The sequence below is a fragment of the Phaseolus vulgaris genome, chromosome 11 (assembly GCF_000499845.2).
Source record: "Phaseolus vulgaris cultivar G19833 chromosome 11, P. vulgaris v2.0, whole genome shotgun sequence".
Taxonomy (NCBI): Eukaryota; Viridiplantae; Streptophyta; class Magnoliopsida; order Fabales; family Fabaceae; genus Phaseolus; species Phaseolus vulgaris.
This window is the reverse complement of record NC_023749.2, coordinates 18,924,842-18,996,022: the sequence shown is the minus strand read 5'-3', so window position 1 is coordinate 18,996,022 and position 71,181 is coordinate 18,924,842. Positions and strand designations below refer to the sequence as shown.

The following is a 71,181-nucleotide window of genomic DNA, read 5'->3' as shown; positions in this document are numbered from 1 at the left end:
CAAAATCCCATTCCAGATAAAAAAATTCGGAACTGAAAATAATACATTCTGAAAAAAATTATTCGGAAGAGATTATTGTGTTTCGAAAAAGGGGGTCCGGAATATAATTTTATATGTACCCTATTTTTTTAAGGGTATTTTCGGTTTTTCCCCTGTGATTGGGTGCAGTGATATGGTGTAGGAAGGAATTGCCAAAGAATCAGGAAATCCTACTTCATCATTGTTGGGCTTGCCAAGTAGTGGATGTGGAAGGGAATGACATGAAAAACTTGACATAAGATTGCTTCTTCCTACACCTCCATCACTACTTCTTCAGCCACCCCAATACTAAAACCGATTTTACTAATATACTCTTCCATAAAAAATATTAAAAAATTAAAATCTAACCTAATTTTTACTTTAATTTAATTTCTAACATTTTGCACTCACATTCATTCACAGCTTCACTCCCAGCGGCACCCACCTCCCCTCCAAAGTTGTTCTTCAAATTTCTCTTCCAAACATTGTCCTCCATTATTCATTACAGTTGTCCTTTTCATCCACTACAAGGTTAGTAGTTTTGATGGTTTGAATTTTTAAGCCTTTTTAATTTTTGGTGAAAGTGTTTCAAATGGGATAATGTAATCCAGTATTTTTTTTTTTAATTAGGTTTCGGATTACATAATCTAGTAGTTTTAGTTTGTTAAATAGGTTCCAGATTACGTAATCTAAAAGTGATAATCTTTAAATTTTGAATTATGTATTCCGATAGATTTATTTTTTTAATTAAGTTTCAGATTATATAATATGATATTATTAGTTGTTAAATAGATTCTGGATTACATAATCCAATAAATTTGTCAAACTAGAATTACATAATTTAGAAATAGTAATTTTTTAGATCAAACATTGCTTTTATTTTTATCTTTTAACTGATGGGTAATTTTGAGAGTTTTAAAATTTATTGTGGAGGTGGCTGAAAAAGTAATGGAGGTGCAAGAAGAAACCGTCTAGACATAAACATCAATCTCCATAACTCCTTTTCTCCCAAGAAAATGGCACACTTTTGCTATACAACATTGATCCTACATTTGACTAATTCCTCCATGCTATTTAGTTAATTTTCTATCGATAAAATTAGCTAGTTACCGGACAAAATTCTGTCAATATACATATTGATAAGATGACCAAATCAATACTAAATAATTCATGAGCCTTGGGGCTTCAGAAAATATACACTCCTCACAAACCCTTTCCCAATTTCCCTCACTGCTTTTAACACCTTCCAAGGATTATAATCTTCATCAACTACTTCCTCGTGCTTCCGCTTCTATAAAGAAAGGAAAAATGGTGATCAGAAGATCTATTAGTTGACATTTGTAAAGAATTCATATTATACTTCACAAAAAACCCACTAATATAAACGCAAATTGTTTACCTTGGAAGGATATGATTCCCCCCATGTTAGGCCAATAATATCCCCTCCCAGATAATCATGACATACTTTGAATGAGGCTGAGAACTCAAAAATGATATGTATCTAATTAGCAAAGAGGATATTGTGCTAAGGTTACCCACATATTCAACATCAAATCACTTCCATATACTTGCCTTTAAATCTCTGATTAAGCACTTTGATGGATCAAAATCTACCAGCAACTTATTTTTAAGTTCGTCTGGCCTGCCCTTCAAATCTTTAGGCAACAAAAAGGGTTGAAAACACTTGCTGGCTCGTCCTTCTGCAACATGTATTCCTGCCAACAAAGCAATTGAGAATACCATTTGATTAATTAAGCATAACTTGTGAAAGGGAAACGAATAATGTATAGATGTAAAAGATCAAGCTATCGATAAGTACTATTCTTTAACATATTAATTCCTTAGTCTAATGAGTTTGACCCCATGTCGTCCTGCATTATAAATGTATGTTTCATACATAGTACAACATTTTATGTGATATCATCACACTTGACCCACACGATAAAAAACGTTAACTGTGAAATCATGTAGTATCTACCTTGCTACACCTATAACTACCAAATAATTTAAGAACTGTATAACAGGTAAACTACCAGCTACTAATTGTGCCATGATTAATTTCTGAAGGAGGGAAGAGAAGCCTTTGGCGATACGGGCGATTGTCCTTGTGGAGAATAGTTACTGCATCATAATTGTTTAAAGGAGTCCTGAAAAGGCACTGCAGCAAGAATGAAAATACTCAACAATGTCTCCCGAAATATCTCTTCTACAACTAGAAGTTGAAACAAGAAAATAGCTGAAAATTTGATCCACTCACCTCCCATCTATATGGTGATGGGTTTCACTTCATGATCGGTTGTTCTTATTGGAGTTTTGAAAAAGGTGGCGGAAGCAATGGATGTGATGGATCAAGAAAAGCTTATATAGAGCTATGGGTTCCTTGTAGGTGCATGAAAGGTATGGAGAGTGATTGGTTGAGCCATATCACTTGGAGAAAGATGAAGGTGAATATCAAAGTGTCTAACCTAGAGAGACTAGACAAGGGAATAGAAGCTAGCAATATTTGACAGCATTTTACTCATAAAATTGATCTTACAAAACATGAGTCAAAACATCATATTTATAGGAGATAGTGCCTTGGAGAACAAAGAGCAAAGGTAGGATGATAAATACACAAAAGAAGGGTTGCTAGGGTATTGACTAAAGTCAATGCCACACCCTAGGAGCAAAGTTCTAGAAACTAGGTTAACTTCTTACCCTAAAAGACTCTACTCAAGCTACAATGATAAGCACACCTCCCCTATTATGCTAAAGAAACCCTATTTTACTGAAATTACAAATAAAGAAACTAGTTTCCATGACTTGGGTTTTACTTCTTGTGGTCCTCTTTGAACATATAAAGAAAAGTTTCTCTACCATCAATAACAAAGTCCCAATCTTCTTGAATCCTCTTTGCCATGGACCTAGTTGTTGGGCCGACCTAAGCTTGGACCTCAAATCACATGCTTTTGCCTCTTCATCTTCACTACCTGCAAAAGGTGTTAGATCCATAACATTGAAGGTAGTATGTACTCCATATTCTTCTGGCAGGTCAATTTGATATGCATTATTATTAATTCTTTTGAGAACTTGGAAAAGACGATCACCTCGAAGACTAAGTTTAGACTTCCTCTGATTAGGGAATCTATCTTTTCTAAGGTGAAGCCAAACCTAGTCTCCCTCCTCAAAAATCATCTCTCTCTTCCCCTTATTGCTATGTTTCACATATTTCTCTGTTTGTTGTTGTATTTTGTTTTTAATCCTCTCATGCATTTTATTTACAAATTCAGCCTTTGTTACTCTTTCTTTATGCACAAAATCTTGTGGATTAGGTCGAGGTAACAAATCCAAAGGAGTAAGAGGATTGAACTCGTATACAATCTCAAATGGAGAAATGTTAGTAGTTTTATGAACTACTATATTATAAGCAAACTCAATTGAGAAAAGTACTCATCCTAAGATTTGTGGTTTCCCTACATGATTGACCTAAGCATAGTGGAAAGAGATCTATTTACAACTTCAGTTTGTCCATCCGTTTGAGGATGATAATCAAAATCTCTGTGTCTTAGGAAGTCCTAATATGAAATCCATGCTTATATCTTCCCAAGGAGCACTTGCAAAAGGTAAAGGAGTGTAAAGTCCGTGAGGCATTGTTTTAGATTTAGTTTTTAAACATGAAATGCATCTATGACAATGTCTTTGGACATCTTTCCTCATGTGTGGCCAAAAGAAAGAATTTTCTTTTTAAAAGTTAGAGAGTTATATCAACTCCAAAATGACCCATGAGTCCTCCTTCATGTGTTTCTTTTACAAGGAGTTTTCTATGTGTTCCTTGGGGTATGCAAAGTTTTCCTTCTTTAAATAAGTACCCCTCATAAACATAAAAACCTCCTTGTGCTCTATCTTGGCACTCAGCAAAAGTGGGTGCAAAATCATGATCTTCTTTATAAAGTTTAGGTATTTTTCAAATCCAAGAATTTGGGCTCCAAGTTCAAAAAAGAGGGCATGTCTCATTGATAGAGCATCTACCACAATATTTATATTGCCCTTCTTGTATTTGATTACATATGAAAATTGCTCAAGAAATTTCATCCACTTTGCATGTCTTTTATTCAACTTGTGTTGACCCTTCAAATATTTCAAAGACTCGTGATCACTACGTATGACAAATTCTTTTGAGACTAGATAGTGTTTCCAAGTCTACAGGGCCCTCACAAGTGCATAGAGCTCTTTGTCATAGGTGGGATAGTGGAGGGCGACACCATGAAGTTTTTCACTAAAATATGCAATTGGGTGCCCACCTTGCAACAGCACAACACCTATTCCTACTCCCGATGCATCACACTCTAGCTCAAAAGTTTTTGAAAAGTTTGGTAAAGCTAGAATGGATGCATTAGTGAGTTGAGCTTTCAACCTTTGAAGGCTTGCTCAGGCTTCTCTGTCCAACAAAATGGAGTGTCTTTCTTCACTAACTCATTGAGTGATGAAGCTAAACTTGAGAAGTTAAGAACAAATTTCCTATAGAAACTTGCTAGACCATGAAAGCATCTAACATCTTCTACTTTTTGTGGGGTTGACCATTCTTGGATGACTTTGATTTTCTCGGGGTCAACATGTAGCCCTTTTTTGTTTACTATAAAACCTAAAAACACTACACTATCTACACAAAAAATGCACTTATCTATATTAGCAAACAAACTATTTTTCCTAAGCACTAAAAGAACCTCCCTAAGGTGACTTGGGTGGGACTCTGGGCTTTGACTATATACTAATCATGGTTGTCAAACTCGCGAGTCAACGTAGACTCGTGGGAGCTCCGTAGACTCGACTCGTAGTGATGGAGATCAAGCCCAAGAGGACATGGAGGCCAATCAACAAGATCAAGAGGAGGTGGAGGCACAAATAGAAGACGCCCATGGAGGTCAAAGTCCACCTCAAAGGATTACAAGAAGCATGTTCAAAGCTTTGGGAGCTAGAGGACATTTATTTTCTCTTTTTGTAATTTCTTTAGTTGAAGGTGCTTAGAGGGAAACATTAGAAACCTCTTTTGTTTTAGCATCTTTTAGTCTTTAGTTAGGAGTCTTAGGGGGGGGGAGTGTTAGTAGATAGGTGTAGGAGTAGAAAAGGAGGTGCCAAAGTGAAGGAAGAGGTCACACCTTCCTCATGCTTTGTTTTAGGCGCAAATTCTAGAAGCTTTTTGGGAGGGAGTTTTTGAATTTGTGTAGCTCATAGTTCAGCACCTTAGGCTATAAATAGAGGTGCTCTCTTTGTATTTTTCAGATTGGAATTAATCTAAGAAAACTCTACTCAAATTTTGAGTGAACTTTGGAGAGCTTTTGGAGCCTTCTTCTCTAGTCTTATCTTGATGGATCATTGGAGTCCTCAAGTGGCGGCATCACTCTCATCTAGGAGCATTCCACACTTCTAGTGGCGAGATCATCCAACATTCTTCCATCTTCATGAGCACTCTCTTCTCCTTCCTTCCTTCTCTTTCAATTGTTCATGTTGTCTTGTGTTCTTGAGTTGTTTGGTTCGGGTTTTCTATTTTTTTTCCAGCACCTATGTTCTGTTCTTGTCTTTTAATTACACTTTTGTTCGGTTCATATGTTTGCTAATTCAATTCTGTTCAGTCCTTTCAATTTTACCTCTCTTTGTTGATTCAATTTGACAATATGTGGAGCATCCAAATGAGTTTGGGATTTGGTACTAGTTTTTGGTGAGTTCTTGTCTTAGAACAATGATCCAACTCTAAGAAAAGTGCCTCTATAATGTCCAGCTCAAGGTGATTCTTAAGAATGTCAAGAATCATTCTCTATATGGCTAGTGGAATCACATCATGTGGTATCATGAGTCTTAGGTTCATTCTTGTTTAATTGTTGAGTTGTGTGCACTTTATTTCAAGAGCTCTTTAATTTCTTGCAATTTATGTTTCTGTTTTAGAATTTTACTTGAGTATTCTTGCTGTTTTTCTTTTACACCAAGTGCTTGTGAAAAGGTTTATGGCACTCATTCTTCTTATGAGTATGGTTGCTCTTTTGGAATGACATTATCCTTCCTAGAGTTTACCTTAAGCTTCCTTTCACTTGTTGTTAAAATTTGTGATGTGTCTTTTAATTTTGTAATCATGTCAAGTTTTGTCTTAGTCATGTTATTCCATAATTGTCATTACTTCTAGTAGTACTTTTCTTGTTTTGATTGTTTCTTGCTTTAGTGTCTATTATTTTCTGAATTGATATTGATCCTTTGTGCATTTTTCTTTTTAGAATTGAGTTCATACTTGTATTCTAGACCTATACAAGTTCCAATACATCATTTTCTATTATGTCTTTGCTAGTTCATAATCCTGTTTTTTATTCCTATTAGGATTCCTCTGTTTCTGAAAAAAGTGCTTACTGTTTTTCCTTATTGCAATTGATTTACTCACTGGAAAATTCTGAAATTCTGAATTTGTGATATTCAAAGTGTTAGAAAAGAATATAAAAAAGAATCATTCAAAAATTCAAAGTACACAAAAAATGATAAATAAAATAAAAAAAGTGTACAATTCTGCCGAAAAGAATACGGTAATCTGACAGCGATTTTAAAAATTTTATCTCAATTAATTGGCTTACTTTTTTTAATTGATTCCAGTGCCATTATTGAGTTAACATCTTGAAGTTTCTGTGGTTTAATTTTCATAATCCAGTTCGCTCTACATCATTCCAGTTAAATCAGTGAATATCAAGCACAATTTGCTTTTTAAAAAAAAAAATTTCCAGTAGCTAATTTTTTGTTTTCTTCATCTACTCTAGAGCTTTTCCTTAAGTATTCTTTTGTGTGCCTACTTTTCTCATTGAGTTCTTTATTTTCTTGATTGTCTTTCATTCTTACTCTTTGAGTTTGTCTTACATATAGTATTCCTTTTGCAATTACCTTTCCTTGCTTATACCTTTTCTTGTTTGTCTTTATTGTTTCATTGGTTTTGTGGTGGTTGCTTTTGAGATTGGTGTGCTTGCTTTGACATCTTTCATTTGAGGATTCCAAGGCCTCAAGATCAGATTGGTGCAAGAACATTATTTCTTTGAGAGTGACCTCTTTTTCTACCTCATTTCACTTCGGCAGTTTCAATTGCCAAGCTCACTGTTTTTGCTAATTTTTTAACTTGTTTGTTGTTTTGTGTGTTTGCTGTTTTTAATTCCAAATGGCTGGATTTTCAAGTGATGCATCCTACAAGCAGAATTCTCCTTCCAAAGCTTCAATTCTTGGTGAATTACATGAAGCTCAAAGAACAATTAGACGGTTGGAGGAGAAAATGCAAAAGATGGAGGTCCAACAAGCTAGACCATCTCCTTCTATCCATGATGGACATCATTCTCATAGACCATCTTCAAGAGCTTCTTGAAATGATGTTGGCCGTGAAGATGAGCATAGGAGAAGGAGACCTCCACCCCAAGTCCATGGACAAAGACATCATCACCAAGGGGAAAGAATTCACTACGGCAATGGCTTCTATCATGATGCAAAGTCCAAGCTTCCTTCGGTCAAGCTACCTTGTTTTAATGGTTCTAGTGATCCAAATGTATATTTAGATTGGGAGGCTAAGTGTGATCAAATTTTTGAGATCCATGAGATCCAAGATGAGCATAAGCTCAAGCTAGCCACCCTAGAGTTTAGTGATTATGCCATGAAATGGTGGCATGGAATTGTAAAGGACATTATCTATCACAAGGGTCCTCCTGTGGACTCTTGGAACTCTTTAAAGGATCATATGCGCGCTAGGTTTGTGCCCCCACATTTTAGGAAAGACCTCATGTTGAGACTCCAACGGTTTCAACAAGGCACGCTAAATGTGGATGAATATTATAAGGAGCTTGAGACGCTTGTGCTTAAAATTGAATTAGAAGAAAGTGAAGAAGCCATGGTTGCTAGGTTTGTAAGTGGTCTTAGGAAGGATATTCAAGACATTGTTGAGTTACAAGAGTATACATCATTGGGCTCTTTAGTTCATCTTGCAATGAAGGTGGAAGCCCAACTTGCTAAGAAAAACTCTTTTAAAAATGCTTCCAATGATGGATACTACACCAAGTCTTGGAGAAACAAAACTTCTTTTTCTAAACATCCTTCCAAAGATTCTTCTTTCAAACCCAAGGAATCTAAGCCATCTACTTCTAGGCCTAAATCTCCCACTAGAACGTCTAATACTAAATGCTTTAAATGTATGGGTTATGGTCATATTGCTGCAAATTGTCCTTCCAAACGAAGTATGTACATGCATGAGGGCATTGTAGTTAGTGAGCATGATTCGGATTCTCCTAAGCATTCATTGCATTCTCATGCATCTAGTGAGGAAGAGAGTGAATGTCCACTTGAAGGGGACTTGTTAGTTGTGAGAAGACTTCTTGGACAAGTTTCACAACCTTTTGATGAAAGTCAAAGGGAAAATATTTTCCATACAAGATGTCTTATTCAAAACAACATTTGTTCCTTGATAGTGGATGGGGGTAGTTGTGCAAATGTGGCTAGTACAAGAGTAGTAGATAAGCTTGGATTGCCTACTATCTCTCATACAAAGCCCTACAAATTACAATGGCTTAGTGAAGTAGGAGAAATAATTGTTAATAAACAAGTCCTCATCCATTTCTCCATTGGAAAATACAAAGATGAGGTATTATGTGATGTTGTGCCCATGGAAGCCACTCATGTTCTTTTGGGAAGGCCTTGGCAATTTGATAGAAAAGTTTTACATGATGGCTTTACCAACAAACTATCTTTTGAATTCCATGGTCACAAGGTTACTTTAAAATCTCTCTCTCCAAGAGAAGTTCATGAGGACCAAGTTATTATGAAGAAAAAGAGGGAGAGTGAAAAAGATAAAAAAGATAAAAAAGATAAGAGTTCTAAGCCTACACTCCTTATGTCTAGGCGTGACATTGAAAGGGAAATAGTGGCTCATCATCCTCTTTTCTTAGCCATCCCTAGAACTCTTAGAGTAGAATCACTTGTTGATAGTCCTCATTGCTTGGAAAATTTGGTAGAAGAGTTCCAAGATGTGTTTCAAGATCCTCCAAATGGACTTCCACCTTTGAGAGGGATTGAGCACCAAATTGATTTGATATCGGGCTCTTCTTTACCAAACCGTCTAGCATATAGAACCAATCCAAGTGAAACCAAGGAAATTCGCTAACAAGTTGAGGCTTTGATTGAGAAAGGGTGGGTGCAAGATAGCATGAGTCCTTGTGCTATGCCTATCATCTTAGTGCCAAAAAAGGATGGCACATGGCGAATGTGTTCGGATTGTAGGGCCATAAATAACATAACCATTAAGTATAGGCATCCCATACCTAGACTAGATGATTTGTTGGATGAATTACATGGTTCTAAAATTTTTTCAAAGATTGATCTTAAAAGCGGCTACAATCAAATCTGTATCAAACCGGGTGATGAATGGAAGACGGCTTTTAAGACCAACTTTGGTTTATATGAGTGGTTAGTTATGCCTTTTGGTTTAACTAATGCACCAAGTACCTTCATGCGCCTCATGCATCATGTTCTTAGACCTTTCATTGGTAAGTTTGTTGTGGTTTACTTAGATGACATTCTCATTTATAGCTTATCTTTGAATGACCATAGGTTGCATGTTAGGCAAGTTTTAGAAACCCTTAGGAAGGAACATTTGTATGCTAACCTTGCTAAATGTATGTTTGCTCTTGATCATATAGAATTCCTAGGGTTTGTGGTGAGTTGTAAAGGGGTCCATGTGGACAAAACAAAGGTAGTGGCCATTCAAAATTGGCCTACACCGAAATCTTTGAATGAGGTCCGAAGTTTTCATGGACTTGCTTCTTTCTATAGAAGATTTGTCCCAAACTTTGGTACCATTGCCGCACCACTCAATGACATAGTGAAAAAGGATGTGGTCTTTCATTGGGGAGAAGCACAACAAAATGCTTTTGACACTTTGAAAGAAAAATTGACTAATGTTCCCATCTTGGCCTTCCTAATTTCACTAAGACATTTGAGATTGAGTGTGATGCTTCAAGCATAGGTATTGGGGCTGTTCTCCTTCAAGAGGGCCACCCCATAGCCTATTTTAGTGAGAAATTGAAGGGAAGTCATCTCAACTATTCCACCTATGATAAGGAATTATATGCACTTGTTAGGGCTTTGTTTACTTGGCAACACTATCTTTTTCCCCAAGAGTTTGTGATACATAGTGATCATGAATCTCTTAAATATTTGAAAAGCCAAAGCAAACTTAACAAGAGGCATGCTAAGTGGGTGGAATTCATTGAGCAATTTCCTTATGTGATCAAACACAAGCAAGGCAAAATAAATATTGTGGCGGATGCTCTTTCTAGAAGATACACCTTGCTAAATCTTTTAACCTCTCAATATCTTGGTTTTGATCACATTAAGGAACTTTATCATGATGACCTTGATTTTTCTTTCCTCTATCAAGAGTGTCTTAAGGGAGGACACAAAGACTTTTTTATTCAAGATGGCTTTCTTTTTAAGGGAAAACGTCTTTGTGTTCCCCAATGCTCTATTAGATTATCTCTTGTTAGAGAAGCTCATGAGGGGGGTTTAATGGGACATTTTGGGGTTGCTAAAACTTAGGATGTGTTGCATGAACATTTCTTTTGGCCTCATATGCATAAACATGTTCATAGTTTGTGTGATAAATGCATAGCTTGCCACAAAGCTAAGTCTAAGATGCATCCCCATGGTCTATATACTCCTCTTCCTATCCCTTTAATGCCTTGGGTAGATATATCTATGGATTTCATCTTAGGCTTACCCAAGACATCAAAGGGAAAGGACTCCATTTTTGTGGTAGTGGATCGTTTTTCAAAGATGGCTCACTTTATTCCTTGCCACAAAGTGGATGATGCATGCCACATTGCAAACCTCTTCTTCCAAGAAGTGGTTCGCTTACATGGGATTCCTAGGTCTATAGTGTCCGATAGAGATCCTAAATTCTTGAGTCACTTTTGGAAGACCTTGTGGGGCAAGCTTGGGACTAAGCTTTTATTTTCTACCACTTGCCACCCACAAACTGATGGTCAAACCGAGGTGGTGAATAGAACTTTAGGACAAATATTGAGATGTTTTATTTCGGGGAATCCTAGAGTGTGGGAGAATTTACTACCCCATGTTGAGTTTGCATATAATCGTGTAGTAAATTCTACCACCTCCCATTCTCCTTTTGAGGTGGTCTATGGGTTTAATCCCCTAACACCTCTTGATCTTCTTCCTATTCCCCTTCTTGGAGATGTCTTGTGCAAAGATGGAGATGAAAAAGCTTCTTTTGTGAAAACTTTGCATAAAGACATCAAGAAGAGAATTGAGAAGAAGGTTGGCAAGTATGCTGAACTTGCCAATAAAAGGAGAAAAGCATTGTTGTTTGATGAGGGCGATTGGGTTTGGCTTCACTTGAGGAAGGATCGTTTTCCTACTCAAAGGAAGTCCAAACTAATGCATCGAGGGGATGGACCTTTCCAAGTCCTCAAGAGGATTAATGACAATGCTTATGAGTTAGATATGCCTGATACATTCTTAGGTAGTCATACTTTTAATGTCAGCGATCTAACTCCTTTTTCTGTAGGTCTCCAGAATTCGTGGTCGAATTCTCTCCAACTCGGGGAGTATGATGGAGATCAAGCCCAAGAGGACATGGAGGCCAATCAACAAGATCAAGAGGAGGTGGAGGCACAAATAGAAGACGCCCATGGAGGTCAAAGTCCACCTCAAAGGATTACAAGAAGCATGTTCAAAGCTTTGGGAGCTAGAGGACATTTATTTTCTCTTTTTGTAATTTCTTTAGTTGAAGGTGCTTAGAGGGAAACATTAGAAACCTCTTTTGTTTTAGCATCTTTTAGTCTTTAGTTAGGAGTCTTAGGGGGGGGGGGTGTTAGTAGATAGGTGTAGGAGTAGAAAAGGAGGTGCCAAAGTGAAGGAAGAGGTCACACCTTCCTCATGCTTTGTTTTAGGCGCAAATTCTAGAAGCTTTTTGGGAGGGAGTTTTTGAATTTGTGTAGCTTATATTTCAGCACCTTAGGCTATAAATAGAGGTGCTCTCTTTGTATTTTTCAGATTGGAATTAATCTAAGAAAACTCTACTCAAATTTTGAGTGAACTTTGGAGAGCTTTTGGAGCCTTCTTCTCTAGTCTTATCTTGATGGATCATTGGAGTCCTCAAGTGGCGGCATCACTCTCATCTAGGAGCATTCCACACTTCTAGTGGCGAGATCATCCAACATTCTTCCATCTTCATGAGCACTCTCTTCTCCTTCCTTCCTTCTCTTTCAATTGTTCATGTTATCTTGTGTTCTTGAGTTGTTTGGTTCGGGTTTTCTATTTTTTTTCCAGCACCTATGTTCTGTTCTTGTCTTTTAATTACACTTTTGTTCGGTTCATATGTTTGCTAATTCAATTCTGTTCAGTCCTTTCAATTTTACCTCTCTTTGTTGATTCAATTTGACAATATGTGGAGCATCCAAATGAGTTTGGGATTTGGTACTAGTTTTTGGTGAGTTCTTGTCTTAGAACAATGATCCAACTCTAAGAAAAGTGCCTCTATAATGTCCAGCTCAAGGTGATTCCTAAGAATGTCAAGAATCATTCTCTATATGGCTAGTGGAATCACATCACGTAAACTCGTAAGAGTCTACTTTCATATTAAAAAAAAAATAGTGTAAATAACTACATTTAGTCCTGAATGAGAATTAATAATATACCAAATCATCTAACTTCAAAGTCTCAAATAAAGAAGGCCATACAAATACTACAAAAGTTAAATTGTTCAATTCAAGTCATAGAAATTAAATAATTAGAAATTCAAATTTCTATGTCCAATCCTCTAATGATAAACTCTCCTCCATCATCTCCATCATCATCTCCATCATCATCTTCATCATCATCTTCATCTTCATCTTCATCTTCATCTTCATCTTCATCCACATTGACATCAAAAGTCAAATTTTCAATATCAAATGCATCTAGAGTTGGAACTGTTAATGCCGGATTTAAGTGAACATTTGCATCTTGATCTTGATCAATCTCATCAATATTATCTCCCTCTTCAGTTATCAATTCATCATTTGATTGAATATCATCAAAGGGAAGAGCAACTGTTTTTCTAATTTGCTTATTACTCAACTTCAAGTTGTACATGACATACACCAAATCATTCATCTTTTTCTGATGCAAACAGTTTCTTCTCTTTGTATGAACCTATATTAAATAGGAAATTTAGTAACTAACCATATAAAACTAAATAAAGAAATTATAAATAACTTCAATTACCATTTCAAATGAGCTCCAATTTCGCTCACATCCAGAAGAGCTACAAGTCAAGCTTAGAATTCGGATAGCAAACCTCTTCAACTCTGGAGTTCTATACCCAAACATCTCCCACCATTCTCCAGGAAGTATTGTTTTTCTACTTTCCTTTGCGTCATCCATTGCAAAGGCTCCTCTACCAAAATGATACTCAACAAGTTGCACATTAATTATCCTTCTTTCTGCAACATCCTTAACCAATCTTCTCATGGATGTATACAACCCTTCTTTCACCTCAGGATCATCAGATCTAAACTCAGGTTCATAATGGAATTGGAGATTGAGATAATATGCAGCTGCATGCAGAGGCCTAAGAAGTTAATTATCCCATCTTGCATCAATTATTTCCCAAACCTCTTCATAGCTACATACATTCATTCAATAGTAATCAATACCAACCAACCAACTATCATATAAGTAATAGAAGTAAGAGTAATTAAATTTTTAAAGAGAAAAGCTATAAAATTTTTACCTTTTCTTAACATGATTAAAATTGTTCTTAATCTTCTTTTTTTTGCACGATCCATCTCTTCATATATGAAACCCATTGCAGGTTTTGCATCTGAATCCACCAATCTTAGGACCACCATAAGAGGGGCAACAACTTTGAGGCACGTGGAGATATTCTTCCAAAATCGGCTGTCTAATATCATATTTTCAACCTTTTTCCCCTCTTGTGAAGTTCCAAATTTGCTTGTTTTCCATTCTTCAGAACTGAACATGGTCAATAATGAGGCTTTCAATTCACGAAGACAACCGAGAGTTATATAAGCAATGGCAAATCTAGTCACACCCGGTCTTATCCAGTCTCTTTCTTTCGTGAACTTCTTCAACATGCTAATTAGCATTGATCTGCCATAAATATAAGTGGTGATCTTTCTTCCTTTCTTGATAGTAAGTTCATGAACCTTCAACTTCTTTTCAAAATCTTCAAAAATCAAATCAATGCAGTGTGTAGTACATGGGGTCCAATACAAATGCTCCCTTTTTTGCATCAACAACTCTCCAGCTGCCTTGAAATTTGCAGCATTATCAGTCACCACTTGCAATACATTTTCTTCTCCAACTAATTCAACAACGTCATCCAACATTTTAAAATCTTTATCTGTTGTTTTTTATATGTCTGACGTGTCCAATGAATACATAAAAATAGTCCCTTTAGGACTATTCACCAAGAAGTTGCAAATAGAACGCCTATTTTTATCTGTCCACCTATCAGACATGATTGCGCAACCTGTTTTCTTCCACTCTTCCTTGTATTCTTGAAGCACTAAATCAGTTTTGTCAATTGCTTGCTTCAATAGTTTTTCTCTAATATCATGATAAGTTGGGGGTTTATAGCCAACTCCATATTTTCCAATCATTTCACACATCTTTGCAAAAGCTGGATTTTTAATTACATTAAACGAAATGACACTTGTGTTAAAAAATTCAGCAACTTGAGCATCCACTTCTTCTTTATAACCTTTCTTCATCATTTGATTTATGGTAGCTTGAACTGCCCCCCTACTACCAACTTTTTCTTTTCCTTTAGAACCATATATATGTTGTCTTTCTTCGAGCCCGTCACATCCTTGGTCTTCATCAATTATATTTAACTTTCTTTTTTTCAAAGAGGCTTGCTTAGCTTCTGCAACAATTTTTACCATCAAATCTCTTATTTCTTCTGGAACAGAACAACAAGGTTCAGAGTCCTCCCTAGTTCCAGCAAGATGATGCTTGAACCTAAATATTCCTCCACTCACAGTCTTTGAACAATAACTACACTTCACTTTTTTACCATTTCCATTAATATCTATCCCATGCTTTCATCCAACATCAGTTCTATTTCCTGGAGCATTTTTACTTCTATTAGAAGATGCAGATGTAGTTCTATTGAGCTCACTTGAATTTGATCCACTCCCAGACATTTCTTAACAAAAATACTGCTCCTCCAAATTCAATTTTTGTCCAAAAAAACAAAAATGTAGGGCAACCAGCAACCATTCTCAATTAAAAAACAGTTCATTTTGCAGCCAATAAAAAAAAAATAGAACCCTAATCCCTTCCCTTCCCTACCCTAATTTCACACCACCTAACTCTAACCTTATATGATGAGCAGCAACAACCCACGAGTCCGACGAACACTCCGACGTGACCACCGCAACGCACCACCGCGACGCCACCACCTGCAGCAACCCGCGACGCCACCACCTGCAGCAACTCGCTACGCCACCACCACCTACAGCAACCCGCGACGCAACCACCACCTACAGTGACGCGACGCGACCACCACTAGATCCACTGCAACCTGCGACCACCGCTCAATCTATCGCTGCCACACTCCACATAACAGAACGGAAACACAAAACGAAACACAAAAACCTATGTTTTTTTTATTTCATTTAGGTCCCCCATTCAAAATGACACAGTGTTGTTTTTTTTTAAAAAAACCCAGCTGGACTCGCCAACTCGGACCAGAGTCGCGAGTCCACACCGAGTCTAGCGATTCCACACCGAGTCCACCGAGTCTACCTCAAAACCGAGTCTGCTACCGAGTTAACTCGGTAAGGCAAAGTGGGTTCGTAAACTCGGACGAGTCAACGAGTTGACTCGCGAGTTTGACAACCATGATACTAATATATCATAAAAACAAACTACTACATATTTACCTATGCAATCCTGAAGGACATGATTTATAAGCCTCATGAAAGTGCTAGGTGCATTAGTGAGTCCAAAAGGCATCACTAACCACTCATATAATCCAAATTTGGTCTTAAAAGCAGTTTTCCACTCATCACCCTCTTTGATTCTTATTTGGTGATATCCGCTTTTGAGATCAATTTTAAAAAATATAGTGCACCCATAAAATTCATCAAGCATGTCATCAAGTCTAGGAATTAGATGTCTGTATTTGATGATGATATTGTTGATGGCCCTACAATCACAACACATTTTCCACTTGCCATCTTTCTTTGGTACCAACAAAATGTTGAAGATGGATGAAGCTTCTTCTCTACCTAGTCTTAGTGTGTGTTTGATGTAGAAAATAGCTAGTTTGCTTTGAAGACTGTAATGTGTTTTTAGATGGTCTTGTAATTAGGTTTGTGTGAGTTTTAGGTTGCCTTTTGATACATGACCTATCCTAGATGCTTAATCAAGGTGGTAAGATCAAGCACATGAAGTGATTAAATGTTTTTCAAAAAGCTTTTTAGAGTTTTCTCAAAAATCAGGATACTGCACAAAAATAAATTTGTTTCTCTGTAAAAGAATAGGTTTATTTTTGTTCTGCTAAAAGGCTTTTTGAAAGTTTGTTAGGCACCTTCAGTCAGTTATTTCAGTTAAGCTGAGCTGGCAGTTTTCCTGAAAAACAATCTGTTTGTTTTGAATTTAACCTATTGTTTTTATAACAACTTTTTAACTGTTTTTTGAAAAGTTGTTAGAAACTAATTTCTATAAATTGAAAGGCTTTTCTCACATGAAAGGTTGTTGAGCAATCACGATTTTAACAGAGAATAAACATTTTTTGTGTGAGAAGAAGGATTGAAAAGAGTTTTTGAAAGATTTTTCAAAGGGATATTCAAGTGTGCTTGTTCTAGTAGAACCTTGATCTTGGTGAAGGTGCTGGTACTGTTTTTGCTACAATTGGGACAACTGGTTTATGTTCTTACATCTTCCTTTCAGGTGTTATCTTTCCTTTATTCTTTCTTGTAAAAGGTGTAAGTGTTAGTCACTCTTGATAGGGTTTCTTGGAGTGCAAGGTGTGCTGAAATAGAGTTTTTCAGCTTTGGTTGTATGGTTCTTGTAGGCTTCAAGAACTGTTGTATGTTGTAATTGATTGCAACTGGTTTTAGTTAATTCCACCTTGGAGTAAGGTGAAACTGAAAGTAGCTCATTATGAGTGAACCAATATAAAGTGTGATTGCATTGCTTTCTGATTTTTGTTTAATCTGTCAAGAACGAAATATGTTCATTTGAAATTAAACCTGTTATTTCTGAGCTTAATAAAAACTGTTCTTCTTGATCTGGAAAAGTTCTTTAATCATAAACAAAGTATTTTTTGTATGTGTTTTTAATTGGCTTAAGGACGAACAGTTTTCTTCATTAAATCTTTGATAAAGATTCATTCTCTTTGAAGCTTTGTGTTGAATGAACTTGATTGATCTTTTGGTATAATCTGTGTTCTTCAAGTTGCTAAAAGTTAACCAATCTGGTTTTGTTAACTTTCACTGTTTGATCTCAATCCTAATCTGAATAAGTTCTGATTGTGTTAAATGTTTTGAAGAATCAATATGTTCCTTTTAAAATCAATTTGTTATTTTTCCTCTGTAAACCAGATTGTGTTTGCGAAAATTTTATAACTTCAATTCACCCCTCCCCTCTTGAATTTAGACAATAATAGACCCAAACACAAAACAGGTACAACATAAGGACTTAGACTCTTTTGAACCCAACTTTTCTCCAATAATTCCTGAACTCGATGATATGCTTGATGAATTGCATGAATCCACTATTTTCTAAAATTGATCTAGTTCATGTCCTAGTTCAAGCCCAACAACTAGGTTCTTGGCAAAGAGGATTCAAGAAGATTGGGACTCTGCTACTGATGGTAGAAAAACTTTTCTTTATATGTTTAAAGAGGATCACCAGAAGTAAAGCTCAAGCCATGGGAGCTAATTTCTTTATTTGTAACTTCAGTAGAATAGGGTTCTTTTAGCATGATAGGGGAGGTGTGCTTATCATTGTAGCTTGAGTAGAGCCTTTTGGGATAGGAAGTTAACCTAGCTTCTAGAACTTTGCTCCTAAGGTGCGGCATTGACTTTAGTCAATACCCTAGCAACCCCTATTTTGTGTATTTCCCATCCTACCCTTGCTCCTTGCTCTCCAGGGCACCATCTCCTATAAATAAGGTGTTTTGACTCATGTTTTGTAAGATCAATTTTATAAATAAAATGCTGCCAAATATTGCAAGCTTCTATTCCCTTGTCTAGTCTCTCTAGGTTAGAACTTTGATCTTCACCTCTACCTTTCTCCAAGTTATATGGTTCAACCAATCACTCTCCATACCTTTCATGCACCTACAAGGAACCCATAGTTCTATATGAGCCCTCCTTGATCCATCACATCCATTGCTTCTGCCATCCTTTTCAAATCTCCAAAAAGAACCACAGGTCATGAAGTGCAAACCCATCATTATCGTGATATGCAAACCCATCATTTGGTGCCCATCTTCTGGAGATTGTCCTTGTGGAGAATAATTATTGCATCATAATTGTTTAAAGGAGTCCTGAAAAGGCACTGCAGCAAGAATGAAAATACTCAACAATGTCTCCCGAAATATCTCTTCTACAACTAGAAGTTGAAACAAGAAAATAGCTGAAAAATTTGATCCACCCACCTCCCATCTATATGGACCAATCTCTTCTTGAAATGTGAGTTTTGTCAGCAAATTGGCACTGCTTCGAGCATATGCAACTAACCTTTTCAGTTCCTGGTAAAATCATAAATATTGATACATAGTCACAGGGCAACCACCACCATGTCATCATAAATCATAAGTTAACAAACGCTTGAAACATATGTAATGCAACAGAATCCTTGGAGTAAAAACAGTGTTAAAATGCAGACATGAAGGCTAAAACATCAACAGATTGGAATACTTATGTATGGAAAACTGAACAACATACTGTGAGAATTTCCTATATATTCTTGAGAACACTCAACTTTAACCAAGCCCCAACTATTGAGGACACTCTTGCTGGAGGACATTCTTGCAGAATGTTTTTAGTTAACCCAAGCTATAGATTATATTGTAGAGAATTATTCCTTGAATTATGTGACAATAAAATGGAGTGAGGAATGAATCGAGAAACTTCAGGGCCTCAAGCGATACTTATCTAATAAAACTCAATTATTTCCAATTTGAAGAGAAACTAACCATTCCACTAGGTGATAATCCAGTCCATGCCTCCGATTCTTTATCGTAAACTGTAGCTAAGAACATTGCTGGCCATACACTTTGTCCACTCTCTCCCTGACTTTTTCTTAGCAAAAAGTTGTCCTGAAAATCCATATAAATATATTTTCAGAGACCAACATTATCAAGATTTACCTAACCTAATCACGTACTACTCAGACACAAAACTTACATTTATTTCCTTCTCATCACTTTGGCTCAAGTCACTATTTATGTCAACAACCAACGGAGAGAAAGTCCAATCATAGTGTGAGAGTAGCCGCTTAAGATGGTATTATAATATATTTTAAAAATACTTCTGAATGACCTAAGCCCTTTGCAGCTTTCTCATGTGAAAGCCAAGCCCCTAGAATTTGCTAGAAACCCAAAAATAACAAGGGGTAGAAAGGGGCTCAATGTAGATGATCATGACTAAGGGAGAGAAAAAGTAACAGATGAAGTGGCAGAAATGTGAGAGAATGATGGATACAATATGTTTGTTTGTGGATGAAATTAGCCTGGGACTTCTGCAAGAGACTAGGCTGGAAATTCCAGAGTAAGGTATTGATAGAAATGCTGAGGTACAACTGGACCAGGAATATGGTCGTAAGCCCAAGATTTGGAGAGTGTATGAGAGGAAGAATAAGAGAGGGGTTAAGAGGAATGACATGGCCCTGAATCAGGCTTGATATGTATGGAGGATATAAGGGGTATAAGCATTAGTAATATATATAGGTGGTTAGAGGAGAGAGAGAGTATCGAGGATTCTGTTAGAAGTGGATTCACTGTAAACGTGAATTGTAGAGGCCCTGTGGCTCTGGATTGGTAGCTTGCTACCAATTACTGTTAGATTGTTATTTCCTTATTTTTCCTGCTGAGATACACGGTATTAGTTACCTGATTCAGGAATCCTAAAGGAGATATCCATTTTCTTGCTGATTGTCTCTGTTATTTGATCTGCATTCCATTAAATTGGTCCGACCTGCCGGATAAAGACCCAGCCCGGAGAAGACCGTCGATGCCAAGGAAGCCACCTACGCCTAAGATGGGTGATCGGATTGACGCTTTGGAGACCCAAGTGGGACATGTTACCTCCACGCTCGACGCATTGGTTCGACAGATGCAGCTCCAGTCCGAACAGATGCAGTAGCAGAGTCTAGTTCTCGCGAAACTAAGCAAACTAAAGGAGGGAAATAGAGAAGGAGAGGCATCGAGTGGAAACTCGGGTGGTGATTCGCCTTCGAGTGAGTCTCGACTCGCCGGGAAGAAGGTGAAGCTTCCACTGTTCGATGGCGAAGATCCAGTGGCTTGGATAACTCGTGCGGAAATATATTTCGATGTCCAGAACACACCGGAGGATATGCGGGTGAAGCTTTCACGTTTGAGCATGGAAGGTCCCACGATCCATTGGTTTAATTTACTGATGGAGACGGAAGATCAGCTATCATGGGAAAAACTCAAAAGGGCATTGATCGCACGTTACGGTGGCCGGAGATTGGAAAACCCGTTTGAAGAATTATCCACGCTCCGTCAAACTGGAAGAGTTGAAGAGTTTGTTGAAGCATTTGAATTTCTTTCCTCGCAGGTGGGTCGATTGCCGGAGGAGCAATACTTAGGATATTTCATGAGTGGGTTGAAACCTCCGATCCGGCGAAGGGTGAGAACTCTGAATCCTTCTAATCGGATGCAGATGATGAGGATGGCTAAGGATGTTGAGGAGGAGATTAAGGAAGACGATGCCGAGGGTGAAAAAGCTGTGGGGAAAAGGTTTGTGGGCCGAAGAGAAGAAAGTGGGCTTAAGTTCAGTAGTGGGTTTAACCCGACCCAGAAGGACATGAATAGACCCGAAAACTTAAGTTGGCCCAACCCGGCAAAAACAGGGAGCTCTTTTGGGTCGAACGCGAACCCAACTTCATCGCTGAGCTCGACGGGACGGAAGAGCGACGGCGACCGCCGCGGTAGAGCTTCGGAACGGTGGCGGGGAGTGCGAAGTGAGGAGATGGAGGAACGACGAGCAAAGGGGCTTTGTTTTAAGTGCGGTGGTAAGTATCACCCAACCTTGCACAAATGTCCTGAACGCTCCCTACGTGTGTTGATATTGGGGGAAGGAGAAACAGTGAATGAAGACGGAGAAATAGTAGCGTTGGAGGTAGAAGATGCCGAGGAGGAGGAAGAACCAGAGGCGGAGTGCAAAATTATTGGGGTTCTGGGAAAGATGGGAGAATATAATACCATGAAGTTGGAGGCACAATTAGCTGATGTGGTTGTGGAGGTGTTGGTCGATAGTGGAGCTAGCCACAATTTTATTTCACCTGAATTGACCTCCGCCTTGGGACTACCAGTAAGCCCTACTACTGTTAAGAGAATCAAGCTTGGGGATGGCCATCGGGTTATGTCCGAAGGCACATGTAAAGGAATTAAGCTTTTTCTGGGGTCTAGGCTCTTTGTAATAGATGCTCTGGTGTTGGAATTAGGAGGGTTAGATGTGGTTCTCGGTATATCATGGTTGAGCACATTTGGGAAAATGGTAATGGACTGGAAAAATTTATCTATGCAGTTTTGGCATAATGGGGAGCTGGTAACATTACAGGGTCAAGGAAAATGACAGGTTCGACATGGCTGTCTCAATTCCTTCTTGACGGGCCAAGAGCGGGACTGGAATGGTGAAGGGTGGTGGACTCAATTGGAAGAGAAGCAGCATGCAATGGAATTGGGTCAAAACAGTGTGCGGGAAGTATTGGAGCGGTTTCCTGCAGTGTTTACAGACAAGTTAACACTACCTCCAGTAAGAGATCAAGTGCATAGAATCAATTTGTTACCTAATTGTGGTCCAGTCAATGTGCAGCCATACAAATACCCTCACCACCAAAAATCTGAAATTGAGAGACAAGTAGCGGAGCTGTTGCAGGCAGGGGTTGTTCAGCCCAGTATGAGCGCTTTCTCTAGCCCCGTCATTTTGGTCAAGAAGAAGGATCAAACATGGCGGATGTGTGTGGATTATAGAGCTCTCAATAAAGTAACTATCCCGGATAAATACCCTATACCCATTGTGGATGAATTGTTGGATGAATTACATGGGTCAACAATTTTTTCGAAGATTGATTTAAAATCAGGGTATCATCAGATACGTGTGCATGAGAATGATGTGCACAAAACTGCGTTTAGGACTCACAATGGTCATTACGAATATCTTGCGATGCCTTTCGGATTGATGAACGCACCAGCCACTTTTCAGGCCACAATGAACGACATTTTTAGGCCATTTCTTAGAAAGTTTGTGTTGGTATTTTTCGACGACATATTAGTGTACAGCAAGGATGAAAAGGAGCACATACAGCAACTTCAACAAGTGCTACAGGTGTTAGTGGATCAGTGTTTTGTTGCTAACATGGCTAAGTGTAAATTTGGATGTTTGCAAGTAGATTACTTGGGTCATATAATTTCTGGTGCAGGGGTTTCTGTGAATCCAGAAAAGGTTAGATGCATCTTGGAGTGGCCTGAACCTAAGAATGTTAAAGGAGTGCGTGGGTTTTTGGGTTTGACTGGATACTACAGGAAGTTCGTCAAGGATTATGGCAAGATTGCCAAACCTCTGACCGAATTGACAAAGAAAGATGGTTTCAATTGGGGTATGGCTGCTAAGGAAGCTTTTGAGAGGTTAAAGAAAATTATGACAACATCTCCTGTTCTTTTGCTGCCTAATTTCTCTGTGCCCTTTGAAATTGAATGCGATGCTGCAGGGAGAGGAGTAGGTGCTGTGTTGATGCAAAACAGACAACCAATTGCTTATTTTAGCAAAGCTTTGTCTGACAACAACTTGATGAAAACTGCTTATGAAAAGGAGTTGATGGCTTTAGTCCTTGCCATTCAACATTGGAGGCATTATTTATTGGGCAAGGAGTTTGTTGTGTACACTGATCATAGGAGTTTGAAGCATTTTTTACAGCAGCGGATTTCCTCTCCTGACCAACAGTGCTGGTTGGCAAAGTTGTTAGGCTATCAATTTGAAGTGCGTTATAAACCGGGTTTCGAAAACAAAGCTGCTGATGCCTTGTCTCGTTGCTATGATGAGGGTGCATTTTCTGCACTGGTGCACACTCCTATATGGTTAGGGAGTAATCAGCTACTACAAGAAGTGAGGAATGATGAATCTGTTCAGAAGGTAATGGCGGAGGTGATAAAAGATCCTATGGCTAAACCGGGTTATAGTGTGCAGCAAGGGGTTTTATTGTACCAGGGCCGTTTGGTATTGGGTGCTAAATCTCCCTCCATTCCTTCATTGTTGAAAGAATTTCATGAAACTCCTATGGGCGGCCATTCTGGATTTTTGAGGACTTATAGGCGTATTGCAGAGAATCTTTACTGGGTGGGAATGCAGAAATCCATCCGGGATTATGTACGAGCATGTGATGTGTGCCAAAGACAGAAATATGATGCAACTACTCCAGGGGGTTTTTTACAAACTCTACCTATTCCCAATGCTGTGTGGGAGGATATTTCCATGGACTTTGTGACTGGCTTGCCTAAATCCAGAGGTTTTGAAGCGGTTTTTGTGGTGGTAGACAGACTATCCAAGTATAGTCATTTTATCTTATTGAAGCATCCTTATACTGCCAAGTCTGTGGCAGAAGTCTTTGTTAAGGAGGTGGTGCGACTCCATGGAATTCCTAGTTCCATTGTAAGTGATAGAGATCCCTTGTTTGTGAGCCATTTCTGGAGGGAATTGTTCAAATTGCAGGGTACGACACTCAAAATGAGCACCGCCTATCATCCCGAAACAGATGGGCAAACCGAGGTTATCAATAGGTGTCTTGAAAGCTATCTTCGGTGTTTTGCGGCTGATCAACCCAAGACTTGGGCCTATTGGGTGCCATGGGCTGAATATTGGTACAACACTACTTATCATGTGTCTATAGGTAAGTCCCCTTTTGAAGTTGTGTACGGGAGACAACCTCCTAAATTGCTGCGATACTTGAGCAATGAAACAAAGGTAGCTGCAGTTGCTTTGGAGTTAAAAGACAGAGATGAGGCTTTGGATCAACTTAAGAAGCACTTGTTCAAAGCCCAGCAGCAAATGACAGTGTATGCCAATAAGAAGAGGAGGGATTTGCAGTTCGAGATTGGTGAATGGGTGTTTTTAAAATTGAGGCCCCATAGGCAACAATCAGTTGTCCGAAGGATAAATCAGAAACTTGCAGCACGTTTTTATGGTCCTTTCAAGATCATTGAGAAGGTTGGAGAAGTTGCTTATAAGCTTCAACTACCTGACTACTCCAAAATCCATCCTGTTTTTCACATATCCTTATTAAAGGTTTTGGGCTTTAGAGTAACAGTTCAGGAAGGAGTTTCCATTCCTCAAAGTTTGATCCAATGGAAGAATAAATCTATTGATGATGTCACATGGGAGGACAATGTTGTGTTGAGGGGTCAATTTCCAGAATTTAACCTTGAGGACAAGGTCATTTCTGATGCGGCTGGCATTGATAGAAATGCTGAGGTACAACTGGACCAGGAATATGGTCCTAAGCCCAAGATTTGGAGAGTGTATGAGAGGAAGAATAAGAGAGGGGTTAAGAGGAATGACGTGGCCCTGAATCAGGCTTGATATGTATGGAGGATATAAGGGGTATAAGCATTAGTAATATATATAGGTGGTTAGAGGAGAGAGAGAGTATCGAGGATTCTGTTAGAAGTGGATTCACTGTAAACGTGAATTGTAGAGGCCCTGTGGCTCTGGATTGGTAGCTTGCTACCAATTACTGTTAGATTGTTATTTCCTTATTTTTCCTGCTGAGATACACGGTATTAGTTACCTGATTCAGGAATCCTAAAGGAGATATCCATTTTCTTGCTGATTGTCTCTGTTATTTGATCTGCATTCCATTAGGTATATTGAATTTCAATCATTCTGGCTGTAATATTTTGGTACCATTATTTGGACATCCTAACATCATAACCAGTTCTCAAACCACTTGATAAGCAAATTGATACAATATCTGCAGTCACATGTTCCAGGATATTCTGCCAAAAATATAGGTTTAAAGCAGTGAAGAGTTTACTGACTATGGCTTAGTACTCAATGTCTTCGGACAACATAGGAAGGTTTTGATCTATCTTCTTAGCCAGGAAGCTAGTCCTTTTAAAGAGAAAATGATAATGAAAGGAGAAATTAATTAAAGAGAAGAGATTAATATAGTCCTATAAACAATTTAATGTTAAAGAGATGAGTGCAAGACTTTGAGAGTAAGTGATGCAATGTTCAAGCAAACACTGATTAAGTATCATTTCATTCCTGTCAAAAGTAATGGTTGATTAGATGACTAACAGTGACTAGGAAACTAACCTCAAAAACCCAGTGATCCGCAAACAGGGAACATCAAATGGCAAAGGATTAAGAAAAAGATATGCAACCAATAGTTCGACAGCCTCTTCTACCATGCAAGCTGAAAATAGATGTGAAGCAGCCCATCGTTTTGCAAGTCTAGACACACAAAAGGTCTACATGAGCTTCAGATTATAACTGGAATATAGCTTGACACAGAAATCTGCAAATTTTCACCTAACTACTGGTTTAGGGTCCAAATATTGGATAACGACTTTGTAATCGATTGATCATGTTAGCATGCTGACTACGGATAAAAAGTTTCTTGTCACAGAAGGAACTTGCTTAGCCTGATAATCCCCAACTGCATGTTAAAATGGTTTGATAAGTTAAATTGAGAAGTGGCATTTCCAATTAAATCATCATAATCATATACAAAGGACGTACTTTCCTTTTTTAGCAAACTAAGGCCTCTCGTGCAAAAAATTTCGACAAAAAGCATATCCTGACATTAACACATCCACATTATCCTCAGTGGCAGTGCATGCCCACGTCTTTTGAAGACTGCCATAATCAGATTATCACATCTTAATAAATATCAAAAAAGAATAAGATCCAGAAATGGATAAAGGATCTACAGCCTACCTCAATCCAATTTCAAAAAGGAAGCTAGGTTTTGTTTCTTCAATTGCAATTTCATCCATTGGCCAGTTCCCAGAACCTTCCAGCTGTAAAGGGCAAAATAATTAGCTCTTCAATTGTCTGTAAAAACACCAGGACACTAAGTACAACTGGTGTGTTAGGCCATACCTGAATCATAACTTTCAGTGCCTGACTTTCAGTGCCTAAACGCATGATGGAACAAACTTACTCAATCTGAGAGATTCAATTTTTTGATTAGCTAGAAGATGAGGTTCAAGAGCGAAGACCGATGTAAACCTGAAAGCTGCTAATGACAATAAGTATTTCTAGTTGAGCTGAAGCTTAAATGAGATGCAACATTAACTTGAACCTCCTTATACTTTTTTTTTCTTTGCAATTTTATTCAAGGTTTTAATTAACAATAAAAACACACACCAACAAGCATTACAGATCACTTCAAAATATGGTACAAGAAAATGTATAAGGAACCTATACATGAACAATTAAAATATTTGTCTAGGAGGGTAAAATACCAGAGTCTAAAGGCTGTACACTGGAGTGGACACCTTCAAAGGAAGGTCTTCAATAAGACGCAAGCGCTTTGATGAAACATCAAATGCCCCAAGCAAACTACCTGAGTATGATATAGGATCTGTAGGTGAATCATTTCAAAAGCATTGCAGCAGTGTTAATACGTAGGCATATGGCATGAGACCAGAAAAGGGAGAATTCACAATGCTCATTACCTCCAGCACCATGAAGCAAAGAGAAATCAAGTTGATCCACAACAACTACAATATTTTCCTTGGATAGAGAAAGATGTCGACTAAGTACATGCTCAACTATTATTTTCAAAAAAAGATGTCTAGCCCATAGCTCACTTTCCCATTTTAGGGGGAAAAACGTCACCATGTCAGTAGTTGTCAAGATGCTTTATCTCAACTCACAAGATGTAGAGTTATAACAATAGATGCCTCCCCTGTGCTTTCTGCAACTCTACCATCTTTAAATCTTCTAAGCTCTGCTTTCTCTCCCCAAAACTTTTGAAATTCAAGAGCCTGCTTCAAATCATGGGTGAGCACTGCATTACATTCAGCAACCCAAATGTGAAAGCAAAAAGAAAAGTGGGTATATGAGCAGAAGAATATATATATATATATATATATATATATATATATATATATATATATATACCTCTTCTTTACTTTCGGCATTTGGGCCGATATCAACCATCCTATATGCTTTTTCCAAAGTACTCACTGAAATTCCTATGAACAAGGGCTCTTTATCAAATACCGACAAGCCCTGAGATTGTGATTTCAGTTAGAAATAGAACACGAGACGCAAAGCTTGAAGAAAGCACATTTTAAATGGGATACTGAAATTCATGCTTAAAATCATACATCGTCCACACTCCACTGGCACTGTGTATTTCTCCATGTAACTTGAATGACTTTTGCTCTATCATTTAACCCTTTAGATAAAATACCAGGTATTTTATCCTCGTATGATCTCCAGCACTCATCATCCAAACAAAATCCCATTGCAAATACTTCCTTTCCCTTCAAATTTATTCTACAAGATCAAAACACGTAATAATATAAACTTATAGTTTTTATAATGAAGCAAGCCATAATGAAATCTATTTAAAGGACAGAATATCCCGTCATAAAATAAAGTGTTTGAATAGACAAGCATATATAACCCAGAAAAAAGTAAAGGCAGAGGAGAAAAGGTTAACAAGTCTCCAACGTGTTATAAGAACCATTATGACTGATATGTTTTCACATTCCATATCCATGTTTATATGACAACATTCACCAATGACCCAATGCAACCCACAATACCCTACATGTAATACTATCAAAGAACCAAAGCTGCCAATCACTGTCAATGACAAAGAAATATTAAATAAACATTACCTCATACAGTAATCATATTTAACAGCATAGGTCATAAAAACTTCCTCAAATCCACCATCTCTACACTTTTCTAAGCACCTAAGTGTCATAGCAGCCTCATCCTGAAGCTGATTACGGAAGAATATCCAAAATAAATACATAATCAACAAGCTTCGCAGCTGCAGCTATTTTCATTGTTAGAATAACCAACATTATTTCAAAGGCATTACAGACACGGAAAGCACACCTGGATTCACAATGAGCAAGGGTTTTCTGGCTTCATTCTGAATACTGGACCACTCAATCTGCAATTATATTTAAAAAATTTAATTTAAAACTCAAAATCTCGTTCTGAAAAAAAAAAATTCAAAAACATTCTTTTTATTCACATTCTTCTTTCTTTTAAGGTCATCTTCTTCATTTTACATAACTATTCTCATCATTTCACATCAATATTTTCCACACTTCTATTTTATATTTTCTATTGGATTCTTTAACCTCAAATTGATATCATACAGGGTGAATTTGCCAAAGTTGAAATGTTTTTACTTACGGGTGAATTGGCCAAAATTCAAATGATTTTACTTTTCCTACGCACAATTAATTATAAAAGAAATAATATTAGGAAACTACTTTATCATTAATATAATGTAATCTCTGAATATAAAACAATATATAGTATAAGCATTATCTAAAAGGATTATGAATATATGAAGTCATTAAATCACATGAAAAAATATGGTAAGATAGATAAGATACAAAACACAAAGCTACAAGCTCAAATAAATATATTGGTGTAGAAGTAAATGATAAATACCTTTCTATTTTATAAAGAAAATACCTTATAAATTGCTAATCAACTAATTTAAAGAAATTAGTTATTAGTGGTCATTGTTTGTGGTTGGAAAAGGAAATTAGTTTTCGTTCTTTATTTGTATAATAAATGTACAAAGTCAAAATTTTGGAAAAAGCACTACAATGATGTAATTTATTTTAAAAATTACTGAAATGAAGCTGGTCATTTAAAAAAATAAACTACGCATTTTGGTAAGTTATATTTAGAAGTACAATTTTAAAAAAAGAAAAAGAAATCAGACTTCCAAATATAAATTCATTTTTATTATTATTATTATTATTACTATTATTATTATTATTATTATTATTATTATTATTATTATTATTATTATTATTATTAGTATTAGTATTATTAAATAACCGTTTTATATGTCACGATTTTTGTACAAAAAAATTATTGAATTGAGCAGTCGTATATTATAATATGACTTTGATGATTCCTTCTAAATTTAATTTAATGAAATCTTGTTTATAAGTATGACTTTAATTTTTGATAATTTAAAATTATATATTTAATTTTTTTAAATTGGAGATGAATTTAAAAAAATAATCAAGTATGATGTCAACATGTTTTCATGATATTCTTTTGATATGTAATTGAATATATATATATTGTTGTCGCCGGTTGACCGGGATCGTCTTTGCGCGTGGCTTGTCCCTGCGAGTTAGGGCACCTTCGTCTTGCTCCGTCTGTGAGTACCTGAAAGAAGTGAACAAAGGGGCGCCCTCGCGGCCGTTTGCACTCCGACGATCAAGTCAGCTAGCGAGAAACATCAAAGGGGACACACCCTTGAGAGGTGGTCGAAAAAACTGTACTGAATGACTAAACTGTGTGACTAGAATTGTGTCGCCCCAATTGCCTTGTGCTCACTGTGAGTGCGTCGCGAAGACAACTAGGGTTTGCTTTGTGTATCTGTGTGTATTAGGTTAAAAATATGATCCCCTCAAATGCTCCCAAGGTCCCTTTTTATACCCTTCTTATCTTTTTAGCGCATCAAAGCGTATTAAAAGCGTATAAAAACATTCCTTGGAACATTCGAATCTTAACTGAATTAACGCGTACCTTGGCAAACTTTCACTGAAACCTTTAATGAGCACGTGTGCCTTGCCACGTGCCCTTCTGACTTGACCGTTTATTCTGTGTAGAGGGTCCCACAGCGCCGCAACCCAACTTAGGGTTATTCCATCGTGTGAGTCCTCTTTCCTGCGAAGTGCTTATGGCACGTGGGTTGACTTTCTGGGCGTCAACTCACGCGCCCCAATCATTAGCTGCTTGCCCTGGGGGTGGGTCTACCTTTCCCTCGTACCATGCACATGGTTCTCCCCTGGTTATGGCCCTCTCATGGGCCGTATCTGTTCCAGGGTCTCCCAGTGGTGGCAGGGGTACTTCACGAGTCAGGATATCCCCTTCTGGTGCTAGACTTATGGCCTTGAAGCCACCTTTCTCTTCTCCTTACTGTTGTTCCGCATGGTTGAGGCTCGAGGCCTATCGGGCGATGTCTTCGCTCGGCGATGTTTCTCTTTAGGCGAGGCCCCTTTTGGGCGACGCCTTTCTTGGGCGATGCCTCAGCGAGGCAATGACTCGAGCGGCCAACCTGTTGACTTCTCTTCCTTGGGTCCCTTGAGGGCTCCCACCATGTGTTGACCCTGACCTTTGGTCAACGCCCGGGAACGGGACGGTACACAAGCCCCCCAGTCTTGAGCTGACACTGGTTTCAGCGAAAAGACTAAGGCTAAGGCCTCGCCCCCTTTGTCCTTAGGGTATTTTGATGACACGTCACTTCCTGACCGGTTGACTTGATACTTTCTGCACCGCCGGCGCAGCGCACCCTCGAGGATTCTGACGATGTGATATTCTCTGAGCAAGAAAAGTGACTCTTCAGGTCGTGCCTTAATCCCGTGACACGTGGCCCAATCGCACGGTGCTCTTTTTGCGTCCTTTGGCGCCTCAACTGTAACGCTTGAGTCTTTGAAATCCCGCACTTGAACTCATTGTTTCTATCTTTTCGTATCTTCTCCGTACTGTTAGTCTTTCTTCCAAGAGTTCTCCCTGCGTTCTTTTCTCGTCGACTCTTCCCTTCTGTACTACTGCTGGACCTTTCTTCTTTGATCTTTTAGTTCCTTCATTGACAGTTCATCTTCTTTGATCTTTTGGTTCTTTCAGTGACAGTTCGTCTTCTTTGATCTTTTGGTTCTTGACGGTTCGTGCCAATATGTCTGCTAACCCTCCTTCTTCCAGAGTTAACCATAGGGATCTCTATGCGTGGGCTTCGGGCGAACTCCTTGACGAGTGCTCAAGCCTAGTGTCCACCAAAGCTGTGAGGGACCACATAGGGGAGCCGATTACTTACGACCATCGTGCCTTCGGGAAAAGGCATGATGACGACGTTGCAGTGCTCCCTTGTGCTCTTGGGGAGCCCGTTTGTGGGGACGAGCGGGCCAACAACGGGGTCCCCTTCTTCTACTTTTATCAGGTGGTCTTTAAGTGCGTTGGTGTGCGCTTGCCTTTCTCTAGGTTTGAAAAGGAACTGCTAATGGAGATCAATGCCACCCCAGCCCAGCTGTACCCTAACAGTTGGGCCTTTGTCAAAGCCTTTGACATATTGTTTGGTTTCCTAGGGTGTGCACCTTCTGTTGACATCTTTCTTCACTTCTTCGAAGTGAAAAGACAAAGAAACAACCTCTGGATGACTCTCAGCAACGTTCCCGGTAGGGTCCTCTTAACCCCCTTCCAACACTCCTTCATGGGGTGGAAAGGTAAGTTCTTCAAGGTTTGTTGTTCCGACCTTGTACCCTCCGCTCTTGACGACTTTCCCCTGTATTGGGTGAAGGAGGCCAGAGCCCTGAAGTCCAAGCCCCTTAAGAGGTTGCCTTCAAGTGATCAGGTGGCTTGCCGGATTTTGGCGGGTGCGGGGGGCTTTGATGCTGCTGCCTTGATAAGCCTGGAATACAATGCTGAGGCCCTGGAAAAATACATATGTACGAAAAATTCCCCTCATGACATTCCTATTCCTCGCTTTTGCTGAGTTCTTGCATGATTTTATTTTGGAGTGCCTTATTTTGTGTCCGTCTTTTACCATGCTTACCCCCTGTTTGCGTAGGTTCAAAGATAAACAGGCAACAAAGGTCGCTGTTGGCCCAGGCGTTGAGGTCTGAGGATGGGGCATCATCATCACCTTGCTCAAACTCCGGGGGCCACTAATGAGTGGTCGGATTTTGCTTTTCGTATGAACATTGAACGTGTACATGATTGCTTTTGTCTAGTTTGCAACTATCACGGACTTTATCTGTAATTGTAACTCTTGATTTACGCTTTGATTTATGTTTAAATGCCACCCGCTTTATCTTTGCATGCTTGCGTCTGCTTCCGCTCTCTTTGTCATGCTACGTGCGTTACCTTCAACACTCCCCTCCATTGTGTTTGACCTTAATTCTTTAGGTAGCACGTGCTCTTTTCTCTTATTCTTCATTCTTTCTTTTCAAGTTGCGACGCGTACTCTTCTCTTGATCCCTTTACTCATAGCCTCACTTGCGCTCTATCTCTGCATGCTTACGTCTGTTCATGCGTTTGAGCTTCCTTGCCTAAACCTCCAACGGCTTCAACCTGGGTTTACTAGTAAAATCGGCGAGGTGTCTTTTCGGGCGATGCTCTTCTTGGGCGATGCCCCTCTCGGGCGATGTTTCTCTTTAGGTGAGGCCCCTCTTGGGCGACGCCTCTCTTTGGCGACGCCTTTCTTGGGCGATGCCTCAACGAGGCAATGACTCGAGCGGCCAACCTGTTGACTTCTCTTCCTTGGGTCCCTTGAGGGGTCCCACCACGCGTTGACTCTGACCTTTGGTCAACGCCCGAGGATAGGACGACACACATTCCCCCCGATCATGAGCTAACACTTGTTTCAGCGAAAAGACTAAGGCCTCGCCCCCATCGTCCACGTGGCATTTCTTGCTGACGTGACATTCCTTTGTTTCAGTTTGACTTGACATTTCCTGAACATTTGATGCGACATTCTCTGCGCTTGACGTTTTGAGTTATGCTCTAATCTCTTGACACGTGGCTTGATCGCACGGCCGTTACTTAGCGCCTCTCGCGCTCCTCGAGTTAACGTTACATCTTTCAAAAACGCGCGCTCCAAGCTACTGTTTCATTCACTTTTCTCATTCTCTCCACTGTTCATCTTTCCAAGCTTTCTCTGCAACCCTTGTTTTCTCTCTCGCGCTTTCGGTCTTCGGATCTCTCGATACTAAAAAAGGTATGACCTTTCTCCTTTACTAGCTCCCTCTTTAACTTTCGTATTGCTACAACTGCCTGAGACTGTTTATTTTCCCTGTACTCCTTGTATTCCCTTTCTCATTTCTCTATCTCCCCCCCTTTGAACTTCTCGAGTGGGTAGGGGTTTTCGTAGGGTTTTTCCCACCCCTTTTCTTCCTGACCTTGCTTGCTGAACCCTTGTCTCTTCAGCTTCGTCAATGGCACGCACAAAAATGACGGCCAATCCCCTTCCCCTCAATGTTAACTATAGAGACCTATACTCATGGGCTCCGGTTGAACTGCTCGACGAGTGCTCGAGCCTAGTATCCACCAAAGCTTTGAGGGACCACGTAGGGGAGACAATTACTTACGACCATCGTGCCTTCGGGAAAAGGCATGATGACGACATTGCGGTGTTCCCTTGCACTCTAGGGGAGCCCGTATTCGGGGACGAGCGAGCCAATAACGGGGTCCCCTTCTTCTACTTCTACCAAGTCGTCTTCAAGCGTATTGGGATGTGTCTGCCGTTCTTCCGATTTGAGAGGGAGTTGTTGACGGAGATTAATATCGCCCCGGCCCAATTGCACCCCAACGGCTGGGCCTTCGTCAAGGCCTTCGGTGTCTTGTGCGGGTTCTTTGGATGCACGCCCTCTGTCGATATTTTTCTGCACTTCTTTGAGGTGAAGAAGCAGGGGAAGAGCCTCTGGGTGAGCCTTAGCAATATCCCTGGAAGGGTTCTCCTATCCCTTCTCCAACAATCCTTCAAGGGGTGGAAGGGTAGATTCTTCAAGGTTTGCTATTCTGATTACGACCCCTCTGCTCTCGACGACTTTCCCCTATACTGGGTGAAAGAGGTTAAGACCATGAAGTCTAAATCGCTGGATGAACTGCCCTCGAACGATCGAGAGGCCTGTCAGATCTTGACCAGTGTGGGGGGCTTCGAAACCGCCACTCTGATAAATCTAGAGTTCAATGTCGACGCTCTAGCAAGATATATAAGTAGGAATGTCCTTCCTCATAACTTTCTGACCTTTGTTTTCGTTCGATTCTTGTTTGATGCATGATTGGTCTGCTTCTTTGTATTTTAACTTTAGCCTGTGCCTAACCTCTGCTATATTTGTCTTATCGGTGTAGATTCTAAGATGGATAGGCAACGACGGTTGCGACTGGTCCAGGTGCTGAAGTCCAAGGATGAGGTCTTGGCGTCTCCGCCCACAACCTCTTCCGTACCTCCATCTCCTCCTAACCCCCAACCTCAACCCGCAACAATACCAACAACTCCACCAACCCAAGCTTCTCCCCATCCCCTTCCAAGTTCGCCACCTCCTATCGCAGCCGTGCCCCTCGTGCTGGTCGAGGCGGGTGCCTCCGCAGCCCCCCCTGACAAGGGTAAGAGGGTGATGGAGATCGTTTCTGACGATGAGGACTCTGTTGAAGGGCAAGTCTTCAAGCGACAGAGAACCCAGCATGCCCCTCAGACGGTTACCTCCGCCGCTTCCTTCTCTCATGGGGCTGAGTCCTTAAGGGAGGATCCACCGAGCACCACTTCCCCTCCTCAATCAGTGCATCAAGAGCGAGGGCTTGAAGCCGAACCCGCAGGCGTTCTTCCACCTGCCCCAGAACTTCCTCTTCCCATGCAAGAGTCATTAAGGGGATTTCTGAGCATGGGATCTTCTGGTAGCCAAACTGAAGAGCCTCAGAGGGAGAGCCTGTATTATTACATGGGCCTCTTCATGTCCTGTGTCTACACCTGGCACAGACAATCCAAGGCCAAAACCGCTCAAAATTCCGCCTTTCAAGCACTGAAGAAGGAAGTTGCTTCCCTAAAAGAAGATAAGGAGAAGTTAAAAGAGGAGAAGGAGAGGCTGGCTGCCCATTGGGGGCGTCAAGAGGGTGCATATAAAGAGTCACTGGGGGTGGCGCAGAAGGCGAGGGAGGAGGCCAACAAACGGCTGCACGAGGTGGCTCAGGCCCAGGCAGGGCTCCTCAATGAAGTGGTCCCCCTTCACACAAAGATTGCTGGTCTTGAGACGGCTGCAGAAACCTCTAAGGCGTATCAGAAGAAACTCGAGGACCAATGTGTGGACCGGGAGCAAAAGCTGGGGAAGATGGAGGTCGCTCTTGCGAACAAAACTGATGAGAATGCCTCCCTCCAAGCCAAAGTCCAAGAGTTGACCTCTGCCCTAGCCTCCAAGGACCAGGAGATGACCGCTCAAGCTGCCAACTTCAAAGTTGCGGAGGAGAAGCTGATAGGGGAGGCTGCCACCGGTTCGCCGATGGGTTCGCAGAGGCCCTTGTTCAAGCTACCTGTGCAAACCTCGGCATCGATGTCTCTAGGTGCAGCCCCTTCAATGAAGTGGTCGATGGCAAGCTTGTGCCTTTGGAGGCCTCCGAGGAACAACCTTCTCCTTGTTTCAACGAAAACACCTAATGTGTACATGGTTACCTTTTGTTTAACTTGTAATCGTCATGAACCTTGACTTGTAATTATAACCTTCGCTTTACTTTAAGGCCTATTTAGACTTTATCTTCACATTCTTGTCCGCTCCTAACTTCTCTTGTACTTTCATCTATTTTTGCTTCCTTTTCTATATCAAAGACCCGACTGGTACTTGCCTTCAACGTATTTCTTGGTTGCTTCGCCTTTACCCTTTAGGCAGCGCGCGTCTCTCCCTCTTATTCTTTCTTCTTAAGGCGTGAGGCACACCCTTTGATGGTCCACGCTTCTACGCTTCTTCTTCTTAATCTTCGAATTTCTTTTTCCCTCTGAACTTGGGAAATCTTCAACCTGCATCTCACTTACCTTTCCTGGGCCCGAGGCACTCGTAGCCGAAGGCAGTACTGATTTTCTCATCGCTTTAGGATAAAAAGGGGAGTCTCTTCTTTTTGGCCTCGACATCGCTCAAGGGTGCGGAGGACTTATTCTACCTGTGTTGGGTGTCTACGCTCGAGGAGAGACCTGTTCTGGGTGTCCTCAGCGTGTCTAAATACTTTGGGACAAAATTCGCGCTCTGGTGCCCACGCCCATGGGGAGGTCTAAACAATTAGCGCTTCGTACTCCGCCTGTTTGTTGCTGGCCTTAAAAGCGAAGCGTAAAGCCTGCTCGATCAATACATCATTGGGCCCTTCTAAGATAATTTCAGCCCCACTCCCTTGCTGGTTGGAAGAGCCATCCACCGAGAGCGTCCACTGTGCCCCTACTTCCACTTCTTGAGAGTCTCCTCCTGGTGAGAGTTCTGCCACGAAGTCGACATAGACTTGCCCTTTGATGGACCCACTGGGCTCATATTGGATATCGAACTCTGACAACTCGATCGCCCAACGAACCATCCTCCCCGCTACATCTGGCTTTTGGAGCACCTTCTGGATTGGGAGATTTGTCATTACCACCACTGTGAAACTGTGGAAATAATGGCGGAGCCTTCGTGCCGAGAATACTACTGTTAGATCCGCCTTCTCTAGTGATTGGTATCTCAATTCTGGGCCTTGTAAGGCCTTGCTTACGAAATAAATGGGTTTCTGTACCTGGTTTTATTCCTGGACCAGCACAGAGCTAATGGCCCACTCAGTCACCGCAAAGTACAAGCGGAGGGGGACGCCTACTTGTGGCTTGCAGAGCACAGGTGGCGTCGCCAAGTACTCTTTCAACTTGAGAAACGTTGCTTCACACTCGTCTGTCCACGCGAAACGACTATTCCTTTTGAGGCATTGGAAGTAAGGGTGGCCCTTCTCCCCTCCAGCTAATACGAATCTCGATAACGCTGCCATTCGCCTTGTCAATTGTTGTACTTCTTTTACTGAGGTTGGGCTCCTCATGACGATGATGGCTGCACACTTGTCAGGGTTCGCCTCAATCCCCCTCTCTGTGAGTATGAACCCTAAAAACTTTCCTGCCTCCATGCCGAAGGCGCACTTTTCTGGGTTTAACTTGAGGTGGTACTTTGATATGGTAGTGAACAACTCTTCTAGATCAGCTGCGTGCCGCCTTCTCTCGGGCGAAGTTCCCACCATGTCGTCCACGTAGGCCTGTACGTTTCTTCTCAGCATAGGTGCGAGGACCTTGTCCATCAGGTTCTGGTAGGTGGCGCCTGCATTTTTCAAACCAAACGGCATCACCTTATAGCAGTAGCTGCATGTCTCCGTCATGAACGCCGTTTTGCTCTCGTCCCTGGGATGCATCTTGATCTGATTGTAGTCCGAGAACGCATTCCAGAAACTCAGCATCTTGCAGCTCGAGGCGCTGTCCACTAATGCGTCGATGTTAGGCAGCGGATACGAATCCTTTGGGCACGCCTTGTTCAGATCTGTGAAGTCAACGCACATCCTCCATTTCCCGTTTGCCTTTTTTACCAGAACCACATTGGCTAACCACTCAGGGTATTGTATTTCCTTGATGTGCCCAGCGTTGAGCAGCTTCTGCGTTTCCTCCTTCACGACGAGGCATCGCTCTTCGTTGAACTTCCTCCTTCTCTGTCTCACAGGGTGAACCTTTGCATCCATGGTGAGATGGTGGCACAAAAAATCTGGGTCTATCCCTGGCATATCCGCCGCAGTCCACGCGAAAGCGTCGAGGTGGCGTGAGATTACTGCAGCTACCTCTTCTTATTCTTCTTGGCTCAGCAAGCATCCTAATTTGAACACCTTACCCCCTATTTGTCTTTCTACTGTGTTATCTTCTGGTCGGGGTCGCTCATTCTGTACCTTTTCTGTAAGAGGCTCGTTCGTGGAGTCCTCTTCCGTAGGCGTCCCCCCAACGGGTGCATCAGACATCGCCTCCTTTGGCTCTCCTTCTGTGGGCGAGGCCTCTCCGTGTATTCCTTCCCTTGTCGAGGCATCGCCGTCTCTTCCTCCTGTAGGCGCTTCTCCTATAGGCGTCACCCCTGAGGCAGCTTCGACCAGCGTGGGATTCGCGGGCGTCGCCTCTTCCAACGGTTCTAACTCCCTTTGCGAATTTGGAATGAATGGTCGTTCAATCACCATGACCACACCCCTCTTTGTCTTCAGACTATTTTCATAGCACTTACGGGCTTCTTCCTGATCCGACTTGACCACAATCACCTTACCACTAAGATCCGGTAACTTCATCTTCATGTGGCGCGTGGAGGACACCGCCCTTAATCTGTTCAAAGCTGGTCTGCCTAGCAAAATGTTGTAGGTTGAGTTGGCGTTGACCACTAAGTACCGGATGTTTTCGGTGCGTGATGCTGCTTCATCAGTGAACGTTGCCCTCAGCTCCAAGTAGCCTCGTACCTCTACTGGATTATCTGCAAACCCGTACAAACATCCAGTATTGGGTCTCAAAAGGTCGGGGGACAACTGTAGTTTGTTGAAAGTGGACCAAAACATTACATCCGCGGAACTCCCCTGGTCGACGAGCACCCTATGGACCCTCCTTCCTGCCGTGACTACTGAAATGACCACTGGGTCATTGTCGTGTGGGACCACGTCCCGTAGGTCGGCCCTTGTGAAAACGAGATCTGACTCCCATGGGTCGTCTGGAAATTCTTCTGCAACTGTACTCACTGACCTCATATAGTTCTTCCGTTGAGAAGCAGTGGGCCCTCCCCCAGAAAAACCGCCAGAGATGGTGTGCACTTCTCCATGAGTTGGAACTTCATGTGCTTGACCTTCCTCTGGCGTTGCCGGGACTGTGGTCGTGGTGGACCCCGCGAGATAATCTTTCAAGAAACCATTCTTCACAAGCTCGTCCAACTAATAGCCCAGTGCCAAGCAGTTGTTGATATGGTGCCCAAACGCCTCGTGAAATTCGCACCATGATTCCTTGTGAGGCCTCAGAATTTTGTCAGACTTCACTGGTGGCCTCAACCTGTCAGCTATGTTGGGCACAACGATGAGGTCTTTGAGTTCTACCACAAAGTTGTGCCTCAGTGGCCTACTCCCCTCTCTCCTTCCTTCGGCCCGACCCCTGGGCGGGGCTCTCCTTGTCTCGTAAGTGCACTTTCTGTCCAAGTTCCTGGGCGACTACGGTTGAGCGACTTGCTAAAAGATCCAGGGCACATCCTCTTCCTGAATGCGTACACGATCATGGGCTCTTCATTGGTACCTACCTTTACGACCTGTGCTTCGAAGCGACTTATGTATTCCTTCAGGGTCTCCCCTTGGAATTGTTTCACGTCGAAAAGGTCGTACGAGACTAGGGCTGGGGCCCTGTTGGCCAAATACTGCTATCGAAATAGTCGTGAGAGTTGTGCGAAGGACGTGATGTGACCCTCTGGGAGGCCGATGAACCAATTCAGGGCCATCCCAGTCAAAGTGCTCATAAAGAGCTTGCATTTAACGACATCAGAGCCGCCGACCAACATCATTTGTGTGTGGAATGCCGTGAGATGCGCCTCGGGATCCTCCATCCCTGTGAAGGTTACTTTGGGCCCTGTGAATGTGTTGGGGATTACTGTCTCTAAGATCGCCCGTGAGAACGGTGTTGTGAATTCCCTAGGTGGGGAGGCGGCCTCACGCTAGTCTACATCGCGCCACCCGCGACGTAACTCCTCATTAGCTCGGTGGAGCTCATCGTTTCTCGCCTGGGAAGCTGCAAGATCCGCCTGCATGCGCTCTTGCTCCACTTTCTAGGCGGCCATTGCGTCCTGCAGCCCATGCATCAAGCCCATGAGTTGTTGCATGGTCATCTCTTCACTCCTAGCGCATGCTGGTCTCGTGGCCATGGCTTTCTGGAAACTCTCTCAATTTATCTAGGTTTTAAGAACTGGAACTGAGAAACCTGCGTGGTGGGATTGACGTTTTAGATCGGCCCCACGGTGGGCGCCAAATGTTGCCGCCGGTTGACCGGGATCGTCTTTGCGCGTGGCTTGTCCCTGTGAGTTAAGGCACCTTCGTCTTGCTCCGTCTGTGAGTACCTGAAAGAAGTGAACAAAGGGGCGCCCTCGCGACTGTTTGCACTCCGACGATCAAGTCAGCTAGCGAGAAACATCAAAGGGGACACACCCTTGAGAGGTGGTCGAAAAAACTGTACTGAATGACTAAACTGTGTGACTAGAATTGTGTTGCCCCAATTGCCTTGTGCTCATTGTGAGTGCGCCACGAAGACAACTAGGGTTTGCTTTGTGTATCTGTGTGTATTAGGTTAAAAATCTGATCCCCCTCAAATGCTCCCAATGTCCCTTTTTATACCCTTCTTATCTTTTTAGCGCATCAAAGTGTATTGAAAGCGTATAAAAACATTCCTTGGAACATTCGAATCTTAACTGAATTAACGCGTACCTTGGCAAACTTTCACTGAAACCTTTAATGAGCACGTGTACCTTGCCACGTGCCCTTCTGACTTGACCGTTTATTCTGTGTAGAGGGTCCCACAACGCCGCAACCCAACTTAGGATTATTCCATTGTGTGAGTCCTCTTTCCTGCGAAGTGCTTATGGCACGTGGGTTGACTTTCTGGGCGTCAACTCACGCGCCCCAATCATTAGCTGCTTGCCCTGGGGGTGGGTCTACCTTTCCCTCGTACCATGCACGTGGTTCTCCCCTGGTTTTGGCCCTCTCATGGGCCGTATCTGTTCCAGGGTCTCCCAGTGGTGGCAGGGGTACTTCACGAGTCAGGATATCCCCTTCTGGTGCTAGACTTATGGCCTTGAAGCCACCTTTCTCTTCTCCTTACTGTTGTTCCGCATGGTCGAGGCTCGAGGCCTATCGGGCGATGTCTTCGCTCGGCGATGTTTCTCTTTAGGCGAGGCCCCTTTTGGGCGACGCCTTTCTTGGGCGATGCCTCAGCGAGGAAATGACTCGAGCGGCCAACCTGTTGACTTCTCTTCCTTGGGTCCCTTGAGGGGTCCCACCATGCGTTGACCCTGACCTTTGGTCAACGCTCGGGAACGGGACGATACACACACACACACACATATATATATAAATTATATTAAAGGATTCACTACAAGAAAAAATGGTTTTAACCAGGGTTTATTTTTACATTATCCAGGATTAAAACTCCTATTGAGTCATTTACTCAGGTTTGCAGTTTCTCCCGCCAAACCATCCATGGGGAACATGTTCTTCGAAATTTTTTTAAACCTTAGGAAAAGTCTTTCAAAATTCTTGTTAAATACCATGGGTTTAAGAGAACCTCCGTAAAATACTATCGGTTTCAAAACCTCCGTAAGAACCTCCGAAAAATACCATGAGTTTCAAAAATTCCATAAAATGACTTATCGTTTGAAATAACCTTCAACCTCATTTTCCATCATCTCTAAGGATCCTCCTGACTTCTCTCTTCTATCGTAGACACATTACTCTCTGACACAGGCTCAATGGTCACCGATGACAGTCCTAGCAAGGAATCATAATTCAGCCACACTTATGTTTATTATATCTAAGGAGAAGAAATAGTAAATAAGACACTAATTTTTTCTTACACCAATATTGTTTTTTCCATCACCTTATTGTCCCAACTCGTGTCACAAGTCACCGTTATCTAGCTCGACAACAACTATTGTTTATTACTTCTTTATATATCCTAAATAATTACATTATCTGTCAGATGTGAGCTTCATAGCCATGTGTGTTCTTGACTATGAGAGCTTTAAAGACTACAAGAACATATTGTGAGGAGAAATTAACTTTATCATTTCACTTTCACAAGAAATTAATTATTGGATGCATTTTAAAATAAAAGCCTTAATTTAAAATATTTCAAAATTATGAGAATTAAATATTAACAATTATAACTAAAACTAAAATTGTACATAAAATATACATACATCAAAAGTTAAAACAAAATAAGTGACATTTTTTTTAAGTAGGAGCTCATAACAAAAAAACTAGAAATTATATAAACCAACTACCATCCATTATAAAAAATATGCAAATACAGTGGAAATACTTATTATCCAAGATTAGTTGTTGAAATACTTATTATTCAATATTATTTTGCTAAATTTTTAAAATAAATTTTAGAAAACTTATTTGTAATGTAAAGTTTCACTTTCAAAATTTTAGAGAATTTAGTTATAAAATATATAAATATATTAAAACTATACAGTTTTCAATTATTTATTTATAAATAGATTTAATTATATTTATTTATTCAAGTTTGAAAATATTGGAGTGTTTTACTGAGATTCTACAGTAAATCTTTGAAATTTAACGAAAATTTAAAAAATCTTCGTTATTTTGTTGGAGTTTTAAAATAAACATTTAAAACTTTACAAAGGTTAAAAAAAAACCTCCGTTATTTTGCTGAGGTTTTATAATAAACCTTTGAAATTTAATGAAGGTTAAAAAAACGTCTGTTATTTTTCTGATTATTTAAAAATAAATCTTTGAAATTTAACTAAGGTTAAAAAAGCATCGGTTATTTTGCTGATGTTTTAAAATAAACCTTTGAAATCTAATGAAAGTTTAAAAACCTCAGTTATTTTGTCGAAATTTTAGAATAACCTTTAAAACTTAACTAAAGTTAAAAAAAATCAGATAATTAAATAAATTCCTAATAACTTCGGTTAAATTTTTTTTTTTAGTAATTTATTTTCAATTTTTATTAAAACAATATTATCGATAAGTATATTATATGCTTTTCATAAGAGTATGTAAAATTAATGAGTTTTAATTATAATATTTGTAAAAAATAATTTTTATCGCTCGGAAAAAAAAAATATTTTGGTTCCTGCTATTTAAGAGTGGAAATGAGTTAGATTAAATCAGACTCTAATAAATCTCCTTTTGACCTTAGTTAGAATTATTAGACTTGAATTTGACCTTTTATTTATTGGGAGTCCTTTTTTAAAAAATTGGCATTGACTTTTTGGTTTACATATAGTTGAAAATACGAATTAAAATAAATCAAATTATTTATGAATTATTTGAGTTCAACTTATTAAATACTCATTCAAATTTATTTATTAGGTTAAACAAACAAATCAAACTTTTCTTCTGGTTTGATTAACTTTAAAAAGTTCACTGAAGGAAAATGGGATTGAATTTAACTATTATAACATCCTGCGTGTCTCACACTTGGTAACTAATAAACCCTGTGTTGAAATTTACCAACAATAAGAAAATTATTTTTATATCAGCAATTAAAATTTAAGAAAGATAAAATAATATATTATATTGATAAAGATGCAGTACATTATGACAGTAACTTAATATTTTTTTAAATGTTGGCTTTATTTATTTTAACTTTGAATATTTATTTAATTTATAATCAATGTAGTATAGTTAATGTTTTAATCTAATATTTGGAAATTATTTTCATTTTTTTAATAACTATTACTCATGGAAGTGTTTATTGATTGTGGGAAAGACTATGTGAGAAAATTTAATTTTCTACCTTTGATAGTATATTTTTAATTATGTTTATTTCAATTACAATAATCAAATTCGAAATCTGATTTAAAAATCTAAATTTAGTTTTATGGATAAATTATGACGTAACTTAAATTGGATCCACGTTAGATTAAAATCGTTAATATAATATGTTGGACTGTTTTCATAAAAAATAATTAGTTAAACATATCAAACTTAGGTAATTTAGATTGTTTTGTGTGTCTGGCATATTAACCTATTTAAATAAATATCAATACTAGTTTTTATTAGTTATATTATTATAATTTTAATTTATTATAATGTACAAATTTAATATAACTGTTCTCGCCGGTTGACTCAAACGATAATCTCTGACCCTTCTATCTTCGTTTGAGAATCGAACTTCCTTGATTGAAGAATCTCTCACCTACAAAGACAAAGGACGCATTAACGACCGTTTGCACTCTGACGCTCAAGTCAATATTAGGGCAAAGAAACAATGAGTGTGTAATGTAATTTCAGTCTTAAACTGTGTACCTTACTAGGGTTCTTAATGTCCTTTATATAAGTTGAAACTAGGGTTTACCTTTGTTTTGGTACCCGTATCTAGGGTTCCTTGGAGAATGTCTTTGCGTTGCTATTACGTAATCTTAACATAATCTGACACATAAGACTTCCCTTAACTGGAGTGCAACGACTAACAGAATGGCCGTCTGGGTACCAACTTGTGCACCAAATCTCTGGGACCATTTGTTCTGTGGGTGCCCTAAGTATTCACGTGTCATGCATGCAGGCTGCCCTTGGAAATCCTAACCCTAATGGGCCTTAGCGCATCCAAAGGTTATTTACTTGTGTCGCGCCCAAATGCGCTATACACCCTGCATGCATGGATCCCTCGTGACTTAGCCTTTCTGATAACTGAGTGTTTTATTTGGTAACTAGTATAATTATGGGGCCCACCTTTCGTGGCCCAATATAGCTATTTAATCCACCGACGTTTCGATGTCCGAGGACTAGTCGGTACAATAACAATAAAAAATATATTACTGAATTTACTTTTTATAAAAATGTATCAGTAAATAAAAATTTATCAGATTTAATTTTATTAGGGCATCTTCCTTTAGTTTTTACTTATTAAATATCATAACTATTTTTTTATTTTCAAACAATGATACTGCGACTAAGAGAAGGCCATGCAATTTATTTATATTTATATTTATATTAAAATCATAAGTAAATAATTATTTATTTATTTATCATAAATTTTATAACAATTTCTTAAATTTTAAAAGATTAGATTTTTATTTTATTTTTTTATTTATATTTTAGTACTTTTTTTTCCTTATTTATGTTCTATATACATTTTTCCAATTGATAATGTAAATGAGATGGTCAGATTGATAATATATAGTTTTTCTTTAAATTATTATTTATTTAGAAAATGATTATAATTTTTTACATTATTTAAATTTGGTTAATAAACTAAAATTTGATATTAATTAAATAAATTTTGTGAAAATAAAAAAATAAATAAAATAGTTGTTATTTAACTAAAGAAATGTAAAACATGTATAAATAAGAATGATGTTGTGTATGTAAACACAACTTCCCAAAAAAAATATCTGAAAACATAATTCAATAAAAAAATACAAATGGTTGAAAGTTGGATTCAATCAATGTTTATGTTGATGTTGTCGCCGGTTGACTCGTTTGTCGGTTGACTCGAACGACAGTCTTTGGCTCACCTATCTCCGTCTGAGAATCGAACTTCTTTGATTGAAGAACCTCTCACCTGCAAAGACAAAGGGCGCCTTGACGGTCGTTTGCACTCTAACGCTCAAGTCAGTACTAGGGCAAAGAAACAGTAAGTGTATAAAGTAGTTTCAGTCTTAGAAACGATGTACCTTGTTAGGGTTCTTAGTGCCCTTTATATAGGTTGAAACTAGGGTTTACCTATGTTCTGTTACCCGTGTCTAGGGTTCCTTGGAGAATGTTCCTGCGTCGCTATTACACAATCTTAGCGTAATCTGGCACATAGAACTTTCCTTTACTGAAGTGCAACGACTAACATAATGTCCGCCAAGGTACCAACTCATGCACCAATGCTGCGGGGCCATCTGTTCTATGGGTGTCCTAAGTATTCACGTGTCATGCATGCAGTCTTCCCTTGGAAACCCTAACCCTAGTGGGCCTTAACGCCTCCAAGGGTTGTTTACTTGTGCCGCACCCGAATGCGCTATACACACCACGTGCATGGATCCCTAGTGACTTGGGCTTTTTCTTAGTATCTGGGTGTTAACTTCATGTTAACTCATATTGCTCGTGGGACCCAACTTATGTGGCCAATTTTTACTATCTGACAACGATGTCCGATGTCTGAGATCTTCTATAGAGTCGATGATCGAGGACTGGTCGGTACAATTTATTTTTATTTATATTAAAATCATAGGTAATATAATTAATTGATTTATCATATATTTTATAGCAACTTTTTATATTTTAAAAGGTTAGATTAATTTTTATAATTTTTATTTAAATTTTAGTTAATATATATTATTTTTAAATAAAACTATGAAATAGTGTGTCACATTATGACATATTATAAGAGTTCTGAAATGTGAATTATTAGAAATATATAAATATTAAATGATTCATTTTGGTGGATAACTTAATGTTGTCCAACTGAACTCATGTTATAAATCAATCACAATTCTTTTGAAGTTAATCTCATATTTTTTTTCTTACTAGATAATAACCAGTGGGACAATAGTAAATTAAGGATTATTTCTATTCAGTTGGGATACACTATTTCTCTTTTTTTTCTTCTTCTTCTTCTGTTATGTTTTATATACATTTTTTTAATTGATAATATAAATTAGATGAGATGGCCAGGTTGATAATATATAGTTTTTATTTAAAATTTTATTTATTTAAAAAATAATTATATTTTTTTATATGATTAACATTTGGTTAATAAATCAAAATTTGATATTAATTGAATAAAATTTGTTAAAGTAGAACAAATATGTAAAATAATTGTTTTTCGACCAAAAAATATAAAATTTGTATAGATAATGATGATGTTGTGTATGCAAACACAACTTCTGAAAACAGAAAAAGATGCAAATGGTTGAAAGTTGAATTCAAACAAAATTTATTAGAGTGCTCATATTTTTTTATACTTCAAAAATTAATTACCCCAACCTAATAACTTAATGTATTAATATTTTAATTTTATTTAAAATATTAATATATAGTTATATTACTATAATAAGTTGTCAAATAAATGTTTTTCCTTTCACAAAGCATCAAAGTATTTTTTTTAAAATTTATTACTTATGATTCAATTTTCTGCCAATTTGGTAATTTTCTAAAAAGAATATAGAAATATGTAAAAAAATTCCAAAATCTTTCTCATTTAACAAATTTGGATTTTGTGTCTAATTTTATCCTGTTCCACCAAAAGATGAGATGCATATTTATCCATTACTCATATTTGTGTATAAATATATCTTTATTAGTGATATGATACATCATTCATTTGACAAACTTTACCAATACCTATTTTCCCTATTCTTTATTCATCTTTTAAGTGTGGTGAGATACAAAAATGAACATCATACTTACCAATAACACCAATACTAGACAAATTGGTGTTGTTAAGTTCATTGCACAAGTAATAAAAGGTCGATGGTTTATGCTTTGTGCCTCCTTTTTTATCATGGGAGGATCAGGTGGTAGTTATGTCTTTGGATCATACTCTGAAGTAATCAAATCTACACAAGGTTATGATCAAAGCACCCTAAACCTTTTAGGGTTCTTCAAGGACCTAGGTGGAAATCTAGGTGCTCCTATTGGTCTCATTGGAGAGATTTCCCCTCCATGGTTAGTACTCCTTATGGGTTCAAGCCTTAACTTTGTTGGCTATTTCATGATTTGGCTTGTGGTCACTGGAAAAATACTCAAACCACCGATTTGGCAAGTTTGTCTTTACATTGCAATTGGTGTTAGTTCTCAAAACTTTGCCAACACTGGAATAATAACCACTTGTGTAAAAAACTTTCCAGAAAGCAGGGGAACAATATTGGGTGTGTTGAAGGGTTACATTGGTCTTAGTGGAGCCATCATGACCCAACTTTACCTGGCCATTTATGGTAATGATTCTGAGTCTCTCATCCTTCTTGTTGCATGGCTCCCTGCGGTTATTCCAGCAATATTTGCATGTGTAGTTCGATTCATGAAGGTTGGAACTAAGCAACCCAACGAGGAAAAAATAATAAACCAATTTCTTTTTGCATCAGTTGTACTTGCTATATTCATTATGGTAATGATCATTGTTCAGAAGCAAGTTGTTTTTTCCAAAGCAGCTTATGCCGGAAGTGCAACTGGTGTATGTATTCTTTTTATCCTCCCTTTGTTTATTGTTATTAGACAAGAGTTATCATTGTGGAACATCAAGGAAAAACTTGCACTTAGTGCTAATGAGGTGGTCATAGAGAAACCGGAAATAGTAGAACCTAAAGAATCATCACCAATTCCAGAAGAAAAAACCAAGGATCCAAAACTATCTTGCTTTGCCAACATATTCAACAAACCTGAAAGAGGAGAGGATCACACCATTCTACAAGCACTTGTAAGTATTGACATGTTGTTATTATTGACTTCATCGTTTGTTGGCTATGGAACAAATGTAACAGTGGTGGACAACTTGGGACAAATTGGCAAGTCACTAGGATACACTGGAAACACAGTGAAGTCATTTGTGTCACTTGTAAGCATTTGGAATTACTCTGGGAGGGTGTTGTCTGGTCTTGTATCAGATACTTTGCTTCGAAAGTACAAAGTTCCTCGTCCTATGTTGTTAGTTTTTTCGCATTTCCTTACATGCATTGGACACCTTCTTATTGTGTTTCCAAAACCCGGTTCAGTATACTTTGCATCAGTGATAATTGGATTCGCATTTGGTGTGTTATTGCCAATGTTGTATGCACTTGTTTCTGAACTCTTTGGCCTTAAACATTTTTCCACTCTACAAAATTGCGTCCTTATGGTTATTCCCATTGGATCATACGTGTTAAATGTTAGGGTTACAGGCTTCCTTTATGATCAAGAGGCAAAAAATCAACTCAAAAGAAGTGGCAAAGAGAGGTTGCAAGGCACAGAGTTGACATGTATTGGAACTGAATGCTACAAACACTCTTTAATAATAATGGCATGCCTATCTTTTTTAGCTGGATTAACTTCTTTGATTTTTGTGGCAAGGACCAGTAAGTTCTACAAAAGTGACATATACAAAAAATTCACACATGATGCAACAAGTGCAGAAACAAAGTTGACTACAACCTCGGTTATTCGTTATGAAGACAAAAGAGTGAACAATGAAGGTGTTGAACATTGAGACATGAGTTGGGTCTACATTTTATATTATATCTAAAGAGAAATGTTAAATAACTGTTTTCATTATAAGCGTGAGAATGAGATTTACATTTTTATTGTCTTGTTAGTTTTATTATTTTTAAATTGTAACTGCAATCTGAAATTGTTCACCTCACTAGTTTGTATTTGTCTTCTACAATATAAATATAAGCGGTTGAACAATAAATAGCTAGCTTTTGACCCATTTTTTTTTTAGTTTTTCTCTTTACACAACATTTAATTTTTACTATGATGTTTCCCATTTACAATAATTTATGTAATTAGTTTTACATATGCGCCAATTTTAATTTTTTTTTATTCATATGTACCCTTTATTAATACTTCTTATTGGATTTATTATAGAAAAGTAATTCTCTAGGCACATTAAAACAAATCATTAATGCAAATTTGATCTTTCACTTACCAAATCATAAAGTAACTGATAGAAAAAATTGTGTGATGATATTTTTATAATTAAATCCAACGTGTTTATGTCAAACTTATGCTGATCCAACTTAAAAGATTTTTATAACCCTTTGTGCATCTCTTCTCTCTCGCGAAGAACGATTTCTATTACAATTTTGATTTTTTTTCTCTTGTAACGACTGGGACAACTTTGTGAAGAATCTTTTGGTAACCCTAATAATAACTTTATTGATCCATGTAACTGATTTATATATTGATTATTTTTATTCAATTAGATTGATTCCCATTTTTTATTTAAACTTCATTTAAAAAATTATTATGAAGTAATTTTAGATTATCCACTTAATACTTATCAAATCAGAGGTATAATAATATTCTTTTCACATAGTCATGAATTATCTTTATTCATAATTTTTTTCATACTTTAAACCAACTCAATTCACACCAAATAATTTTAATGTTAATTTTATTTAACTCCTTTTTCTAATATATAAATAATAAAATTTAAAACTATAACAAAATAGAAAAATTAAATACAATAAATAATAATTTTACTGTAAGAACTATTCTTGCCGATTGACCTGGTTACCGGTTGACTCTGAGAACAGGTTGTGACTTCGTCTGTCTCTACAAGAATTTGCTCTTTCCTTGGGATGTTGGAACGCGGCTTCGTTTGAAATAGAAGAGGTTCTACCTGTTGATTGCACTCTGACGATCAAGTTAGTATTGAGCTAAGAAGTAATGAGTAAGTAAGCAAGTAGTTTCAGTCTTAGAAACGGTGTACCTTTACTAGAAATCACGAATCCCTTTTGTCTCAACCAGTCCTCGGTCATCGACCTAGGGGCTGACCTCAGACATCGTGCACCGATGCTTGGTAATGGAAGGAGGCACGTGAGGTGGGCCCCAGACACACCTACTAGGGGATTGGTTAGTCTTTGAAACAGTATGCTAAAGCCCCGACGTTGGAGATCGATATCGGACCTCGCCAGTAGAGGGAGAAGATCGGACAGCGGGGGTCTGAATGTTGCAGAAAGCCACGTATAGTGGGCCCTAGAGTTATGTTAAGTTAACAGCTAATACGTGAGATGTGTGGGACGCCTAAGTCACAAAGGATCATGCACGTGGTGTGTATAACGCATGAAGGCGCGACATGTGTGAATAATCCTGGGAGGCGTTAAAGCCCATTAGGGCTAGGGTTCCCAGGGAAGCTGCATGCATGACACGTGAATACTTAGGGCACCCACGAAGCAGATGACGCTAGAGAATAGGTGCACTAGTTGGTACCCAAGCGACCACTTTGTCAGTCATTGCACTCCAGTTAAGGAGGTTCCATATGCCAGATACGCTAAGATTACCTAAATAGCGGCGCAAAGACATTTTCCAAGGAACCCTAGATACGGGTAACAACACAAAGCTAAACCCTAGTTTCAACCTATATAAAGGGTGCCAAAAACCCTAGCAAGGTACGTAGTTTCTAAGACTGAAGCTAATATACACACTTGGTTTCTTTGCCCTAATAGTGACTTGAGCGTCGGAGTGCAAACGACCACTAGGGCGCCCCTTTGTCTTTGCAGGTGAGAGGTTTCTTGATCAAGAAGGCACGATTCTCAGGCAAGATCGAAGGGCCAAAGCAGCTGTTAGAGTCAACTAGCAGGAACATTTGGCACCCACCGTGGGGCCCGTTAAAAGAAGGTCCCACTCGCAATCACGTTAGGAGTCTTTACCAACAATATGAGGAGTACGAGACAAGGAACCGCTGGATCCGCAGGAATTGTGCCCCCCAGAGGGGATAACGTTACCACGCAGCAAATCTTGGACACGATGCGTGCCCTCCAAGCAGAAGTAGCGGCGTCACGAGAGGACAACACAGAACTGCGCAAAGCCAATGAAGAACTGCGCAGGGATCTGCAACAAGTAGGGGAGCGCGCAGCGGACAAACGTGCCCCACCAGTACCACTTAGGGCACGTCCCATGCCATTCTCACAAGCAATCATGAATACGGCATTACCAACAACGTCTCTAGGCCCAAAAGTCTCCTTCACAGGAGTAGAGGACCCAAAGGCCCATTTCACGGCATTCCACACCTAGATGCTGCTTACAGGAGGATCTGATGCTGTGTACTGCAAGATGCTTATGAGCACGTTGTCAGGAGCGGCGTTAGAATGGTTCGTTAGCCTTCCCAACGGGCACATCACCACCATTGACCAGTTTGCAACGCTGTTCAGGGAGCAGTACCTTGTTAACAAGGCCCCCACCCGACTTTCTTACGATGTTTTCGATGTTAAACAATACTAGGGGGAGTCCATGAAGGATTACCTGAACAGGTTTGGGGTCCAAGTGGTGAGATCAAAACCCACTGATGAGGCCACGACGGTGCATGCCTTCGTTAAGGGAATGCTACCTAGACCTTTCAGTGAATCACTGTTGAGGTTCTACCCGAAGATGTTCACTGAGATTAGACGACGAGCGTTGGCACATATCTCCACAAATGATCGAGTAACACAGAAACAAGGTCTTGTCAGTCTTGTCTGACCTCGTGCGGCGGCACGACCTCAACCTATGAGGGTGCACGAGGCAACCATGGAGAAAAAGGGGGCGAAAAAACCCTACGAGCGGGCCCAGGTGGGAACGCTTGCGTGAAGGGACCCACCTTCGAAGCATAATTTTCGAGTGGAACTCAAAGAGTTGATTGTTATCCCGAACATAGCGGCAAGGCTGAAGGTGCCAACAAAAACCAACAGAAGGATGGGGCCCAACAAGAACGCTTGGTGTGAGTTTCACCAAGCAAACGGGCACTACATACGTAATTGCCTAGCCCTGGCACACCAACTAGATAAGGTGGTGAAGAGTGGTTTCTTAAAGGATTATCTTCAAGAGCCGCAGAATGATCAGGCGTTGGTGGCTGCAGGGACAGATCAAGGGCACGAGGTGCCTATCCACGGGGAGGTAAACACCATCTCAAGAGGATTCTTAGGGGGAGGGTGCACCTCCTCCCAGCGAAAGAAGTACGCATGAGGCGTAATGACGGTAGAGGTACAACAGGTAGACCAAACCCCTGATGTCGACCTCGTTTTCACCAAGGCCGACCTCTAAGATGTCATACCCCATGACAATGACCCGGTGGTGATTTCACTAGTCACAATAGGAAGGAAGGTGCACTGCATCCTCGTGGACCAATGAAGTTCAGCCAACGTGATGTTCTTGACGACCTTCAACCAGTTACAACTGTCCCCAGACTAGTTAAAGCCCTACACCGAATGTTTGTATGGTTTTGCAGGGGACCAAATGGAGGTTCGTGGGCACATCGACTTGAGGACGACGTTCACGGATGAAACGACTTCGCGCACTACCAACATCAGGTATCTCGTTGTTAATGCTCCCTCGGCCTACAATATACTGTTAGGTAGGCCAACTTTAAACAGGATAGGAGCGGTTGCCTCCATGAGGCATATGAAGATGAAGTTGCCTTCCCTTGAGGGTGCGGTGATCACCATTAAATCTGACCAAAAGGAGGCGAAGAAGTGCCATGAAAACAGCCTCAAAACGAAGAAATGGGTGTTTGTTGTCATTACCAGACCCCCAAGAGAAGACGAGATGACCCGCGTAGAGATCGCCCAGGAGAACCGACCCGAGCCCGCAGGAGACGTGGTGGAAAGAGAGATCGATGGGAAGACGTTCAAACTTGGGTGGTCCTTGAGCCAAGAGTCACAGGATCAGGTCGCTGAGGTCATAACACGACACCTTGACGCATTTGCATGGTCCGCCTCTGACATGCCCTGTATAGACCCTGACTTCCTGTGTCACCGCCTCACCATGGACCCTCAGGTCCAACCTATCCGCCAGAGAAGGCGAAAATTCAACGAAGAAAGGCATCGGGTCGTACGAGAAGAGATGAAGAAGCTATTGAAGGCTGGCCACATTAGGGAAATTCAGTACCCCGAGTGGCTAGCCAATGTGGTACTAGTAAAGAAGGCCAGCGGAAAGTGGAGGATGTGTGTTGACTTCACGGACCTCAACAAGGCCTGTCCAAAAGATTCTTACCCGCTGCCCAGTATTGATGCTTTGGTGGATAGCGCCTCCGGGTGCAGATTACTCAGCTTCTTGGATGTCTTTTCTGGTTACAACCAGATCATGATGCACCCCAGGGACGAATGCAAAATAACATTCATGACAGAGTTGTCTTGTTATTGCTACAAGGTCATGCCCTTCGGACTAAAGAATGTGGGGTCCACCTACCAGCGGTTGATGGACAGGGTACTAGCACCCATGTTAGGACGAAATGTCCAAGCCTACGTAGATGACATGGTGGTCACCTCCCAATAGAAGGAGCAGCATGTAACCAAACTGGAAGAACTGTTCACCATGATAGCAAAGTACAGGCTGAAGCTGAACCCGGAGAAGTGCGTGTTCGGAGTTGAGGCAAGCAAGTTCTTGGGTTTCCTACTCATTAAACGAGGGATAGAGGCAAACCCCGAGAAGTGCACTGCCGTAATAGCCATGAGGAGCCCGATCTCGGTGAAAGAAGTGCAGCAGTTGACAGGGCGCATGGCCGCTTTGTCCAAATTCGTATCGACGGGAGGAGACAAAGGGCACCCCTACTTCCAGTGCCTAAAGAGAAACAACAGGTTCGTATGAACCCGGGAGTGGAAAGAGGCGTTTGTGAAGCTGAAGGGACGAGGAAAAGCCATCGGTCGTTAACACAAAAGACGGTGAAAACACCCAGAATAAGCAGGTACCCGATTGTTGGGGAGATAGTGCTGCAAATTTACCAGGTCGAAACAAGAGAAACCTGGATGACAGCCTACCAACGCTAAGTACTCCCGCTAGAACCTACAAAAGCTCAGAAAATCAAGAAAAATTCAAGCAAGTACAACCTGATCAAGGGGAAGTTGTTCAGGCATGGATTCACCCATCCTATCCCGGTATGTGTGGACGGCGAACAATACACGCGCATCATGGCAGAACTACATGAAGTGATATGCGGTAGCCACATCGGTGGCCGATCCCTCTCATCAAAGGCCATTCGCGCAGGGTATTACTGGCCAACCATGAGGGAGGATTGCACGAGGTACGCCCAGTGGTGCAAGCAGTGCCAACAACATGTTGATTGGCACAAGGTGCCCCTGGAAGAGTTGAGATCGATCTACAGCCTATGACCATTTCATACCTAAGGGATCGATATTCTGGGGCCTTTTCCTTTGGTAGTACAGTAGATGAAGTACCTCTTGGTTGCCATATAATACTTCACGAAGTGGATCGAGGCTGAGCCTGTGGCACAGATCACAGCCCACAAGGTCCAACACTTCGTATGGAAGAACATAGTGTGCCGTTTTGGGATCCCGAAGAGGTTAGTATCTGATAACGGTACCCAGTTCGCAAGCTAGCAATTGGGCAAGCTATGTGCAAAGCTGGGAGTGTAACAGGTGTTCGCGTCAGTAGAACACCCCCAGACGAATGGACAAGTCGAGTCGGCAAACCGAGTTCTGCTCAGGGGCCTGCAGAGAAGGCTAGACAAAGCCAAGGGGACCTGGGCGGAAGAAGTTCCTAGAATCGTGTGGACCTACCACACCACCCCTTAGTCCACAACCAGGGAAACACCATTCATCTTGGTATACGGTTCAGACGCTATGATCCTAGTGATCTAGGAGAACTCACCGCGTTTCCAGAACTTCGTGGATGAGGAGTCCAACGATGAAAGAAAGGTGAACCTGGACCTATTGGATGAAGTAAGGGAGGAAGCAAGGATTAAGGCTGAAGCCTTGAAAATGAGGGTGGAGTACAAGTACAGCTCCAAGTTGAGACCTCGGAAATTCCAGGTCGCCGACCTGGTGATGCGGAAGGCCCACCCGTACCAATTGGAAAACAAGTTATCTCCCAAGTGGACTGGCCCTTTCAGAATAACGGAGGCCCTTGGGAATGGAGCATACAGGCTCGAAATGTTAGAGGGTGGCGCGATCCCTCGTACTTGGAATGCGACCAATCTAAAGTTTTATTTTAGTTAAAAACATTTTGCATTGTACACGTTTAAGGGGGCACTCTTTTTCCCTCATAAGGGTTTTTTAACGAGGTTACCCGAATAAAATTCCAGTTATTTAGTTAAGAAATGTGCATTGCAGTTAAATGAACCTCTCCCTTGAAGTGATACACGGGGAGTAGCGGTAGTTTGGTTTTCCCAATAAGTCCCTCTCGTGTAAGTTCACCAAGGCGAAGAAGAGTATGGTTCTCAAGTTAAATGAACCTCTCCCTTGAAGTGATACACGGGGAGTAGCGGTAGTTTGGTTTTCCCAATAAGCCCCTCTCGTGTAAGTTCACCAAGGCGAAGAAGAGTATGGTTCTCAATTTAAATGAACCTCTCCCTTGAAGTGATACACGCGGAGTAGAGGTAGTTGGGTTCCCCAATGAGCCCCTCTTGTGTAAGTTCACCAAGGCGAAGAATAGTATGGTTCTCCAGTTAAATAAAACTCTCCCTTGAAGTGATACACCAAGAGTAGAGGTAGTTTGGTTCTCCAATGAGCCCCTCTTGTGTAACTTCACCAAGGCAAAGAACAGCATGGTTCAGACATTAAAAACATGTCCCTTGACTTTGTACAGCAAGGATGAGGTCGGTAAGAGCCGTTCACCCGATTTGAAGACACCGAGACGGGAAGAGTATGTTTCCTTAGGGGACCTCCCTCTCGCATAGTAACTCCAGGGTCGAACAACATGGCTCACCATTTAAGTTCACCCTTACCTTCGTGATGCATGATCGAGATCAAGAGGATACACTTCTCCCTTGCTTGAAAGCCAAGGTTGATAATGGTGTGGTTCACCAATATTACTAGCAGGATATTCCCGTCGATCCAAGGAAGGAAGGGGCGACATCAACAAATTGCCCTACTTCGTAGGAAGAAGATCAAGAACAGTAAGAGGGGTTTACCCTCGAACAAAGGCCGAGCCAGTTAAGGGATTCGCGCGCACGAGAGAAAGCGTATAAAGTTAAGCGTGCTACCTAAAAGGCGAACCTAGGTCGAAAGCGCTGTCGTCGATCCAAGTAAGGGCAGAAAAATGCAGATCAAAGCAAATGAGACAAACAGTTAAATAGAATATAAATACTTATAAAGTGTATATACTGAGGCAGATTGTTCTTCAAAAAACACAGTTATAGAGATGAGTCATTCTCGTGGCACGAGTTGCCCATCAAAGACGCACTTGGACTCACCAAAAGGGGTAAGATCCACCTCAGGATGCACGCAGGCAAACTGAGCAATGGCGTCTTGGAACCCCTCATCGTAAGCGTCAGCAGCATCATTGGTGAGCCCCTCCTCTGTTTTTGTGAAGGTTTCAACCTTCTTAGCGAGCTCCCCCTCAACCTGCCCCAACAAGACCTCACGCTGGGTAGCCCTCTCCTCCAACTTGGCCATCTTTCCCTTCATCTCCTCGACCAGCCCTTCTAGCTCCATTACGTTGGTGCGAAGAGACAAGATCTTCGCTTCTAGTTGGACCACGTCCTGAATCTTATCATGAAGAACTTTCTTGGCGTCCTTCTTGTTAGAATGTATGGCTTTAAACTAGAAGGGGGGTGAATGGTTTAAAGAGGGTTTTCGCAAACTTTTTAGTCTAGAATTAAATTCCTTTGAGAAAACTTGATTCAGAACTCAGTTTTCCAAAAACACAAAGCAATTTAGCACAACACCAGAAAAACAATCGGTTGTTTATACCATTTAAAATATACGAACTGAAATTAAAGAGTTTAAGGGATAGAGAGATTGCACACACAGTTTATACTGGTTCACTCTTAAACCAAGAGCTACATCCAGTCTTCCCAGAAACCACTGGGGGAATCCATTAAGCAATCAAACCTAGATTACTTACACACACCACCAAAGAAGTGACCTTGATCCCCTCAAGACACACATTTCCTTTGGCTCAGCACATACACCACCAAGAATGCTGATCTTGACAACCTCAAGAGCACACAACACTTCTTGGCTTATCACACCAGACTTTACACAAAGTATAGAAGGATTACACTTGTTACAGAATGATTTGAAATCAATACAAGATGAAAATCCTATTCCACTCTCTCTTGATCAAAGCAATCTTTTAACTCTTGAAAAGAAAAATCAATGAAAAACTAAAATATGTTTTTCTATTATTAAATCTCAGTTCTTGTTTGTTACAAAAGTTGAACAAACTATTTATTGCTTTAAAAGATTGGTCAAAGCATTTAAAACAGGAGCGCATTCAGTTATAAAATCATTTAAAGCTCAGCCAAAGCACAAAACAGTTTTCTGTTATGGTTTCAAAACAAACAATCGATTGAATGCTCGAATCAATTGGTTGTTTTGGTTTGACAGCAAGTCAACCACCAAAAACAGTTTTCAACCTTTCTTAAAACACCTAAGTATAAAACAATTGGTTGTTTCAACAAAACAACAGGTTGTTTTTCACTTAGTTTGAAAAACACTTTCAATTCAAAAGGTTTGAGAATACTTAAGCTTTGGATTCAATCAAAAGTGGATTTACACAGATAATCTACCCCAGATCCTATTCTAAAACACCTCAGCAACAACAAGCACATCCAGCCTTCCATCAAACTCAAAGGATTTGGATTCTTCAAAGCTTGAACACACTTGATTCAACAATCTCCCCCTATTTGATGAAGACAAATACCTGGTTGCTTGTGTTGGATTTGATTGAATCTGAAGTAGTTCCTGCAAAACAAAGTTTAAGCAAAGCACAATATCTCTGATAGAAGGTTAGAACAGAAGAACAAAAACAACATATCGGCAATATTAAAACCAGTCTATCAGCAGAAAAACCAGCAAAAATAAGGCTTACTTAAACACTCAAACACAACATAGAGTTTGCAGAAAATAAAAGATAATAAAAGACAACACAGCATAAAATCTCCCCCTATTTGTCTTCACAAATAGACAAAAGAAGAGATAAAAAGGCAATTGTTTCAGATTATACAAAAATTTAAAACAAAAGCTCTTAAACTGATACAGGGCCAAAAATAATCGATTGTTTCGTGAATTCAACCGATTGTTTTTCCTTTAATCATCCTTGCCATACTGAAGTTCAAAGATCTGATCATGAACAACTTCAATCTGTTCATCCAAGGTCATAAACCGTGTATCCATGCTGTTGAATCTGTTGTCTATACTCTGGAAGTTGCTCACACACAAATCATGAAGATTCATTTGATTCTCGGCAAAGCCATCAAGCCTACTCACCATGTATCTTTTAAAAGAAGACATGGATGACATTTCATCTCCTTGATTTCCTGCACTGGTTCCAACACCAAAATTGGTTTCAGGCTGTTCTTCATGGTGAAAATCCATGTCAGCAGCTTGATCTTCTTCATCAAAATCAACAGCTGCAGCACTTGATGAAGCACCATGATCATCATCTTTGCTCACCCATTTGTTAAAATCCTCCACTACACCAAGATTTCCCTTGTTGATCCTTAGACTAGCATATTTCAAGCCAGCTACATCAGTCCACACATCATGACTGATCTCCATGTCAACACCCTTCACATGAGAAACAAGATTGTTTTCTTCAAACTTGAGATTGGTGTAGAATACTCGGATCAAATCAGGGTATATGTTTCCCTTAATCTCCAAGAACCTTCTCAGCAGCTGGTCTTTGAGAAACTTCCTCACATTGTCTAGCTTTTGGCTTTTCAGCTAATCAAAGGAAACAACTTTGGGGTTGTTGATCACCTTTGTGTTAGTTTCAAAACGATACTTTTCAATGAGTTCATTCTCTCCAGAAAACCAGCCCTCTAGTCTCCCTCCAGACCTCATAGCTCTGGTTTTGATCCTTTTTGATGTAGGAGGAGTGGATTCCATGATAGCAGAAAAAGAGGCAAAGAAGACTCACACAAAGAGAGCAAGAGATGTTGCAAGAGATGGCTTAATTGATTCTTCTTGTGAGAGAGAACAGTTGCACCAGAATTTAAAGAGAAACAGAACCAAACTACATTCAATTGATGTGAGTGGGTTTCAGTCTTCAAAGAGAAAATATTTGACCAAGACCTGCACTGAAAACGTCAGAAAAAGCAGAAAATAACATGGTCATCACATGTGATCTTTGACTAGTCATAAAGGGTCTTAAATTTTCAAGATTTTGGAATATATTCCTTTATGACATGTTGTAAATTCCTCCAGAACAAGATCAGGCTTTCAACACAGCTTTACTGACTCAGGATTCTGTCATAATTGAGATCTGCAACAGACACAATTTAAAAAAGAATTAAATCCATTCTTTCACAGTGTTGTCAGAGAGAAAACAATCGGTTGTTTCGTGGAAATAATCGGTTGTTTTTCTGCAGCAGTAAAACAGATTTTGATTTATTAAGAATGAGCAGATAAGATTCAATGTAGATGTAATTGAGCATTTAAAAAGAGTTATTTAAGCATGAATTTGAATTGAAAACAAATAAGGATAGAGATAAGGAAGGTTTTATCCTTTATGAAGTTCCTTCAATGAGTCATTTGTTTGTGATCAAGAAGCCTCTTTTGACTATTAAGAACCTTGGACTAGTACATAACATTGATTCACTTCAATGTTAATCTTTTCCTTCCAAGAACCTGATCAGATGACTCAGTGCCTCATGTTCTTCTAGATTCCCTGCATAAACATGAATTCAAGCAACAAGGTTTGGTCCCCTTACAAATGTGGGTCCATTTGATTTATTTTTATCATTTGAAACCTCACAACCTTTGGGAATCCATTTCATAAAGCCTCTAGGAACAAAATATTTCCTTATTTTGCAGAATCTAACATAAGGGCCTTTCTTCATGCAATAAAAGCATGTAACAACCGGTTGTTTCGACTTAACAATCGGTTATTTTACTGTCTGTTTTGAAAAATTCTTTGAAAACATATCTTGCTTGTTTTGTGGATTAAAACCTAATCTAGCTCTTCCAAAAACACAGTTTTGAGATGCCAAGACATTCTCAAAGTTGGATTTTCCTTTTGAAAGCTTATCCACAGTACTAACAAGATAATGCACTTTCTTTTCAAGATTTTCACAATTTTCACAAATGAGTGTGTCACACTTGCAAGAAGAGTTTTTGCAATGAGTTTCCAGATTTTCAAAATCAGTTTTTGATTTTTCGAGCTCTTCTTCAAGTGCCTTAACTCTCTTTTCAAGTCAGCTGTTAAGCTCTTTTAATCGGTTGTTTGAAACAACCAATCGATTAGCTTCATCATGTGTTTCTTGAAAAGCTTCAAGCAATTCACTATAATTTTCAACATTTAGAGAAGCACATGAACTTACATCACTTGAGCTGCATGACTCATCATCTCCTTTTGCAATCAAGCATATGTTTGCCTTTTCTTCTTCACTTGATGATGAGCTTGATGAGGAGACTACATTCTCATCCCAAGCTATTAAGGCCCTTTTTTACTTTCCCTTCTTTTCTTTGTAGCTTGACTTCTTCTCCTTGCTTTCTTTATTTGGGAAATCTGCCTTTATGTGCCCTTGCTCACCACAACCAAAACAAGTATAGTTATTGGAATTAAAATCATTGGATTTTTTGTTTCCATACCTTTATTTGTTGATGTCTTTGTTGCGGTTCCTTTTCAAGAATTTGCTAAACTTTCTAGATAACAAACTAAGGTTCTCTTCATCACTTTCATCACTGGATTCTTGCTTGCTTTTGTGCTTGACAGCTTTTAAGGCAATACTCCTTACATTCTTGTCTTCACTTTCTTGAACATTGAGTCTATTCATCTCCAACTCATATTCCCTAAGCTTTCCAAACAAAGAAGCCATACTCAATGATGTTAGATCTTTTGATTCAGATATAGCAGTTACCTTAGGTTGCCAAGATCTATCAAGACATTTGAGGATCTTGATGTTTAGCTCTTCTTTTTCAAAGGTTTTCTCAAGGCTCATGAGGTGGTTGATGATGTGAGTGAACCTCTTATGAACTTCAGCAATAGTCTCACCCTTGAGCATTTTGAACATTTCATACTCTTGGATTAGAGTATGCTTTCTGGCTCTTTTCACCTCATTGGTACCTTCATAAGTTACCTCCAAGGTGTCCCACATTTCCTTTGCTGATTTGCATTGAGAGACCCTGAAAAATTCATCTGAATTCAAGGTAGAAGTTATTATGTTTTTAGCAATGCAATCAAATTTGGCCTTCTTGCTTTCAGAATCAGTCCATTGAGACCAAAGTTTTTCCATAGAAGATCCATCTTTTTCAAATTTTGGAACAAAGGGGCCATTTTCAATTCCATCCCAAATTCCTTTGTCAAGGGATTCAACAAAGATTTTCATTCTGACTTTCCAAAATTGGTAGTTCAAACCACAAAACAGAGGCGGTCTGTTGATTGAAGCACCCTCCCCAAAGGGTAATCTATCAGCCATGTAAAAGCAGGTTTAGGATCACACTTGAATAAATTTCAAGAACCAAGCTCTTGATGCCAATTTTTAGAATGTATGGCTTTAAACTAGAGGGGGGGGGGTGAATGGTTTAAAAAGGGTTTTCGCAAACTTTTTAGTCTAGAATTAAATTCCTTTGAGAAAACTTGATTTAGAACTCAATTTGCCAAAAACACAAAGCAATTTAGCACAACACCAGAAAAACAATCAGTTGTTTCGTAGAAACAATTGGTTGTTTATACCAGTTAAAATATACTAACTGAAATTAAAGAGTTTAAAGGATAGATAGATTGACGAAGGCTTGCCAACTCAACGTACATCACAGTCTCGTGGTTGGCGAAGGTCTTGGCATTGAGGGAAGTTCTTCCTCCAGCTTCGCCATCTTGACCTTAAGTTCCTCCGCCTCTTGGGCCCTACTCAGCGTCAAGTTGGAAGCAATCAGGAAGTCCCCGAGGCCGTTAACGATGCGATCCTGGGAGAGATTGTCGCTCAAGCTCTCCAACACCTCCTTGTCTTGGAAGAGATTGAAGATTCGCTGAAGCATCGTGGGAAGCTCGGAAGTAGAAGGCATCTCTTGACCCCAGGAGCACTCTCTCCCCCACCTTCGTTAACGACAAGTTGGCGCAGGGAAGAGGCGCTCGGGGGGTTGTCCCTGAAAGTTGGGGTCCCGCCAGAAATAGAAGGAGATGGGGTCACGGTCTCACCCACCCTTTGTCTTTTGAAGACAAGACCGGTGCATGTGTCTTCATCGTCTGTCTCGACGACCACCACCCCCTTTTTCTTATCAACAGCAGGGACTGGCTTGACTGGGTGGGAAGCAGAGGTAGCTGAGGTTGGGGGGCTATGGGCGTCGAAGTACCCACCCCGGCAGCGGCCATCCTGCGCTTGGCAAGCAGGTTGGCTAGCTTCTTCTTCTTATCCTTATTGAAGCCCATATCTACACGAAAACAACAGGTTAACACAGGAGATAATGAAGAAGGCAAGTATGCAAGCAAAAATGAAATGAAACAAGAGGTATGGGAATGAGAAAATGTCGATATATGTCTTAAGACTCTTTGGGCTAAACTCACGCTTGAGTAGCTCCAAAGTGCTGAAAGGGGCAGAGAGTCCAAAGAGGAGCTCGCATACTCCTCGCTTCTGAGGGAAAAGATCCTCAAGACTCCGGGCTCTCTGAAGGTTTGGCTTCTCTGTCCAATATAAGGGAAACCCATCTAGAAGAGCAGGTCCCTCTGGTTGCTTCGGGCTTTGAAGAAGTTCTTCTTGAACCCCTTGTATGATTGTTGGAAGAGCGTTAAGAGCACCCTCCTAGCCGCGCTGTTGAAGCTGACCCACAACTTCTTCCCAGGATCTTTAACTTCGAAGAAATAGAGGAAGGTATCCACAGATGTCGTAAGGTCGAGGCTGTATCAAAGAATGGCGAAGGCCCTGGCGAACGCCCAACTGTTGGGATGTAGTTGGGCGGGGGTAACGTTCACCTTGGTCAGGAGCGTGCGCTCGAAGGGGGTGAGAGGTAATTGAAGCCCGAGTCTTCAAAAAATGGTGGAATAGATGAAGCATAAAGGGCCTTCAGGATCAGAGGCTTCATCGGCGCACAATGGCTCACCCTCGCGGCAAGTCACTATTCTCACAAACTTGTCATGGTCTTTGCCAAAGACACACGACAGGTGGCAGGTTTGTCTTTTCCGATAAGTTGCTATGCTTTCGAGGGATGTAAAGATGGACGTTTCCTCTAGGAGATCCACCGGTGCCCAATGATACAGAGACTTATAGAATGAGGCGGAAGGAGGGGAAACTGGCGAAGAGGTTGGAACAGGGGATGGAGACGAAGTTGAGTTGGAGTTTGAAGGAGAAGCTGGAGAAGGTACTCGTTTGGTCATCTTAGATAAGAAAGCTAAAAAGGAGAGAAAAAAACAGAAACTTTAGAGGAAGAGGTGCCGTAATTTGATGAAACCAGGGAAAGCTAGAAAAACAGAGACTCGAGACATGAACAGTAGAAACGAATCGCGAAGAAATGCAAGAATCATAAACAGTCCCAGGCAGTTATAAGCATGTCACAAGCTGTGAAATCATAAATGGCAAAGTAATCGGTGAATAAAAATCATACCTTTCGATTGTTGAGGTTCGAGGGTTTGAGTTTGGAAGAAAGAGAAGAGAGCATTTTCGTAGAAATGCAGAGAGAAGTTTTCGGGAAAGAGAAGTAATGGCACAATGGGGAAAGCGTAAGAGTTAAAGGGTTTGAACAATGCATGAAGAAGTTCGAGCGCCAACAAGTCCCAACCGTTGATCTTAACACGTGTACGCTGATGGCAAAATGTCACTTTGGTGTACTGTTCATGTCCGATTACTTAGTGTCAGGTAGATCGCCCAGCGCGACCACTTAATCTCTTCATTGAAACAAGTTACAGCTCGAGATTGGGGGGCTTGTGTCCCGACCAGTCCTCGGTCATCGACCCAGGGGCTGACCTCAGACATCGCGCACCAATGCTTGGTAATGGAAGGAGGCCACGTGAGGTGGGCCCTAGACACACCAACCAGGGGATTGGTTAGTCTTTGGAACAGTATGTTAAAGCCCCAACGTTGGAGATCGATATCGGACCTCACCAGTAGAGGGAGACGATCGGACATCGGGGGTCTAAATGTTGCAGAAGGCCATGTATAGTGGGCCCTAGAGTTATGTTAAATTAACAGCTAATACGTGAGATGTGTGGGACGCCTAAGTCACGAAGGATCATGCACGTGGTGTGTATAGCGCATGAAGGCGCGACACGTGTGAATAATCCTTGGAGGCGTTAAAGTCCATTAGGGCTAGGGTTCTCAGGGAACCTGCATGCATGACACGTGAATACATAGGGCACCCACGAAGCAGATAGCGCTAGAGAATAGGTGCACTAGTTGGTACCCAAGCGGCCACTTTGTTAGTCATTGCACTCCAGTTAAGGAAGGTTCCATATGTTAGATACGCTAAGATTACCTAAATAGCGGCGCAGGGACATTTTCCAAGGAACCCTAGATACGGGTAACAACACAAAGGTAAACCCTAGTTTCAGCCTATATAAAGGGTGCCAAAAACCCTAGCAAGGTACGTAGTTTCTAAGACTGAAGCTAATATACACACTTGGTGTTTCTTTGCCCTAATATTGACTTGAGTGTCAGAGTGCAAACGGCTGCTAGGGCACCCCTTTGTCTTTGCAGGTGAGAGGTTTCTTGATCAAGAAGGCACGATTCTCAGGCAAGATCGAAGGGCAAAGCAGCTGTTAGAGTCAACCGGTGAAGGGAGTCAACCGGCAAGAACACCTTTTATAGACTATTTTCAGGCTACCTCATTGTAACAACCCTTCCCTCATGAGAACCTTATCTCGAGCAAAAGTAGGTTTGATGGGAAGACATTTTATTATGATGTCACACAATCTTAGTGTAACAACCGCACAGAATCTTCCTCCTTGGAGTGCATAATCTTAACAGCATGGTTGCCAAGGTACCAACTCATGTACCAGCATCATGGGGTCCATCTTTCACTATAGGCGCTCTAGTCTTTACGTATCATGCATGCAGCCTACCCCTGAAAACCCTAGCGCTCTTGGGCCTAGGCGTCTTTAGGGGATATTTACTTGTGCTAGACCCAAATGTACTAGACACACCATATGCACTCGCTTGCTGACCATGTCTTACATATATGCGGGTTTCGACACACGCATTTGGGGGCCATTAACTCGACTAGACCACCGAGCCAACCTGCTTCACACAGGTGCCGATGTCCGATCACCTGAGTACCGAACCCAATACTCTGGTACAGTACAAGAACCATATCTAATTTCAACAAAACACAAATAAACATTTATGATAATAATAAATTATATTAATAAAAACAATTTAATTTCATCAAAACAGTAATAATAACTTATAGTAACAAAATAATAATAAAATAAAATCAATATAAAATTTAAATATAATAACATATTTAATTGTTTTATTTAAACCAAATACATTAAAATGAAATAATTATTTTCTTAATTCAAAATCAAATATTATTAATTTATTATAAAAATTATGTAACTAATATCTAAAATGTATATATATAAAACAATCAATTTTAACGTAGATTCTAAAAATATTCTTCATACAGTAAAAACAATTGTTATATAATATTGTAAAAGTAGTGAAAAAAATTATAATCAAATTTACATAATTGATCATTTTTTTAACATAAAATAGATTAACATGACACTTATCAGTAACTATAATAATGATATTATCATTGTATAATTGATTAAAACATTTAATTAATTTAAATAAAGTTATGAAAATAAATATTTAAATTGTTCCACTAAATTAATTTACTCTTTTCTAGTTTCATTCAAAACTAAACGCTATTAACTTTTTTATATTAATTTTTTATTACAATTTATTTATACTCAAGTTATCTATTAGTCTTATTCAAAATATCATATAATATGTAAAAAAATAAAAAATATTTCACTCAATTAATATAATATATATTATTTAATATATCACAGTCAGAATATGTTCACTGGATTTAAGAAATCTATAAACTATAAAATCAAATCAATAATTTCAACAAATTAAAAAAAATATCATCATTAACTAAATATGAATACCTAAATAACCAAATATTCATTAAAAATGTATTTTCTTTCTCATTTTATCCAACATTTCCCTTTTAAATCATTATTTTTTCAGAAATTACAAAACTCAATCTAAGATTTTTGAAATAATATTATTATAACAAATTTCTTTATCTATATATGAAACTAATTTATTTTATAACTTATTTCTTGACTATTTATACTTTAAAAAAAATTCTTTTTCTTTGTCTCAAATCTATTCTCTCAATTTTTTAATAATGTATTTTCTTACTAGTTTATACTGTATCGGAGGATCCGAACGACCGACATCATGACACGGGGTTCGGTTATTGGGTCGATCGACCCCACAAACCCAATTATGATTAAGCAGCTAGTGAGGTTAATCAACAGTTAAGAGGTGGGTAATGTATTTCTAAACATGACCCAAGTTTTCTAATCTGGCCCAATGAGAAAGACCCACTAAAATAATATAAATAACACAGATTCCAAGATCTAGGTACGTCATCATATACAATACTCTGACAACCGAGTGCCGAATACTAAACTGACTTGAGCGCCAGAGTGTCTTTTGCAGGTACCATCCGAGTCTGGGTTACGAGAAGATCGAAAGGTAGAACGAGTGGAAAAGAGGAAGGAGCTTGCTCGGAGAGGAAGTGAAGTGTTGTCCGATCGACTGACCAAGGAAGGACAAGAAGTTGCCTCAATAGTTCTCTGGGTCTCAACCCCCGTTCGAGAACAATCGGCGCCCACCGTGGGGTCGAGAGAATTCGTGTGAAGAACGTTAGTAAATGGTATCAACCCACAACATGGCAAGTGAGAGAATATTTGAAGCTGAGCATATGACGTTGTTGATGTCTCTGCAGAGAGAGATGACCGAGATGAAGAGGAAGAATCAAGAGGTTACCCGGAAGAATGAAGAGGAGATCTTAGCTTTCCAGAAGGAGAACGAGGAGATGAAGAAGAAGCTCGTCGAGGGAGGTCCAACCAATCTTGTCGGTAGGTCGTTGGCCTCCCCTCCCGACCCGAAAACACCCGAGGAGACCAAGGACAAGGTCCTCACTCAAGAGATGGATGGTGAGTCCCACCCCAACAAGTCGGTCCGCACGACTGAGACCTCGGATTCAGTGCGCCGACATCTTTTTACCGATTCTATAATCGGGGCACCACTGTTGGATAAGTGGAAAGACTTCAATAGGGATCGCTATGACGACACAACGGACCCGGACGAGCACATGGATACATACACTACACGCATGAGCTTATATACCTCGGACGACGCGGTCCTATGTTCAGTGTTTCCCACATCGCTGAAGGTAGGTGCTCTAAGTTGGTTCACAAAGCTCCCTCATAACTTCGTCGCTAGCGTTGCGACGCTGTTGTCCAAGTTTGAGACACAGGTTGCCACCAGTCGACCGCACCACCTGGCCTCCATCACTCTGGTTGGCATCCGCTAGAAAAAAAGGGAGAGTCCTTGAGGACATTTATAGATAGGTTTGGAAGGGTGGCAATGAGCATTCGGAACATGCACCACATGCTTACGGCCTTGCGATCGAGAGTGTTTGTCGACAACCTTTGCATGCATCTTGCCGCTAGCTTGGATGAGCTTAAAAGAAGAGCCGCCAAGTTCATGCAGTTGGAAGAAGTAAGAGAGTTCCACAATTAGGCCCGAGCGGAGGCCAGCGGGGAGAAGGGAAATAAGGAGAAGGAGCGTCAAGGCCAATCAGCCCTCATTCGGGAGATAGGCACAAAGATAATCGGGGAGGCCCTCAGTGCCAAGTTGATTCCTCCGCCCAGGAAGGCCTCGAGTCCTGAAAAATGCCGACCGTACTCGTAGATGTCGGTATCACCATAACAGCGAACACACCACCAAAGAATGTCAGGCCCTGAAAGATAAGATAGAAGAACTTGTCAAGGGAGGACACCTGCGACAGTTTATTTAAGGGAGCCGAAGCACAAAACGGTCCCCCCGGAGGGACGAGCCAACGAAACGGAGGAACTTGATGGAAGAAGTGCCTTCCTGTGTGACGAAAGTTGAATGATGGTGGCGGAAGCATATGAAATAGGCGTGCAAGGATCTCCTAAGAGGTGTGGTATCCTTGAAGGTGCATGAGATGTATGGTGAGTGATAGGTGAGGCCTAATCGCTTGGAGGGTGAAGAATGAATATCAAACGTCTATCCTAGGGAGAGTAGGAGACAAAAGTGTAATTGGCACAAATTTGGCAGCAATTCAATTTAGATCTTCAAAACAACACCTACTAAGTGACAATGGACTCACCACAAAGGTTAGTTCCAACTTGATCTAGCACCGCTTTTGAAACTTTTTTTTTACCAATCAAAGAGGTCAACAAATTTCAAAGCAAAGAAACAAATTAATTTGGAATTGGACAACAACAAAGGGAGTAATTATATGACACAACTTGAAAGAGTATTGAATGAATATGACAATCAACAAATAAGGCACTCAACAAAAGGTGGCACACAAATTGAACCTAAAGAATGGCACTAGAATTGATTAATAAAACCAAAACAGTACTACTGGAATTTTGAGGCACAAAATTCATGACTTAAAATATTTATGCTGAGTTGTATAGTTAGAATTTGAATTTGAAATTCGAATCACAAACAGTTCAAGATCTTAGCTAAATTTTGGCACTGGAATCACACTAAAACAATGCACCAATTAATTTTGATAAAAATTTTAAATTTGATGCTATTTCACCGTTTTTTCCGCGCCAAAATTGCACACTGATTGTATTTTATTTATCATTTTTTTTCTATTTGTAATTTGGCTTCACTTTTTTTTTCAATTTTTTCTAACACTTCAATCTGTTTAAATCCAGAATTTCATAATTTTTCTCCAACGAATTTCAATTTCATTAGCAAAAAAACAGCCAGCACAGAATCAAAAACAGAGGAATCATAATTCTGGAATTAAAAACAGTTTTAAGACACTTCGAAAACACAATGGAATTGATATATAAGAACTTGTGTGGATCTATCACTCATGCATGAACTCAACTCTAAAAGAAAAATGCACCAAAGGATCAAACAATTCAGATTATAAACTGGACTCAAAATCAAATCAAGAAACCAAATCAATCAAGAAAAGTACTACTAGGATTTGATGACAATTCTTGAAAACACGACTTGACAAAACACAATTGGATTTCAAAATTAAAATGACTCAAATCAACACCATACGAACCAATTAAAATTGCAATAAAGACTCAAACAAAGCAAAAACAGAACAACACCACAATTAGGAACCTAAAAACAGTTTGTAAATGGAAACTCAAGAACAATTTGAGCCAAATGCACAGATTAAAATTGTTCAAACATCAACATGAACCAAAAACGAAGTTAAAACAGCAAGACATGTAAGGAATATGATAAACAACTCGGAATTAAGAAGAACACAAAATTAAAATCAAGATAAGGCACTTATCTCTTGAAGACCATAACTCTGATACCAAATGATGGAAGAAATGCTTTCATGTGTGACGAAACTTGAATGATGGTGGCGGAAGCATATGAAAGAGGCGTGCAAGGATCTCCTAAGAGGTGTGGTATCCTTGAAGGTGCATGAGATGTATGGTGAGTGATAGGTGATGCCTAATCACTTGTAAGGTGAAGAATGAAGATCAAACGTCTATACTACGGAGAGTAGGAGACAATAGTGTAATTGGCACAAATTTGGCAGCAATTCACTCATATGATTAATCTTACAATTACATGAGCCAAGCCCTCTTATTTATAGTGTTTAGAGGGCTAAAAATTTAAATGAAAGTGGAGGGAAATTCAAATGAGAAGCATTTGAATTTGGCGCCAATTTCCTAGTCACAAGGGAAGTGTCACTTGGTTTCTTTCTTTGGAACCTCCTAAATCTACACCTACACCTTCTTTTTATGTCACATGGAAGGTGTGACTTATCTTTATACATTTGCACCTCTTATATCTATATCTACACCTTCTTTTATGTTCTACTAAAAACTATTCAAAAGTAATTACAAAAAAAGACATCCAATGATGTTTAGTTGGCCTAGATCTTCTATGTGTTGGGCTTGAGCTGAAGCTTGAACTTGTATTTGGACTTGGGCTTGGGCTTCTTCTATCATGGGCTTGAGCCTCTGCCATCAGTACTACTACCCCCCAAGGCAGCATCGAGATGATTGTCGACTCGAGCGTCGGTCGAGGAGGGATGACCCTTCAAGAGGAGAAGACCCCTCGAGGGAGAATGAGAGAATAAGTGATCGGGAGGTCATCAACACGATAGCCAGAGGGTTTGCCAGCGGAAGAAGCTCCAATAGCGTCAAGAAGAAGCACTTGAGAGCAGTGCATCAGGTGAACATGGTGTCATTCCTACCGAGAATGCCAACCATCACTTTCATCGACGACGACTTCAAGGGTGTCGATCTTGTTGATCAAGAGTGATCAAGTGCTTTGAAGAATCCAAATCCAAAGTGTTTTATGCAAGGCTGGTGTTGCTGTTGTGTTTGGAAGGGATCTGGGTAGAATAGAATGTGATCCACTCCTTTGTTGAATCTAAAACTGGTGTGATTTAAAAACCTTTTAGAAAATAAAGTGTTTTTTAAAATTAAGTGAAAAACAATTTGTTGTTTTGCCAAATCAACCGGTTGTTTTACTCTTAGGAGTTTTGAAAAGGTTGAAAACTGTTTTAGTTTGGTTGACTTAACTGTCAAACCAAACAATCGGTTGTTTCGTGGTTTCAACCGATTGTTTCTTTGAAAATCCTAACAAAATTCTGTTTTGGTTGTTGAATGTGCTTTAAATGTTTTTAAACTGAATACGCTCCTTCATTAATTGCTTTGACCAATCTTTGGAAAATATAAATGG

The 71,181-nt window shown here is 39.9% G+C and overlaps 4 protein-coding genes and 1 long non-coding RNA gene across 8 annotated transcripts; 2 read left to right on the top strand and 3 right to left on the bottom strand.

Moving 5' to 3' along the window:
• Positions 1 to 990: 990 nt before the first annotated feature.
• On the bottom strand, positions 991 to 2,416 carry LOC137820798 (uncharacterized). The gene is made up of 5 exons (XR_011082689.1): positions 2,276 to 2,416; positions 2,052 to 2,176; positions 1,591 to 1,733; positions 1,418 to 1,494; positions 991 to 1,309 (listed from the first exon to the last, which is right to left on the bottom strand). It is a non-coding gene; the product is annotated as an uncharacterized lncRNA (long non-coding RNA).
• Positions 2,417 to 12,666: 10,250 nt separating this feature from the next.
• Positions 12,667 to 16,867, bottom strand: LOC137820756 (uncharacterized). Its single transcript, XM_068625001.1, has 3 exons — positions 13,790 to 16,867; positions 13,282 to 13,613; positions 12,667 to 13,209 (listed from the first exon to the last, which is right to left on the bottom strand). Exons 1-3 carry the CDS (start codon positions 14,406 to 14,408, stop codon positions 12,814 to 12,816), a joined length of 1,347 nt encoding a protein of 448 aa, XP_068481102.1. The 5' UTR covers positions 14,409 to 16,867; the 3' UTR covers positions 12,667 to 12,813.
• Positions 16,868 to 17,885: 1,018 nt separating this feature from the next.
• On the bottom strand, positions 17,886 to 28,407 carry LOC137820773 (U3 small nucleolar RNA-associated protein 22-like). 4 transcript variants are annotated; one of them, XM_068625042.1, is made up of 14 exons: positions 28,365 to 28,407; positions 28,139 to 28,245; positions 27,620 to 27,791; positions 27,477 to 27,521; positions 26,963 to 27,274; positions 26,750 to 26,868; positions 26,385 to 26,520; positions 26,220 to 26,302; positions 26,022 to 26,138; positions 25,812 to 25,938; positions 25,596 to 25,733; positions 19,235 to 19,357; positions 18,695 to 18,787; positions 17,886 to 18,583 (listed from the first exon to the last, which is right to left on the bottom strand). In XM_068625042.1, exons 2-5 carry the CDS (start codon positions 28,225 to 28,227, stop codon positions 27,155 to 27,157), a joined length of 426 nt encoding a protein of 141 aa, XP_068481143.1. In that variant the 5' UTR covers positions 28,228 to 28,245; positions 28,365 to 28,407; the 3' UTR covers positions 17,886 to 18,583; positions 18,695 to 18,787; positions 19,235 to 19,357; positions 25,596 to 25,733; positions 25,812 to 25,938; positions 26,022 to 26,138; positions 26,220 to 26,302; positions 26,385 to 26,520; positions 26,750 to 26,868; positions 26,963 to 27,154. The 4 variants fall into 4 exon arrangements, with proteins under 4 accessions (XP_068481143.1, XP_068481126.1, XP_068481118.1 ...); XM_068625025.1 differs by lacking the exons at positions 17,886 to 18,583; positions 18,695 to 18,787; positions 19,235 to 19,357 and having other exon boundaries at positions 25,595 to 25,733; positions 27,411 to 27,521; XM_068625017.1 differs by lacking the exons at positions 17,886 to 18,583; positions 18,695 to 18,787; positions 19,235 to 19,357; positions 28,365 to 28,407 and having other exon boundaries at positions 25,595 to 25,733; positions 27,411 to 27,521; positions 28,139 to 28,362.
• LOC137820764 (uncharacterized) lies at positions 20,403 to 21,863 on the top strand. Its single transcript, XM_068625009.1, has one exon. It carries the CDS (start codon positions 20,613 to 20,615, stop codon positions 21,855 to 21,857), a length of 1,245 nt encoding a protein of 414 aa, XP_068481110.1. The 5' UTR covers positions 20,403 to 20,612; the 3' UTR covers positions 21,858 to 21,863.
• Positions 28,408 to 47,099: 18,692 nt separating the features above from the next.
• Positions 47,100 to 48,894, top strand: LOC137836136 (protein NUCLEAR FUSION DEFECTIVE 4-like). Its single transcript, XM_068644995.1, has one exon. The coding sequence runs from the start codon at positions 47,107 to 47,109 to the stop codon at positions 48,892 to 48,894; it is 1,788 nt and encodes a 595-aa protein (XP_068501096.1). The 5' UTR covers positions 47,100 to 47,106.
• Positions 48,895 to 71,181: the final 22,287 nt, after the last annotated feature.

Bases quoted from the DNA above. Each gene is read 5' to 3' on its own strand.
- LOC137820756 (XM_068625001.1), bottom strand. From the start codon at position 14,408: ATGTTGGATGACGTTGTTGAATTAGTTGGAGAAGAAAATGTATTGCAA. The intron at 13,614-13,789 runs GTAAAAATTTTA...CTCTGCATGCAG, and splicing joins TTTAATCATGTTAAGAAAAG to CTGCATATTATCTCAATCTC. The intron at 13,210-13,281 runs GTAATTGAAGTT...TATTTAATATAG, and splicing joins ATTGGAGCTCATTTGAAATG to GTTCATACAAAGAGAAGAAA.
- LOC137820764 (XM_068625009.1), top strand. From the start codon at position 20,613: ATGCGGGTGAAGCTTTCACGTTTGAGCATGGAAGGTCCCACGATCCAT.
- LOC137820773 (XM_068625017.1), bottom strand. From the start codon at position 28,278: ATGTATTTATTTTGGATATTCTTCCGTAATCAGCTTCAGGATGAGGCT. The intron at 27,792-28,138 runs GTAATGTTTATT...TTGATCTTGTAG, and splicing joins AAATATGATTACTGTATGAG to AATAAATTTGAAGGGAAAGG. The intron at 27,275-27,410 runs GTATATATATAT...GATTTGAAGCAG, and splicing joins ATGCCGAAAGTAAAGAAGAG to GCTCTTGAATTTCAAAAGTT.
- LOC137836136 (XM_068644995.1), top strand. From the start codon at position 47,107: ATGAACATCATACTTACCAATAACACCAATACTAGACAAATTGGTGTT.